This window comes from Dipodomys merriami, unplaced genomic scaffold, assembly GCF_024711535.1.
Source record: "Dipodomys merriami isolate MVZ:Mamm:240054 unplaced genomic scaffold, mDipMer1.0.p SCAF_3, whole genome shotgun sequence".
Taxonomy (NCBI): Eukaryota; Metazoa; Chordata; class Mammalia; order Rodentia; family Heteromyidae; genus Dipodomys; species Dipodomys merriami.
The window spans coordinates 6988891-7060979 of NW_027204492.1; positions in this window are offsets into that span (position 1 = coordinate 6988891).

Below are 72089 nucleotides of genomic sequence, written 5' to 3' on the forward strand. Positions count from 1 at the left end.
TTTTTGTACTAACAGTCATTCAGGTGTATGGAATACCATTGTGTATACTGGGGAAGAACCATCCTTAGGTAAATGGAATTCCTTCTTTAGGATTTTCAGCAAATCAGTTTGAGGTACAGACATCATGCTTTCATAGCAATATGATGGAGTGCAAGGGAGAAATGGCACTACTAGGACATAATCTTCAAGTTTAACATGCTGCTCAAAATGGTGGAATTTAGATTGATTATGGTCAAGAAAATCAGGTCACCAGCATGTGAAATAAAGCTCAATAAAGCCTTTATATAATGAGTGTATTTATGTTGATAGTATTTCAAGGCAAAACCTTCTTTTGCCTTAGGTATGCAGTGGATGCCAACAAGATCTAGGATTCCTCAAGACAATTTCAATGTTTTGTCAGTCATGGCTTGAACTCATGGCCTGAACTTTTTCACTCAAGTTAGCGCTCTACCATCACTTTGAGGCACAGCTCCACTTTTGGCTTTTTGGTGGTGATTGGAGATAAAAAGTCTGAGGGACATTCCTGCCCAGGCTGGCTTGGAACCATGATCCTCAGATCTCAATCTCCTGAGTAGCAAGGATTAGAGGTGTGAGCCATAAGCACCAGACTCAATTTCAATATTTTTACACACATTTACCAGTATTCTTTCAAGGGCATGAAGTGGAAAAGTCTTATGGCCTTCATTACAGAAAATAATGATCCTTTTTATTCATCATCATCACCACCTAAACAGGAATCCAGAAGTAACAATCCCAAGTGGAAGATAATATCGGTGGCATTCCCTAGTGTTTGTGAATTTTTAGGCAAGATGGTAAGGTCCCTATTGCAGTAAAGTTAATAGAAACTATTTTAGCAACACAATTTCAGTATCATTTGTGCTTTGCGCTAATTAGAATGATGCTTCACATTTGAATCCTATGACAGGTTCAACTCCTTGTATAAGAGGGATCACCAGTTTCATCTCTGGATGATGATACTAATAACATGCAGCTAAACTGAAATTACTCCTCAGTCTTATCTATGCTTTGAATACCTATGGTGCTTAGAATTTATTATAATTTCTACTTTTGTGTTTTGACAGCATGATTGCTTACTCTTGTGGGAGTGTGAACATAGAAGAGAAGCTATTCATACTAGAAGAAATGAAGTGCAGTCAAGTTCTTCCTTTATGTTATGACCAGCATTCAGTAAATAAGAGATAAGAAGATCCAAAATGAAGTAGAGATTCAAGGTAGTACCCCAGTGAGTAGGCACTCTATGCCATTTACGAATATATAAGTTAGAGTTCAAGTATTATGGAGTATTACAGATAATGAAAAACCATGAAAGATGATTGAGCTGATGGATCATTAAGGCCAAATTCAGCATGCTGTGTGTGTGTCATATATTACTTGTAAGTGGGCAATTGACCTATGTTACATATGTTTGGTTCCACTTAAGATAGAGTGAGACTATACCTAATAATAGGTGATGTCAAGTATGGAGGTGTACTTTTTGTGTTTTAAAGATTTTTCTATTGATTTAGACTGATTTAGCTAGCAATATTAACAACAGTTTGAATTTTTTTGTGTGGTGCAGAACCATTTAAGTAGATAGGGTCCTATTCGTCAATCCTTACATCTATTTGTTGAGCTTCTGGTGTTGTATTCATGAAATTACTGCCCACTCCAATATATTCTAGTGTTTTACCTGATTTGCTATAATAATTTTAAATTATCTGGTATTGTGATCCCTGATGCCTTTTTGTGTTGATAACAGATATATGTTACTATCCTGGTTTTGTATCATCACTGAAGAAAATGCTATCTTTTTATCACTGTATATTTTAGGTTCACTTTTTAGAACTGAATTACAGTGCTGTGTGCAGTACTCTGCATAGAGATTCATTGGCTGATTGTATTATACCTGACCAATATCATTCTATAATGTAAAGCACATAAATTCTTTATTCACTTGTATCAGTGGCTGATGAATAGTATCGTGGCTATACAGTTGAATTTGACAATAAGCTTACTTCTTTGCTAGGGTTCAACTTGGGGCCTGGGTGTAATCTTTGAGTTTTTTTCTTTGTTTATTAAAATGTATTTTGTATTATGACCGTAAAGGTGATAATAGAGGGTTACAGTTATATAGGTCATTTCTTTCTGAACAATATCACCCCTTCTCTGGGCTTTTTTGCTCAAGGTTAGTGTTTTACCACTTGAGGTACATCTCCACAGGGTTATTGGTGGCTAACTGGAGTCTTAAAGACTTTCTTGCCCAAGCTGGCTTCAAACATCAAGGGTTTTTGGTGGCTAACTGGAATCTTAAAGTCTTGCCCAAGCTGGCTTCAAACTGCAAACTTCAAATCTCAGCCTCCTGAGTAGCTAGGATTACAGGTGTGTATCACCAGCACCAGACTGTTTCTATTTTTGATACACATTGAGTAAACCATAGAAAAGAAGATCCACTAGCAATAAAAGGTTCAATGGTAGGGAAAGTTGAGTTATTTTACCCTCCAAGAATGAGCAAAAAAAATCAGTTTTTGGTAATATAATGTTATGATCACTAGCAAAACCTGCAGGGGATGATGGAACTAGGTTGTTTAAATAATTCCATATTCATCATACCATGTGTGCAGTGTTCTACTCAGAAAGGTCATGTGTTAGGAGTGTAAGGATCACAAAGCAGATGAGTAAAATGAATTATGGACTATGGTGGACGGTTCACAGGGACCCTTTTACCTGTCCAGCCAGGTAGCAAGAGTGCTTGATACAATTTTTAATTCAGATGGTTTCAGGATGTTCTCATTGGTAAGATTTTTTTGTCAGTTGTAAGGCCTGAACTTGAGCTTTTCAGCTCAAGGCTAGCACTCTACCACCTGAGCCATAGCACTACTTCCAACTTGTCTGTTTATGTGGTGCTGAAGAATTGAAACCAGGGGCTCATGCATGCTACGCAAGCACGCTACCACTGAGCCACCTTCCCAGCCCCATCATTAATAAGATTTCAAGTATAACTTCTGCATAGGGAAGGATATGGAAGAAGTAGGGAGGGGGAGCTACTGGAATAGAAAAAGGGAACATGATTGTACTCTTGGTAGCTATAATCAAGTGAAGACAACTGATGCCATCTGAATTGGGCAAAGTGTAACCCCAAAATGAGTTATTGCTTAAGACTTGAATAATATGTCTCATGTTCCATAATTGCTATAAAAATCATAAATGCAAATAATAGAAGAGAAATTTAAAGTACCAAGATTTTCTTGTCTTTGTGGAGTAAAGTTAGAGAATATCTTTGTTTATTCCTTCCTCTTTGTGATTTGATTGGTATTATCATGCAGACCCTCTGAGAATCTTTAAATTGTTTCATGTATGCATTAGATGTACTAAGAATGCTACTATAGTTTTTATCTCCTGGTATTTATGAACAAGTAGGTATTTAGTTAATATGATAAGGATCCTTACTAAAATTGGGATCCTGATCCTGATCACATCTAGGCAAATACAAATTGATGAGATTCACAGTGCAGTACACAGTGTTTAGTCTTTAGGACTTTTTCATTGAATTATATTAGTTATACAGTCATGAGTGTCATACAATAATTTTACTGTATTGATTCACTTTCCTTGATTTTAACTTCATCAGAATTTTTATAATAAAGAAGTTATCATTTAGTCCAAGTTGAAGTCTACTATGCTTTAATAGAATACAGGGAGTTAATTCAGTCTGTGTATATTAGTCAATAATTACTGTATGTCCTAAAATATGATATATTTTAGAGAAAGTTCTAATTTTTGAGTTTTGACATGAACACTTGCAGATCAAATGACAAAAATATGTACTTTTCGTTCTTCATAGAGAAAAATGGAATGGGAAAGAAGTAATTCTTTTTGTTTTGACCACATCCTGGTAAATAATAACAGAGATGATCCCCAACCTGTCAGTTATTCAAAATAAAGCATATTTTGGGTGGACAAGTATGTTTTCAGGGTTTAGGAGTCACTATGCACTTGGACAAGCAAGATGAAGTTCTAAGGAAGTTGTTTTTTTTAGGATAGCACCTCCAGTATCAGAAATCTGTGTGACATTTATAAGATTATTTCTTTGTTGATTTGTATGTCCCTCCCCCACAATATAGCCCCTGCTTTCACTGTATTTGATGTCCGTATAATTTGTGGAGGGGAAGGGGAAAAACAAATCGTTTAAATAGGGATACAGGTGGACCCATTGCAATAATGAGATGTACAAGTTGTTAGGTTGAAAACAAACTTTACAACTTTGGTGCAGAGGGGGGGAAGGGGAGCGGGGATGATTGGGTGGGGGACAGGGGGAAGATGGGAAGGGGAAACAAAAGAGGAGGCTACAATGCTTGATAAGAAATGTACTCATTATCTTGTAATTGTAACCCCTCTGTACAGTATTTTCACAATTAAAAAAAAAAGAAATTTGTGTGACATGTCTTGTTTGGAATTGTGTGGGTCTGTTGAGCTACCCATAACTGATCCCTCTGAATAAAGGAATGCTCAAGAATGCCTTCAATTAATTGTGATTTTTGTTTTGCAATGGTGGAGTATCACATGTGTTTAAAAAAAACTCCTAATCTCATTTAATGTGTGCCTTGGATGTGTCTAACATCCAAGATTCCTTTATGAAGATTTGCATTATTCATTTAAAACACTGAGGTCATAAAGTTCACAAATTAGAAAACTAATAGAGTAGAAAATTTTGCAATGTTGTATATTATCTTCTTCAGTACTTGAAAAGGTTAACATCCAAATTTTTTTCTTTTGTTTTGAGAACCATTCAGGTAATATGACCTACAGAGACCATGGAACAGTCTGGATTAGAACTGCTTAATTCATCATGCTCTCTGTCTTACCTTCTTTGAAAGGACATAGCCCTTTAATTGTGACTGATTTCATCTCTGGTGAGTGTAAGGTTCACCAATGTCTTCAAAAGATGAGGATGGTGCTGTAGAAAGGTATTTTGAGTTTCCATTCTTTGTTTCTAATATGTCACCGATGCCTCCTTTCCCTAGGATATTATTTAAACATATACAATTTCTGAGTTTGGACATGACAACGTGCAGAACAGAGACTAGAAGACAGAGATTCCATATTTCTTTTCTTTGTGTAAAAGAGTTATTTTTGACAATATCTTAACTATAAATAGTTGTATAAAAGATACAAGCTATAAAAGGCTAGAAGACAAGAGAGTACATTCTTAACAAATAAAAAATAGCAAACCTTCGTTAGCATTAGTCATAACAATCATCTAGGTAAATAGCAGATAAGAAATGGCCCAATGCCAAAGAAAATAAAGATAAAGATAATACAGATAAATGTGTTGGGCATTCACTTGGAATTAAAAGTAAATTGAGTCTTCAAGTATTATGAAATAGTTGGGAGAATACTGGAAAAGGATTAGGGAATATAGAGTTTGTCAGGAGAGCACAAATAAATTCAGCATTGGTTTTTGCTCTGCCCTACCTGAAAATGTACCACTCATTGATATTACATAGGCTACCTCCCTGTCCTGTAGAGTAAGGCTAAGCAATGTCTCCATTTGATATTTCCTCATTTGGTTGCTAGTGGCATACAGCAGTCAGTAATCCTGAGGATCCTTCCCTTGTCTCATATTTTCATCAGATACTTCAAAGACCTGAGGATTCCTCAATTTTTCTTACTATCACTTTACAAACACAGTGAAGAAGTATAATTTTGAAAGAGATTTTGAAAGAGAAGTATAAATTTGAAAGAATTTTTGAGAATGGAGCATATTGTTTCATTTCCTGATAGAAATGCCTATTTCAGAACCAGCTGATCATTTCTGTCTTGGAAATCACCTGAAAAAAGATAAAGTAAGAAGATCCAAATAGAGGGAGGATGTAATGTGAAGGACTGTGGAGGGTTGGAATATTGAAGAAATCATGAATGAAAAATTTAGTGATCAGGGCTGGGAAGGTGGCTCAGTGGTAGAGCGCTTGCCTTGCATGCCTGAGGCCCTGGGTTCGATTCCTCAGCAAAAAGAAAAAAGCCAGAATTGGTGCTGTGGCTCAAGTGGTAGAGCGCTAGCCTTGAGCTGAAGAGCTGAGGGACAGTGCCCAAGCCCCTAGTTCAGGCCCCACAACCAGACCCCCCCCCCAAAAAAAAGACAAATTTAGTGATCAATTATTCATGGAAAACTATATTAGGATGAACACTGCAGGGGATGGTGATTACTAGAACATCATCTCAAGTGTTGGTATACAGTACACAGAATGTAAGTGGATTATTTTATATGTTACCAGTACCTATCTAGATGGAGTAAAGCACATACCCTTTTTATTTTGGAGTTGTAACTATAGTTTTTTCTCTGTTTACACAATCATAGTGTAAACTACCATGCAGTAGATTTTAAATGACAAGTAACAAGCCACGTGGAGGTAGATGATAGGTTCTTCTTTGGGCCTTTTGAAGTATTTTTAGAGTTGACATACGACAGAGTAGTACCAGTACTCCTGAACATAGCAGGAGATCTAAGTGATTCAAAAGCAATACACTATACTGTGGGTAGTGCTCTGCTCAAAGAGGTTCCAATTATGTGACTAAAGTTTAATTGGCACTTCTTTGGGTAGATTAACACTCAAAATGTCACATTGTAGAACCTAGAAGAAGATGGTGGAAGTTTATCATACAGCCATCACATACCTATCCAGGTAGCTTGGGAAAGGAATTTAAGTCACATTCCCTTAATAATACATTGTTAGTAGGGCTGGGAAAGTGGCTCAGTGGTAGAGTGCTTACCTTGCATGCATGTGGCCCTTGGTTTGATGCCCTACCACCACATGAGTAGAAAAGGCCAGAAGTGGTGCTATGGTTCAAGTGGTAAACGCTAGCCTTTAGCTGAAGACCTGAGGACAGTGCCCAGGCCCAGAGTTCAGGCCCCAAGACTGACAATAATAATAATAATAACAACAACAATACATCATTAATATATCCTTACATGAATACTTTCTAGGTAGATAGAAAAATAAGGAATGCAGTAAAGTTCTTTCTAATACAAGAAAGGGGAGAAATTTGGGATTTGGGCAGGGATCATCATTCAGTTTTATAAAGTAACTCATCTGATGAAGTGCACTGGGGAAGAAAGTGAAATGGGTCAACACTGGAGTAAGGCTCATCAAACCTTTATATGCTGTTGGTTTTGCATGCTGATAATATTGTAGGGTGAGTGTTATCAGATCACTCCCTTTAACTATGTATGCTATGGATGCAACTGGAATTGAGGCTTCCTGGAGTCAATTTCAATTTTGACCTAATTTTTGGTACCCATTGTGGAGCTTGAACCCATCCTGGGCACTGTCCCTGAGCTTCTTTTGCTCAAGGCTAGCATTCTACCACTTAAGCCACAGCTCCACTTCTGGCTTCTTTTGGTAGTTATTGTTGATAAGAGTCTCATGAACTTTCCTGTCTGGGCTGGTTTCGAATTGTTATCCTCAGGTTTTAGCTTCCTAAGTAGCTAGGATTACAGAGGTGAGCCTGTGGCAACTGGCTAATTTTTACTTTTTTCACTAAAACTTTTCACAAATACTATTTCAAGACCATGATGATGGAGGAGACTTACTGCCTTCAGTACCAATAATTATTCTCTCTCATGAGCATACTCTATCTAAACAGGAAGTAAGAGAATATCTAAAGGGAATAATTCAAATGAATGACAGTATAGGTGGTATTCCCTAGGATTTATGAGTAAGTTGATTCTAAGTCATGATTATAAGAGCTCTTATTGCAGTGAAATTAATAGACATTCCTTGGCTATCTCAGAAATTCAGCATGCTTTCTGCTGTGGACTAATTAGAAGGATTTATGAGTAAATTGATTCTAAGTCACGATTATAGGAGCTCTTATTGCAGTGAAATTAATAGAATCTCCTTAGCTATCTCAGAAATTCAGCATGGTTTGTGCTGTGGACTAATAAGAATGATGCCCCTTGTTTGAATCACATGAATGGTTCAAGACTTTGTATAGTAAAAATCACCTGTTATCATTTCTCTATTCACTTTGGTGATATTAGTATCATACCAGTAAACTCAAGTTTTTATGTCTTTCTCTTGTATGCTTTATATGTATTTTTAATTGTTTTTTGATTGTTGTAGGGCTTGAACTAGGGGCCTGGGTGCTTTTTCTGAGCTTTTTCATTCAAGGCTAGTATTCTACAACTTTAGAGCCATAGCACCACTCTGATTTTCTTGTGGTTAATTGGAAATAAGAGTCTCACAGACTTTCCTTCCTGGGCTGGCTTTGAACCTCGATCCTCAGATCTAAGCCTCCTGAATAGCTAGGATTAAGGCATGAGCCACAGACAGTTGGCCCCTGTATACTTTATATAATACCTAGGTTTTCTTTAGATGTTACTAGTTTTTGTGGGTTGAGAGCAAGTTTATTTATATCCTAAATGCTGTAAACAACAAGGATAACATTCTATTCTTTCCAACAGAAGAAATGAAATGCAGTCCAGCATCCAAGAAAGAAAGATGAGAAGAACTGAAATGTTAGAAATATTCACAAAAATATGACAGTGAGTGAGCACTCTATAATATGTAGGGAAAATAATTATAGTTCAGGTGTCATGGAAAATTAGGACTTGGGAAAATCAGGGGGCAATAGGGTTCGCTGTGTCATTAACTTCAAATGCAATATGCTTTGTCAAATTAATTGTATTATATATGATGGTTTACTGTTGGAAATAGTAAGACTCAGAATGTCTTATGGGCTGTGGGAAGTGTCCAGTTATAAAGGTGTACTGCAAATATTTTGAAGATCCTTCCACTTCTTTAGGTTAATTTAGATTAACCTCAAAGATAGGAATAGTTATGTCGACTTTATTTTTCTTTTTGGTAAAGAATCATTTACATTGATGAAATCTTATTTCTTAATCATTGCCTCCATTTACTGAACTACTAGTTTTGGTTCTGCTGCGTAAACCAATATATTCTAGCATTTTCCCTGCTATTATATTTTCAAAGTCAGTTACTACATTATGATTTTTGATCCAATTTGTATTGATAATATTACAAAGTGAATGCTGCACATCATTATACTGTTTTAGTGTGAGTAATGAAGAGGCTATCTTGTCTCCATTGTATATTTCACTTTCCATTTTTAAAATGATATTATTACATTTTTGTGAATTCATTTTTGGGTCTTCAGATCTGTGTCATTGGTTTTTTTATGTTATTTTGTGGCAGTACTGTTTTATTTATATAAACTAGTTCTCTGCAGTAAGATTTGAACACTAATATTTTGATACCTCAAGGATGCATTTTTTCTTGTTTATCTTCCTGTATTTCTTTAAACAAATCTTATTGAAAAGGTGTGATACACAGAGTATCTGCAGTTACATGAGTCAGGTGTTCAGTACATTAATTTACTTTAGAACAGTGTCATCCCCTCTCTGATTTTCTCCCAGGTTTCCCCTCCCATCTTCCTCCCCCAAAGTTGCATAGTTCATTTACAACATGATGTCTAGTGGGTTTCAGTGATGAATTGGTTTACCTCTGTCCCACCATTTCTGTTCTCCCCCTTGCCCTCCCCAAATACAAGACAAACGGTATGGAAATCAAAAACAGGGAAGAAGGGAATCAATCAAAGAAAAAAAAGAAAAGAACCACAAAAAGTAAAATAAGCAATCATTTTATATGATCCTATGCATATAACTATTAAGTTCTTGTGATCATGTCCTAAGAATCTCCTCCTTTGCTCTCACTGTGTACATGTTTAGATTGCCGTTTAATTAATCATGCCCAGATATAATTGTTTGTCCTTTACTAAAGGACTGCATTTTTGTCATTTCTTTTTGCAGAGCTGAGGACCCTACTCAAGACCTTGTGCTTGCCAGGCAAGGAATGCACTTTAAAAAATGTTGCATGATTTCATAAAACATTTTGAAATACTCTTCCTTTTTTGTGGAGAGTGATACTGCCATTTGAATATTCATTGCTTTTAAGCTGTAGAATGTTTTTGTATTATTGAGAATTTCATATTATCTTTGCCTATCCATGACTATGTGAAATCTTTCCTTTTCTGGTATATTTTTTAATACTTTCCACATGGTTTTATACATTTATATGTTGTCATCTTTCCATCCTTCTGTAATGAGCACTTTGAATTTTGGGAGCCTAAAGAAGGACAGTGTTGCACCCTTCCATTATTAAAAGAAGAGTCAGGAATGAGAATCAACTTATCCTTTCATTCTTGGAAACCACCAGAGTAAACCACCAAAGTCAGACAATCCAGATGAAGCTAGTGTTTCAATGTGAAGGACATAAGGAAAGGGTATCCCATTGGACTGAAGAATTGTTCAGTGTTCAGATAAATTTAGTAACAATGGCAGTGATGAAAGATGAAAGTAATTCCAATGGACAACGAAGCATTCACAATCCTGTGTGCAGTACTCTTCCCTATAGATGTGCTGGTCATTTTTGTACTAAATATGACCAGTACCTCTATAGGAAGAGTAAGGCACATGAAATTCTTCATCCATTGAGAGCATTGTATGATGGATGGTATTACAGATCTGGGTTCACTTGAGAGTGGAACCAATGCAACAGTGGTATACATAAGACAAAATGTTGGAAATCATCTGTACAACTTGTGGGAGAGGCAGTGGGAGGTAGGGGAAGTAAGAGAAAAATGAGGGAAGGGGAGCAAGCAAGAAATGTACCTGTTACTTACATAATTGTAACCCCTCTGTACATCACCTTTGATAATTAAAAAAAAACAGAAGATCCACTGGGTTAGGAAACATGCAAGGTAATTGGCAGTTGATTTATTTAATTCTCTGAATCAAGATCACAGAATCGTATGAGCACTCTCTAACACTGAAGAAGTAATGGAATTCTATAGTTTAGCACATCTGCATTCACCATGCTGTGACCAGTGCCCTACTCAGAGAGGTTCCTATCACAAGAAAGGAAGGTAATAGGTGCTTCGCTGCGTAGTGTAAAGCTCACAAAATACGTGGACGAACCATTTTCTACATGATGGTGTGAGATTGACAGGAATCGTGGCATGCCTGGACAGTTAAGAAGAGTGCTTGTAGTAACCTGTAATTCAGATGGGCTCAAATGTCTTCAGTGCTAAATCCTCAATGGGTATACCTTCTGGGTAGTGAAAGATATGGAAAAAGTTAAGGTTCTTACAATGGAACCATCAAAGGGATTAATATTTTATCTCATGATATTGATAATCATTTAAGTAAAGAAAATACAAATGAGACCATATGCACTGTGAAAACTGATGGACAGTGAGTAATTGCACTAGACTTGAATAAATTCTCATTTGGCTTGTAGGAGCCATGTTTCATCTTTGGTTCTCAGAAACATAAAAGTAAATAGGAAATGAGAAATTGTAAATGCCAAGTAATATTTAAAAATTATATATGTTAGCTTCTTGTCTTGGTGGCATAAGGCAAGGTAATGTCATTTTTTCCTGCTACTTTGAGGTAAAAGTGGAGTACGCAACCACTATGAGATTCCTTAATTTGTCTCATATATACATTTAATTCTTTGAAACTCTTGAGTTGTCCACATATAGGTTTATATTCAGAGCCATGATTGTGAAAGAGACATTGTACATTCCTGAGGATAATTCAATTGCAACATGGTGATAACTTTTTTTTATTACCATCATCCACCTAAACAGTAAGTAATACTATCCTCACATAGGGAGCAATCCCAAGATTTAAGGTTGCATTTCCTTGGGAATGTATAGGTTGTATTTCCTGGTATTTATGAATAAGTTGATTCTGGTTAATAGGAGAAAGTTTTTACTGCAGTGTGGATCATAGAAACTCCTGAGCTAATTCCCACAAATGTGCCATGGTTTGTGCTATGTCCTTAGAATATTGCCATTCATTGAATATACATATGACTAGTTCATCTCTCTGAACAGTAAGGATCACCAATGTCATGACTATTTTCTCTGTATATTTATGTTAGGATAATGCAGTTAAAATTGATCCTTGCTGGTTTTGAAAGTGCTTATAAGCCAGGTGCTGGTGATTCATTTCTGTAATCTTAGCTACTCAGGAGACTGAGATCTGAAGATTGCAGTGTGAAGTCAACCAGAGCAGAAAAGGCCATGACACTTATTTCCAATTAAATTATTTCTAGTTAATCACCAGAAAATGAGAAATTGAGCTGTGGCTGGCTCAAAGTGGTAGAGTTCTAGCCTTGAGCAAGAAAGCACAAGTAAAAGGCCCAGTCCCTTAATTCAAGCCCTACAACCTATATATGTGGTTATAATGTCTATAGTACCTAGGAAATTTTGACATAACATTAACTTTTGAGATGTGAGAGTATGTCTTCTTATACCAAAGAGTGTGTGACAATGGATGAAATTCTGTTTCTTCCTAGTAGAAACTGAACTGCAAACAAGATTCTTCCTATGATTATCACCAGCATGCAGGTAACTAATATGACAAGATAGAGGAGAGATTCTGTACCAGTGCTATTTATGTATGTTATTTTTGTCAACCTCAAGATTTTATTGTTCCTAGGCCTGTATAGTATAGTTTGAAACCTAGTACCTTGATACATCCTGTGTTTATATTTTCTCACTTGTCTTGGTTACTGTGGTATGTTGTGTTTTCATAAATATTTGAAGATTGACATTTCCATGTGTTTGAGGATTAGTTTGGTTTTTAAAATTAATATTTCAAGGAAGTGATAGAGTTTTTTGGTGTGATCTCCATTTTCAGGATATTATTTCTACCTATCCATGAATATTAGGTACTCTTCATCTTCTGAAGTCTTTTTTTCTTCATTTTTATAGATTTAATTGTATAGGTCTTCCTTTCTTTCAGCAATGAACCCCTAGAATTCAGAAAGCATAAAGATGTTAAATGTTAATTTATTGTTCTTAATGGAAATTCAAATCTTAAGAAGCATTTTATTCTTTGATCTGGAGAACATTCCAGTACTGTCTTGCAGAGAATCCACATATAGGGAGTCCTTCAAAATCATGGTATAAAAAAGAGAATTCCATACAACTCACAAATAAAAATTTCAGTGCTCAGGTACATTGAGTAATGATGGTATTAATGAAAGATGAAAGGAATGCTGAAGGCCACCATGATGTCAGGGCCAGTTCACAATTTGTGTACAAGTTGTGTATGTGGAATGTGTTGGTCAGTGTTTTTCTATGTGGTGTAAGGCATATGAAATATTTCAATTATGAGACTAGTGCATGGTGGATAACCTTGTAGAGTAAGCACCTCTAATTAAGCTTTTCTCTGTGTTTATAATTCTCTGTGTAAATCACAAAAAGAGAAGATCCCTATGTTGTGAAAGGAACAAGAAAAGAGCTTCTTTACTAGTATGAATAAGAGTTTAGGTTACAAAATAATAAGAGCACTACTAAGAGCTGAAGAGGATTATGGAATGCCATGATTTAGCAAATTCACATTCATACTACTGTATGTAGTGTCCTACTGAGAGATGATCCAATCACACATATACAGGATACATGTCAGAGGAACTTCACTGAGTAACGTAAGGTTCACAAAATACAAAGGTATGCTGGATTCTAAATGATGTTACTATAGTGACAGGAACCCCTGGCATGTCACCTAGGTAACAAGAGTGCTTGAGGGCCACCTTTAATTCAGATGGACTCAGAATGTCATCAGTACTAAATTCTGTACAAGTATACCTTCTGTTTAGAGAAGGATACTTAAAGTTGTTCCTAATGGAAGAAAGGAAAGGAAAGTAGGTTTTTCTCTTGGGAGTGAAAACCATTTAATTAAATAGAGCACAAGTGATAACATAGTGACAGATAATTATTGCCTAAGACTTCTGAATAAGTTTATTTGGGTTATAGGAATGGTTAAGTTTTGAGTTTTGACAAATTGAATAATTCATAAGCTAGAGACATGAAAATGGAGGTGGTCCTTCTTCCTATAAAAGTATATGTAGTGAGGCATCAGTGGTTTATGGTTCCAGTCCTAGGCTATCAGGAGTGTGAGATCCAGAGATTTGCATTTTATGAACACAAATGACCATTGGATTCCTTGTGAAAAATTACCATTTAATTTTGTGCTGAAAGTGTGGTCCATGTTTGGTTAAAAATTGATAAAGAAACTAGAGAGTTGAAACTTCTTGAGTTCATGATCCTGGACCACAAAAAATTTAAATGAACCAAGTTCTCCTGATTGTTCAGATCAGAATCCAGGCAAATAGGAATTGATGAGCAACAAAAATGCAAGAGGGATAAAGGCAGAGCTGTTTGCAATGTGTAGTCTCTAGCACTGTTTTGTTTTTGTTTTTGTTTTTGCTTACATAAAGATTCCATTGTTACCTCTCCCCAGCTCTTTACACTGTATCCTTAGGACTTTTGACTCAATGAGTTCAAGGTTCAGGAATCAAGCAATGTTTGGAGTAGTGACTGGTAAGGTATCTAGGTCAGTGACTACTTATTTATCGTGTGATTGGTGCCCTAATGGAGATTAGTTTAGCCCAGTTGAACTTTCTGTGCCTAAGTAACACTCTTAAGTAGACAATGGGTCACCATTTGTGTGTGTGTGTGTGTGTGTGTGTGTGTGTGTGTGTGTGTGTGTGTGTATTCTGCATGTTGATTGTAATCCAGGTTCACTTGATACGACCTTCTTGCTGTCAGTTAGATACGATAAATATGGTAAAAGAGAGAACATGTTGTGAAAAAGTATTTATGATGAAGAGAGTAGGTTATTTACTGTTTCACATGACTGAGTTAATGACTTTGGAGTGCAAAAGGTTTTTGCTTTTTAAGAATGTGCTGGAACCTGAAGTAGAATGCAGCCTACTGTGTAACTGGCTTGACTCAGATATTATATGCTTGGTTAAAATTGATGTGATAGATGCATCTATGCCTGGAGTAAAACATACCCAGATCTTTTATGTTGTGTATTCTGTGTGATAATTGTGGGACAATGTAGATATTTTGATTTAACTTCCTTAGTCTTACATGTGGCTTTTAGTCCTCTATTTCCTTTGCTTCTGGAAAACATTTTCATTTCTGTTTCCATAAAATAAAAACTTAACCTAATTTTGGATGATAAATATGGGGAAATCTTTAGTTTTATATATCAGAAAAACAGAAGAAAGTCATAAATACATGTGATTTTCATGTAGATGACAATACAATGGGCACTCTGTTAGCATTTTTTTCTTTTATGTTAGTTCTGTGGGGCTTGAACTCTGGGCCTGGGTACTGTCTCTGATCTCTTCAGCTCAAGGCTAGTGCACTATTACTTTGACCAACAGCACCACTTGCAGTTTTTTTGGTGGTTAATTGGAGATAAGTATCTCATAGACTTTCCTACCTGGGCTGGATTTGAGCCATGATCCTCAGATCTCAGCCTCCTGAGTAGCTAGTATTACAGGTGTGACTAAACAGAGTCTGGTTTCTTTATCTTTTATTATTACCATCATCCAGTGCCACCCTTTATCACCAGATCCACCAGCATCCATGTTAAATTTATACAGAGCAAAAGAGAGCATACTTGACATTTTTTTTGCAACTTGCAAATTAGTCAATTGTGAATTAGGTAAGATAGTTATCAGTGGCATTAAAGACAATAGGATGTTTTGAGTCAACAGTTAGGAATTCAGCACACTGTATATGGAAACTGTCTTACAGAGGTGTCCATCTGGTGAACTGCCCATTTGGGTCCCTCTGTTGGTATGGTAAAGCTCACCATTGTCTTCTTTCTTTGTGATCAGTGCATTCTAAAAACCATTCCCTTTACTGAAGTAAATCTTGAGTATTTCTACCTAGGCTTCTATAGGATTATTCCTTTTATATATTTTTCCAAAATGAATACTTTTCAGAAAGTATCAACACAGGCCATATGGTATTTGTTCATTTCCTAGTAGAAAAAAGTTAACCTGAAAACCAACTGATCCTTTAGGTACTCACAAGAATCCAGATACAAAGCAGGACACAGCATTCACAAGTAGTGATTCAGAATGAGTGTAGTGAGCAGACAGCATATGTTAGGAATGAAGAAAAAATTCAGGGTTTGAAAATTTCGATATCTTACAGTATTTCTGTAGTGATGCAAAACTCAAAGAATTGATGAAGGATGCTGGGGCACCACCTGCCCAATCATGCAGCTGTACTACATTATGAGAATGTGTGAGTTTCTTGTACTATATGTCATAAACAGTTTGAGAGAATAATCCTCAAGAAATTCTTCCTGAATGTGATTACTTGATGATGGCAGTATTGTAGCTCCAAGTATTCTTGAGAAATAAAAACTTTCATTCATTTCATTGATGGGCTAAACAATTTCTAGAGGATGTATATGGAATAGCAGAGACAAAGGAAAAGGATGTTAAGTTGTACTCCCTGGATTCTCTTGAATAAATATATTCAGAATTCAGGTATCACAGAATACGTAGAACACCTCATAATGCTGCTATGAATGATAGAACAAACTGTTTTAACATATACTGAATGTATGGTATGAAGGGAACTGCTGGGACAGCATTTTAAAATGTCCTATAGTGTACAAAATGATATACATGGTTCATGGTCAATAAAACATTGGTGAAAGATTCATTTGTGTGGACCTTCTATTAAAGTATGGTGGGGCTTCCTAACAGTTAAAGGGAAGCATTGTAGGTATTCAAAGATTTTTTTCCCCTCTACTAAGGTTAGTCTTAGCTATACTTAGAAGCTAGGCTTCAGTAACATGCTTTCAATATGAAAACATACAGTTTTAAAGATATGAATATTGAGGCATAAAATATAGAAGAAAATAACAGTAGAATATACTTATATTTGTCTTTACCATAACTAATCTTAACAGTAGTTCAGAGCATGCACAGGGAGAGTGAAACAAGGTGAAAAAATGTTGAGTTGACAATCCTGAGGAATTTTCAATGAATTCAGTGGCCATTTGACATAGGATAATGTTAAGAGTGAAATGAAGGCAAATCTGTGACAAGTACCAATTTACAATGTTGTGTGTCATGCTTTTCTAGGAAAGGTTCAGGTTAGTTGAACTACCAGGTACTGGCTTCTATCTGTTTATAGTAAGGCTCACCAATTCTTTACTTATTAATGCTTCTCTATGGTGATTTTACATGCCTGTAGAATGCAGGCAATCTAAAGTTGTTTTCCATTTGAGTTTGAAAACTGAAATAACGTAAATATTTCCCTTTTGTTCCTTCCACTTAGAACAATCATCCAGGCATTGTAGACATGAAATCCACAAGGCCCAAGATAAAGTAAGCTATGGATTAAGCCTTCTATGGAATTTTCAGGTAAATAAATTCAAATTTGAAGTATCGTAATAGTGGCACTCATGAAAACTATCAGTGATGTTGACATGTGCCTATACAACACATCAAATTCAGCAATTTTGTGCTGTGCCCTACTGTGAATGTGCTACTCAGTGGAAGTTCATATGCTGTCATATGACCTCTCTAGATAGAATTGGACAAGCTAATGTTTACATACACTGTGAATTCTGTGTGCTGGTTGTGGTATTGTGCAAGGGTTCTGTGGTTGCTTCCATTTTCTTAGGTATGCTTTTGATTCTTCTAAAGCCTACAATTCCTTAAGATAATTCTTATTTATTCTTCAACAATGAGAATTTACAATTCAGGGTGTATAAACAGAACACATATTTACATTTTGCCTTTTTAAAAAATAGTTAGAACCTAAGAAACACTTTAATCCCTCTGCTAGATGAATTCAGGTAAGAACATCCTTCTGGAGATAGGATTGAATATGGAGGACATATCCTAAAACTCAATATTTAGGTGTTTTGAAATATAGTAGTGAAGAAAAGCTGTTAAGGAGTGACATCGTGTGTCTGGACATCACCAACGGTTTCAAGATCCTGTGTGTTGTACCTTACCTAGAAAGGTGCAGGTCTTTTGTATTATTGGTGACCTGTGCTACTCTAGGTAGAGTAAAGCTCATGAAATTCTTCACTGATTCCAGCCAATGGATGGTAATGGTGTTGTAGTGGCAACTCTGCTGAAAAAATATGTCTATTGTGCGTGTCTGTCATTGGGTAAACCACAGAATAGGATTTTTTTTACATAGGGGAAAAACAGGTTAAAGGGCAGCCAAACTGTTCTGTTAGTATGTGAATAAGTGCATTCTTAGAGTTCAGGTATCACAAATTTCTATGAGATCTGGTAAAAGCTGCAATCTATGATGGAATCATGTGATATAGCAGTATCCAAATTCACCTTACTGTGTGCATTGCCTTACTTAGAGAGGTGTGGGGTACATGAAACCATGTTACCTACACCTCTCTCTGTAGAGTAAGGTTCACAAAATCCAAGACTCGGTTGAAATCCACATAAGGATGATAGAACTCTACCGGACGTTGACCTTCTTGCTAAGCTAGCAGTCCTGTTCAGGGATCATCAATAATAAAGATGGTCTCAAGATTTTTCTCAGTTGTATAATTTTGATGTGCATGCTATCCATGTAGACAGAAAAGCAGTGGATGTTAGCTTGATCTCTTGGTAGAGAAAATCGTAGAGGAAAATTGAATCCAAATATGATGATGTACACTGGGGACAATGTAGGACGAAGCAGAGCAAGTCCCTTATTGCCTGGGAATTTGAATAAAACAGTTCAAGTTGTAGTTATGATTTGTTGGGCTGTGACAGGATGTGCAGTGATGACAGATGCTGTGAGACAACACATTAAAATTCATTTTTAAAGTGACCATATTGATGTTAAATAAATTCTATGTGCTAGACATATCTCTGCATGGAATAAGACTCACAAAAGTCTTTATGTGTTTGCTTTTGCTGGAGATCATGGAACAATGCATGTATTCTCAGAATGCATACATTACACATTGTGTGTCTTGGATGCCATCCGGATCTAGACTTCCTGAAAATAATTTAAGCTTTAGAATTTTCCACAATGAATACTTAAGGATTCATGACCATGAGTGTGGAACCTAAGAGTATTTTCTATAAAAAAGAAGTACAATGAGATCCCACTTAAGCTTTTGTCATCACCATCATCCAGATACCCAGCAAGTCAGACCAAGTATGTTCAATGTATCATTATAAGGTTAAGCAGGGGCTTATTTCATTTGTTGATATTGGTAAGTTGGTTAAGTCTAGGTCCACGTATCATGATGGTTTGTAGGAATTTGTTAATGGAACATCATATACTAACATCTACAGATTCATTATCACATGTATAGTGAGACTAAAGGTACTTCATACCAAAAGAATAACAAAGAGGGACAGTTTAATCTCTTTTAACTGGAAGTACTTTGCTTATTGTGATATACCATATAAGGAATTCCTCTAGTAGAGTTCTAAATTGAAGAAGAGTGAGTTGGCTATTCTCCTTAAGTTGTGAATTTATTAGATTGGTATGCAGATAACATGTTTTGTTGTGAATATGTTGATCCTGCTGTTGTTGGAAGCTGTTAGAATACTTGCTCACAAAAGGAGTCTTGCATAGAGTCCTGTCAATGATGAAAGCCTGTCAAAAGAACTGCATGTGAGATATACCTACTGGACACAGAAAGGCCTAGCAATTTCCTCAATTGGTTATGTTACCAGTTGCCAGGTATACTTTGGACAAGATGTTGCTACCTACCTTGACATACCCAAGATACTTTTAATTTTTGACGGTTGACATCATGATTAAGCGGCTGTAGCTAATGAAGATGGAGTTGATTCATTCCTTCCTAAGAGTGCAAAATTCAATGCACTTCCCTTGTTTCTGACCATCATCTAAGGGAATATGATGATTAAAAGTTCTACATTGCAGCTGAGTATCAATATGAATCACAACACTGTGGTCCACTGGACTCAAGAGTACATTTAGGTTGTTTCAGGAATTAGGTAGTAGGTAGTAGTACACTGGTAGTAATGTTGCAAAATCCCTTGAGTGGAGAGATCTGCCAGGAGGGCACCAAAGTTGATTTTGTCAATTTGGAATTTCTGTGTGCATAAATAAGTACCTGTCAGATTCTTTATGTGTATTAGAATATTGGTCATGATTGAACTGTAGGGCAGATATTCTGAGAATTCTTCCTTGTCTGAAGGTATTGCTTCTATGACTTAGTTACCTATACTTTTTAGAGGTATTTTAAATTTTTGACGTTTTCCAATATGAACTTATTTACAGTTTTGAGCCTGAATGTAGTGAGTCTATATATGGGAAAAATACCCATTTACCATACTATAAGATGTGATCTGCTCCTTTATATTTGGATCATGTGAACTACACTAGTGGGCATATGCAGTGTGGTATTGTAGGACATTAAAGTTTTTTAATATAGAACTGGGAACAAACTTCTTTGGGTGGGAGGGAAAATCATTCAGCTTAATAGACTGAAAAAATGTTAACATTTGCAATGGGAAATTGAGTTCCTTTACTGTATGATTTTTTATTTTTTAATTTTATTTTATTGTCAAGGTGATGTAAAGAAGTACTATAGTTACGTAAGTAAGGTAGTGAGTACATTTCTTGTCAAACTTGTTACACCTTCCCTCATTTTCCCCCATTCCCCCTCCCTAAGTAAGATGCAAGGAAATGTAGATTTCACGGTTTCCCTCATTTGTAATAATCAGTATATGTCTAGAATAATCCTAGCATATGAGCTATTTGAATAGCTCAATAGCTGTGTACATATGACCATATAAGTTTATAAGTGAAATGAACTCAAAGTGGAAATGAAGTTTCTCTTTGCTTTTGTTTTTAATGTACTATGTGATTTCTTGTTTCTTATCTATTTTCTTCCCCCTACAGTTTATCTCCTGCTGTCAATGTATTTGATTTTGGTGCCCTGGGTATTGTATATATTGTATGATGCTTTAAATACATTAGTTTGGGTTGCAGGCAACAATATTTGTTTAAATTAGCATACGCAAGTAAAGATATATCCTGCTGAACAGGGTCTTGCAAGTTCTTCATGCTGTGAAAAGTGACAAAACTTGGATTTTTTTTGCCAAGCACCGGTGGCTCATGCCTATAATCCTAACTACTCAGTAGGCTGAGATCTGAGGATCATGGGTCAAAGCCAGCCCGGGCAGGAAAGTCTGTGAGAGTTCAATAAACCACTAGGAAACCAGAAGTGGGGCTGTAGCTCAAGTGGTAGAGCACTTCTCTTGAGCTGAAGATCTGAGGGACAGTGCCCAAGCCCAGAGTTCAAGCCCCACAACCAACCAAAAAAAAAACTTGGATTTTTATGCTTAATTAAGTTTATGAGATAGGTGCATCATCTCTGGGTGAAGAGCTCACTAAAGTCTTCATGTGGTGTTGCCTCTGAATTGTGATGGTCATGTAAAGCAAGCTCTATCAGAAGCATTCCTTAGCTTCAAGTATTCCTTGGATGCTCTAGAATTTAGATTTCCCAAAGATCGTTTCACTTATAGATTCTGAAAATGAATTTACATGATTGAGGCCATGAATATAGAGGATTCATAGTACTTTCCTGACTAAACAATATAATGGGAAATAAAACAGAAACACCATTATCTTTGGTCATTACCATCATACCTCTAAACAGAATGTTTGAATATCTATTCAGAAGGAAATATTCCCAGGTGAAAGATAGACAGAATTCATTGCATCCCTGTTGTTTGGTATTAAATTCATTCTGGGTCAAGAAGATAAACGTGTTTTTCAGTGGAGAGAATAGAAAATGCTAGCTTCCCTCCCACAAACTCAGCATATTTAACTGTGCTATAATTAAAATACTCCACTCATGTGATGGATATATAACTGGTTACTTTCTTGGGATAATAAAAATTACCACTGCCCAAACCCAGATGATGATGTTCATATTCAATGTAGTTTAAACTGAAGGTCCTTCCAGGTACCGGTGTTCTTTGAATGTCTACATTACCTATGATTATTTAACATAGTTTCAGATTTGAGTCTGATGGAATGTTTCTTTATACATTAGGTGGTGTGAACATAGAAGTAATTCTATTTCTTCCTAGCAGAAGAAAAGATACACAATCCAATGTCTTGGTTTGGTCATCACCAACATACAGCTATACAAGAGAAGATCCACAATCCAGGAGAGATTCAAGGTAAATCAGAGTTGAGTGGACAACCTGTAATATTTAAATATAACTGTTTTAGGGGTCGGTATCATGTAGTATTTGATGGAGTGCAAAAAATGTTAGGAGTATGAAATTTTCTGGAATAGCTACTCTAAACACACCATACTGTGTCATGCACTACTGAGAAGGGTTAACTCATGGTTTTGTTTACGTACTTTTTGTTTTCTAGTACTGAAGCTAGAACTCTGGGCCTGAGCACTGTCTTATGTTTATCTCAGGGTTTGTGCTTTATTACCTGAGTCACAACTCTAAACTTCTGGCATTATGAGTGATTAATGGGAGATACGAGTCTTATGGACTTATCTGCACCTGTTGGCTTTGAAACTCAGATTTCAGACTCTTGATTATCTAGGAGGATTACAGGTGTGAGCCACTTGTACTCAGCTCCAAATTCAGTTTTTGTAGAGATGGCTGCTTGCTTTCTGAAGAGAATAAATTTCCACTCTTTGTGAGTTGTGACTGCTTTTTGGTGATGGAGGGTGAATTAAGTACTTTTTAGAACTTCCTGGGAAAGGTTGGTTTAGCTTCCTCTCAGACTTAGGAATATTTAAGATAATTTTAATTTCTTTGGGTTGCAGAAGGTTTTTAATTTAACCAGCACCACTCTGAGTAATACACATGAAATTCGTCATTGAGGCTAGTGTGTTATAGATGGTGCTGTAGCTCAAGGAACAATTGAGACTAAGATGACCTATTTAAGCTTAGCAATTTGTATATACTCTCTGGGAAAATCCAGAGAAAGAGGATCCAACAGGTTTGAAAGGGGCAAAGTAAATTACAAGTGAGTTCTCTTTCCAAAAGAATAAAAACTATAAAATGTCAGTTTAGAATTACAGATTAGTGTGACCACTCTCAGAGGTAGCAACAGATAATGGAACTGAGTGACTTTGCCCCTCCACATTTGTCATGCTTTCACAGTATAATATTCACTTAATTTCCGGTCATGTTGATGACATGTACTGTGTTACCTCTATTTTAGAGCTCAGAAAATACTTGGGAGACCTTGGTGCTTGGTGGCTCATGCCTGTAGTCCTGGACACTCAGGAGGCTGAGATCTGAAGATCATGGTTTGAAATCTCCAATTAACTAGAAAAATGGAAGTGGCACTGTGGCTCAAAGTATTAGAGCAGCACTAGCCTTAAGGGAGAAAGCTCAGAGACATTACTCAGGCCCTGAGTATAAGTCCCATGACCAACAAACACACCCACAGGAACTGTATTCTACATTATGATTCATGATTATCAGGAGCCCTTGACATGCTCACCCAGGTAACAGGAGTGCTTGGAGTTGACTTTTACTTCAGAAGGGTTCAGGCAGGGTGTCATTATTAGTAAATGTTCAACAAGTACATTGTCTTATGTAGAGAAATACATGGAAGAAATTAATGTTCTTCTAATGAAAAAATAGAAAATAGGTAGTTTTTTAAGTAGTAGTAATCTTTCAAGTATACACAGTACAAATGAGACCATTTGCACTGGGTAAACTGCATAGTGAAAGACTGAAAGAATTTATTTAGCTTAAACGATGCTTGCTTCAATATTGGACCTAACAAACATAAAAATAAGAGATAAGAATTTGTCAAATGCCATCGAAAATGAAGAATTACCTAAGTTAGCTTTGTGTTTTGAAAGTGTAATTCTAACCAATATCTTCATTCATTATGTCTTGATTGCGGTAATTAGTGCAGGTATTATGATCATATTTTAATGTCTCATGTATGGGTTGGATGAATCTAAAACCTAAGGATTTTTAAAGATGATTTCTTGTATTTTTCAACAATAGAGATTATATAGTTTAAAGTATGAGAATGGAACTTATCATGTTCTTTTCATTTTTTATTAGAAATGATTAATATAAGAACCAGTTTATACTTCCTTTCATGCCATTGGCAACAGAACCAGCAGCTCAGAGCATCCTTTTGGATCAATGGATTGAGTGTAAACAGTAATAGAGGATGAGCATATCAAAGTATAGATCAATAAAAGTTTCAGTGTTTATGTATCATAAAATTTGATAGCAGTGATGAGTGTGGAGAGAGATGGTGCTAGTTATTGGAGCATCAGCTGTGGTCCCAAGAGGTGTAAGAAGTACACTATTTAGAAATACCTGAGTCACTTGTACTAAATGGGGTCAGTACCTATAGAGGTAGAGTATAACTGCTCATAAAATTGTTTGTGTATGGTAGTGAGTTGATGATGATGATAACATTTATTAGCAGCTTATCTCTTTATTGATTTCAGTCATTTAATAAATGACAGAATAGTGGGTTATGGCAAGAAGAAGACAAGAGAAATGAGTTAAGTATTTCATCCCTTGCTCTGTGAATGAATAAGTTAAGAGTTTAGGTATCACAGACTACTTCAAGTACTACTAGATGATGATGGACATGATGGAAACAAAACACCACCACATTTGTCATGCTGTGGGTAGTATCATACTCAGGTTCTGATTGTGTGAATAATATTTAATCAACACTTCTCTGGGTAGAGTAATGCTCTTACCAAAGTGCAGCACTGTGGTAGAACATAGAATATGATGGTATAAAGTATAACAGTCACCCTTTCACCCTTGACATGCTAAGACAGATTACTTGTATGCCAGCTATAAGTTACATTTGATTCCTGATAAATCAGGAACACATCTTTAACATAAGTACCTCTTGGTTAGAGAAAACATTAAGCTTCTTTGTAGTAGAAGAAAAGAAAACAGAACAGGTTGATTTCTTGGATGTGACAAATATTCTGGTAAATAGAGTATGACTGTGTTTATGATGCTCTGGATTGATTGATCTTAAAGTAAAATGAGTTCATTCTTGTTACAGAATTCTGAAGAAATCAGTTTGTGGTGAAGACATCATTTTTGATGTAGTGTCAGGTATGAAGTTTTATGACAAGTACTTCTCTACCAGGATTTTCAATGTCAGCTACCTGTACAAATTGATAGAATTCAGTGTTATTTATTTTCTGTAAAATAGGTGATATTAATACAGATGCATTAAGGCCCTGAATAATGCTCATCAAATTCTTCATATGCTTGCCCTTTGGATATTTATGGTATTGTTGTACAAGTGATCTCAGCAGCCATCCTTTTCCCCATTTATGCCCTGTATGCTACTCGGATCTAGGCTTCTTCACGAATTCTTGAGTTTCTGAGTTTTCCAAATAAACATTTATAAGTTTATGAGTGAAGCCATGAATGAGAAAAAGCAGTTCATTGACAATACCATTATTTGCTTTTGTCATCCATCTAAACAGCAAGTCAGAGGATCTACTTAGAAAAATCTAAGGGACAACAAAAAACAAAAAAAGAAAAATCTAAGGGAAAGAATATTATTTTGCATTCCTTGGTGCTTATGAGTAAGTTGATTCATGTTTAACATGAAAAAATACCCTTATTAAAGCGGGGCTCATAGACATTCCTTGCTATATCCCACGAATTCAGCATGGTATTTGCTGTACCATTCTTAAAATGATGTCATTCTTTAGATGCACAAATGACTAGTGCCTCTTTCAGAAATGTAAGAATTAGTAAAAATATTTTGATTTCTTTGCATGATGTTGAAATTGCTAAGATGAAAATTGAGGGTCCTTCTTATTTTAAAATGCTTTTAAGGTCGACAGTACTTAGGAATTTTAATGATATTTAAACGTTTGAAATTTGAGAACATGTCTACATCGAGTGTATGATAACAATTTTTTTTCTCATAGAAAATGAAATGCAACTGAGGTTCTTCTTATGGTTTCCTCCAGCTACTAGGAAATAGAGAGGTGAAAATCCACAATGTAGAAGAGATTCAAGGTAACACAACAGCAGGATGGACATTTCTCTTACATTAAAATGTAAATATGTTAGGGTTTGGATATCATGGCGTAGGTAGAGCAATACAAAAATTCCAAGTGGTGATGAGGACTGTTGAGAAGTCAGAATTTAATATACTCTTGGCTGTGTACTAGTTAGAAACCTGCAATTCAGTTATGTAAGTTAGTTCCTCTATGAGTAAAGTAAGGCTCTCCAATTTCATTGTTAGTTGTGGATGCCTTCAGTTGATGGGGTTGCACTTAGATAGTTTGAAAACCTTTCCCATTACTCAGATTGATTTTGATTCCCTGAATTCTATGAGTACTTAATTTCAATTTTCTTTATGATACAATTCTATCTTACTGGGTTTTTACACAATTATAAGGAAGAATTAGCAGTGGGACCTGGAAACTGGTTGTCTGTTAGTGAGGTTTTTGCGTGTGTGCCAGTCCTGTAGCTTGAACTCAGAGCTTCACCACTGAGCTCAAGGCTGATGCTCAGCCCCTTAAGCCTCGGCTCTACTATGTTTCACTGGATCTGGCTTACTTTGCTTAATATAATTTTTTCTAAGACTTTCTTTTTCCTCACAAGTGATAAAATATCACTCTTTCTGATATATGCATAGAATTCCATTGAGTATATATACCACTTTTTCTTGATCCTTCATCCACTGAGGGGCATCTGGGTTAATTCCATATCTTGGCTGTGGCAAATAATGCTTCAATGAACATGGTTGTGCTTGTAGCTTTAGTGTAACCTTGTTTATAGTCTATATATAGTCTATTATATATATCCAGGAGTGGAATTTCTGGTTCATTGGGTAGCTCTTTGTTTAATCTCTTGAGGATCCTCTATAGTGCTTTCCAGAGTGTTTGAACATGTTTACATTCCCACCAACAATGTGATTGAGTTCCCTTTTTGTCACATGCACACCATCATGGGGTCTTGTTAGTTTTCTTAACATCATCCATTCTATCTGGGTTGAGGTGGAATCCCAGTGTTGTTTTTATTTGCATTTCATTTATTGCCAGAGATGTGAACATTTCTTCATGTGTCTATTGTCCATTCTTCTGAGAAGTCTCTAAATCATTATCTCATTCATTAATTGAATTGTTTCTTTTTCAATTAAGATTTTTCTTGCTAAAATACTTTACAGAGGGGTTACAGTTACATGAGAAAGGTAATGAGTACATTTCTTATCTGGCATTGTTGCCTCCTTTTTTTTCCCTACCATCCCTTCCCTCTCACCTCCTCAGCTACAACCCCCCTCAACAAAGCCACCACCCCCTCCCTAAATCATTAATTTGGTTTTTTTGACATAGCATCTTGTACATCTCATTGTTGCAATGGGTCAATCTGTATTCCTAAACGATTTTTTTTCCATTCCTCTCCCCAAATTATATCAACATCAAATACAGTGAAAACAGAATTTTATATGGCAGAAAGAATGCATCATACAAGTAAGTGATTTTTAATTTCTTAAGCTTCTGAACAACTATGCTGTCAGTATTTAAAAACATCAGGGGATTACAGAATTGGGTAATTCAACAGGACTACATTCAACCTGTTGTGGGCTGTGTTCTACTCACAGATGTGCCAACTATGTTAACATTTAATTGGCACTCGTGTGAGTAGATTATTGTTCACACTTCCAACACTCAGGAACATAGAAGACAATGGTTGAATAGCAACACACACTCTTTACATCCTCTGCCATGTAGTTTGGGAGCCCCATGAAATCACATTGCCTTAATAATACATCCTTATATGCCCAAATGTAAATAAATGCTTTCTAGGCAGAGAGATTAATTTACAGGACATTAATGAAAGAAAGAGAAAGAGAATAAACTTTGGTTTCTTGTCTTGATATGAACAAAGGAAGATTGGTACTACCAAAACAGTACGTTCTATTTCAGCATGTTGTGCAGAGGGACATAACTCCAGTTATTTATTGCCAAGGAAATACATTAAGGTCAGTTCCCACTCTGGAGTAAGGCTCATCAGGGCCTTTCTGTGTTGTGGTCTTTGCATGTTTATAGTTTTGAAAGACAAGTGATCTCAGAAAACTTTCATTGCCTATTTAAGCCATGGATGTTTTCATAAAGATAATTTCAATCCTGAATTTTCTACACAAATACTCACAGAAATTCATTCAGTATTATTAAGGTGAAGGTGGCTTCAGTACAGAAAAAAATCCTTTGTTATGAGCATCATTCACTCAAGTAAAAAAAAAACACAAAAAACCTTCATGGAACAATCCCAGGTGAAAGAGAGCAAAAGTGGCATTCCTTGGTAGGTAGAAATAAGTTACTTCTCAGTCGAGTTGAAAAGAAGCTTTGTTGCGGTGGGGTTAACAGAAACTTAACCAGCTCTAAGAAATTCACTATGGTTTCTGCTGTGTTCTAAATTGAATAAAGCCTTGGGGCTGAATAATATGTAACAGATTCACATGCTCTATAGTAAGAGTCAAACTGTGTCATCACTGTTCTAAGAATGGTGAAATAGAGTTCACTTTTGCCTGCATCCTTGGCAGCATTTGTTAATGTGTTGTTTTGATTTGAATTTCCTATATGGACAGGGATGTTGAACATTCTTCATGTATCTATTGGCAATTTTTACTTCTGAGAAATCTCTTTTAAGTCCTTATTAGCCCATTTATTAATTGGGTTGTTGTTTCTTTAAGGGTTTAATTTTTGGAGTTCTAAGTGTTTTTTTGGGCACTAGTCCCTTAAAGGAGCATGGAGATTTTCCAAAAACACGAACTACCCTATGATCTAGCAATTAAATTCCTTGGCATCTATGCAATAAAACAAAGAATGCTACAGTAAAATCTCTGGTACAGCCATGTTAATTGCAACACTATTCACCATAGCCAAAATCTGGAATCAGCCTATATGCCTCTCAATGAACAAAGGGATTAAGAAAATATGGTATATGTGCACAATGGAATTCTACTCATCCTTTAGAGTGATATTGTACCATTTGTAAGGGAATGGAAAAACTTGGAAAGAATTACACTAAGTTTAGCCAGACCCAGATAAATAAAGATTGTATGGGTTCTTTCATTAGTGGTAGATAAAATTTGCCTATACATCTTTAAGTAGGGCTGGGAATGTGGCTTAAGGTTAGAGTGCTTGCCTAGCATGCATGAAGCCCTGGGATCGATCCCTCAGTACTACATAAATAGAAAAAAAAAGTCTGGAACTGGCACTGTGGTTCAAGTGGTAGAGTGCTAGCCTTGAGCAAAAGAAGATCAGGGACAGTACACAGGCCTTGAGTCCAAGCCCAGGAATGGCAAAAAAAATCTGTAAATAATCACCCTGGGTGGTATGCAAGCAGTAAAAAATGAACTGAGTTATAATAGATGCTAAGGAGATCTTAAACAGCACAATTTTTTTAGAAAGTCTAAATCAACTAAGCAACAAGAAATGGGTACTTGCAAGGGTGGGGGTCTGGCCAAGGACAATGAAGGGAATGCAGTCAGGAATTTATGGTATATAACACAAAATTGAGAAGTGTAAGGGAAAGGATGGGTCAAAGGGTGATAACATTGTTGAAGTGGGAGAGAGAGTTATCTTGAGGATACTTAGATTCATGCATCATATGCTTCTGAAACTTCAAGATTCTTTTAAAGATTTCAAATATTCCTAGTTCAACACCGAATACTTACATTTCAGAGAATATGACTAAGGAGGAATTTCATTTCCTGATACAAATGATTAGTGAATCTGTTCAGCATTTCTGTCTTGAAAAGCATACAAAAGAAGATAATGCCAGAACTTCCATGTGAATGGAGGGATAGAATGTGAAGGATTGTGGAGCATGGGCATATCAAATAATAAGTGAAATAATATGTGAAAAAATTGAATGTTCTGTTATCATGAAATACTTTATTAATGATGAACACTACAAAGAGTGGTGATGGCTGCTGATATGATATGTCAATTGTGTGATCAAGAATCAATGCTGAGCATTACAAAATTTGGCTCACTAGCACTGTGTATTACAAATATCTCTCTAGTTGGGAGTGAAGCATATGAAATTTTTGATTGTACCTCACTATTAGATAAAACCACAGCAGAAGGGATTTAAATAGCATGAAAAGCGTAAGGATAAGTGATTGGCTCTTCTGCAGGCTGGTAAAATAAGTTCAGAATTCAGGTAGGACAGAATACTATTATTACTCTTGAAAAAGCAAGGGATGTTGGAACCGGGGGATTCAATAGCACCATGCTGTGGGCAGTGTCCTTCTCAGAGATGCTCCGATTATGTGTATAATATTTAACCGGTGCTCCTTTGAGAAGGTTACTGGTCACAAATTCCAACAATGTGGATCCTAGAAGATGGTAGAAGCGTAAAACGAATCATACATATGCCTATCCAGGTAAATTAATACTGCAAAAATCCATCCTGATGTAAAATGAATTTCTTATTTTTAGCATTTCGAACAAATCATTTTAGTGTGAAGACGTCATGCTTTGATTGTGTGTACTGGAATGTGCCAAGAATAATTTGGTATAACAAATTCACATTGTTTATTGAATATAAAATTGGTAAAATGAATACATCACTGGTTGGAATAATTGCCACCAAAGCCTTCATATGCTTCATCTGTGGATACAGATAGCATTGCAGTCCAAGTGATCTCCGAAGCCTTCCATTGCCTCAAGTATTCCCTGCATGTTACTAGGATCTAAAATTTCTCATGATAGTTGCTAATTTCTGAGTTGTCCACATACAAACATACAGGTTTACATTTGGGGCCATAAATGAGTAGGTGTCCTTGTGTCTTCTTCAGAGAAGATAATTAAATTTGAACACCATTATCCTTTTATCCTCACCACCATTTAAATAGTATGTCCTAGGGTCTACTCATAGGCAGCAATCTTATGTGAATGATAGTAACAATATTCATGAATGAATTGATTCAAGGTAAATACAATATAGATACTTTCAGAAGTGGGGAATCATAGAAATTCCTGGGCTAGCTATCACAAATTCAGCATGATTTGTGCTGTGTTATGCTTAAAATGATGCCATTCATTGGATATACATACAACTGGTTCATAACTCTAGATTAGGAGGATCACCATTGTTTCACTTTTTTTAGTGATGTTGGCATTTACAAGTCAGAAGGTATAATAAACATCGTATTTACTTACTGTTTTCAGAAATAATGGGAAAATTGACCTAAGAAGCAGCTTATCTTTTCTGCCTAACAAGTGTCTAAGTAAACAGCAGGTAAGAGCTATCCTCATGGAGATAGTGATAGGATATGCAGTACACTTGAGCTTCTATGTATCGTAGGACTCATGAATGAAGTTTCAGTATTCAGGTATCAAGAAATATGATAGTATTGAAGAAAGGTATAAGGAAAGACATATGTTTGTACAGAAACTGCAGTCTCAGGATGCTGTGTATATTATTTGACTCAGGAAAGTGCAAGTTTCTTTGTACTGCCTGTGTCCAGTACTTCCCCAAGAAGAGTACAAATAATACTTTTTCAAATGGAGTACAAATAATGAAATTTTTCATTGATTTAGCCAGTGGATGTTGATGTTGTTGTATGTCACTTGAAGTCCCCTTTTGAAATTGTGTATTTCCATTTCATGACAGTCATTGGGTAAACCACAGAATAGGGTTTCTATATTGCAGGAAAGGCACAAGGTAAAATGAAATTGAGTTCCTATGTCTTAATATGAATAAAAAATTTCATGGTTCAGGTATCACAAAATACTATGAGATCATATAAAAGCTACAGAACATGATGGAACTGTGGTGTAGCAGCATGTGTGTTCACTGTGCTGTATGCAGTGCTCTATTTAAGGAAAGTTTCAGACACACTGATGCCATGTTGCCTGAACATCTCTTTGTAAATTAAGGCTCAAAAAATTCAACGTTCTGGTGAAGTCTACATAATGATGATATAAGACTGTTAGACTTAATTATTTTCATCAAGCTAGCAGGAATGCACAGGAACCATTATTAATTGATAATTCAAATGGTCTCATGATATCACCAGTAGTACAATACACATAGAGGAAAAGATGGGGAAGAAATAGAAGTTTGTTTATTGGTAGAGATAATCAGAAAAGAAAATTGAGTCCAAATGATGATGATGTGCGCTGGTCAAAATACATGGTGAAGTTCAGAGAGTTCCTTATTGCATGAGACTTTGAAATAAGTTCAGGATATAAACATCATGATTTGCATGTTGTGTGGTGGGATGTGCAGTGGTTACACATGCTTCTGAGACAACACATTAAATTATCCATGCTTTGTAAAGTAACCATATTGTCAATAATGTGTATGTGACAGATATATCTGGGTGTAGTAAGGCTCGTGAAGATCTATATGTGTTTTGTCTTCTGAACAAAGATCATGGAATAGTGCAAGGACTCCCAGAATGCTTACTTTGCCTTATGTATGCTTTAGCTTCCACTAAGATCTAGGCTTCCTGAAGATAATTATAATTTTAATATTTGTTACAGTGAACACTTACAAGTTAATGACCGTGACTGTGGAAGAGACTAAATGCCTTTAGTATAAGTGAAACAGTGAGAACCTCCTTACCTTTTAATCATCATCAACCAGTTATCTGGTAAATCAGAACAAATGTATTATAAGCCCTTTTAATCATCAACAACCAGTTATCTGGTAAGTCAGAACAAATGTATTATAAGCAGGAGTTTATTTGCCCTTGCTAGGATTGTCAACAAAATTAATTATGCATCCAAGTTTCATGGTGGTTTGCAGCAATTGGATAATGGAACATCCATCATATACTAGAAACTACCTACAAATTATGGAGTGCATGGTGGCCCTTTTGGAATGCTGCTGTGCAGCTGGACAACATATGACCAGGTTCTCCCTGCAAATGGTAAGTCTCAGCAGTTTCTTTCACTATTGTGCTCACTGTGTGATAATTGGTGTTTAATACTAGCAATGAAAATTGCATTATCTTGTCTCAGATATGCCTTTGATGTCTCCAGTGCCTAGACTTTCATTAGATATTTTCAATAGGTATTTTTTGAAAACAGGCCAATTCTCAGCTTGTAAGACATAATGATAAAGTAGAGTCCATTCCTTTCTAACACAAGAACATGAAATGTGTATCAGCTCCTGTTTTGTTCATGACTGGCAGGTAGGAGAGGATTGATTGAAGGTAGTAAAGCATTAGTTAAGATGTATGTTTTAGGACTTACAAGGAAAAAAGAGTAAGCTTTAGATAGCATAGAATATGATGAGGTCTTTGGGACTGTAATTTTATAGTTAAATTTTGCAAAGTTTCTCTTTAGATGAAGTAGAAGTTACTGGTGCTCAGCAGTATCTTCATTATTTGTTGTCTCTGTGTGGTGGTGGTGGTGGTGGTGGTGGTGTTAAAGATTATCCAAGGGTCCTCCTCTTGACTTTAGTGTGTGTTAGATTCCTCCAGAGCCTTGGCTTCCTTAAGATGATTTCAGATTTCCAGTCTCATAGAATGAGCAATAACAATGCCTGAGAGCATAAACAAGAAGGGTTTTAAGTACTTCCTTAATTGCCTACATTTTAAAATTTTCCTGAACATATTCTAAGTTTTTGGTTAGGACCAAAAAAGAGGGAGGATTTAAAGCTGAAAAGACTTTATGTTAACATACCAGAAGATATAGTCTTTAATAATATTATTAATATAATAATAGTATTAATTAGATATGATATGATAATGGAAGCAGTTCTCAAAGCTGTGGACAATAGATACTGCTCAGGCAACCTTTCCAATTCACCACACTGTTCTCTATTACTGAGTTGCTGAACTAAAGTACTCCATGTGAGATGGACCAACTTGTATGGAACAAAGCTCATCTTATATAGTGATTGTGGTGGCATCTAGATGTTGATGATATACTAGAAACATACTATTTATCAGTTGTCTTTCCTGAACCAAACTTGGCCGAAGTGGCCATTGACCCATCAGGATCTTCAAGAAGACTTAGGCAGACCATTCTTCACATGGAGATGCCCAATGAGTGAGTAGAAAGTGATGACACAAACTTGTGTCAAAAATAGTGACTAGAGCCAGCTTTCTTTCTTGCAACTTGTGACTTCGGGTGACATAACGTTTGAGGTACCCCATTGATAAAATTCTATAGTGAAGGTAAGGGGGTACATTGTTCTCTTGATCTTGTTGATATATATTAAGGTCAGGTTATAGTATCTTTTTTTCTTTTTTATTTAAGTAGTTGTACAAAGGAGTTAACCATTTAACAAACAGTATATGAATGATATAATGTTACCTCTTTGAGTATTCTCAACCGTGTATATGATGAGTGTGCTAAAATCTCCACTATATGATGAGGGAAGCTGATAGAAACACTTGTTCATGGAGGTTGTCCTACCAAGTTTCCTCTGAGTGATAAAAGCTTGTAGGTGTTAGTTCATATGACAGGTTCCTGCTAGACACTGAAAGAACCAGGAATTAACTTATTGTTGTGGACTCCCTGTAGAGCTGTGGATTTAGATATCCTCAAGTATTTTTTACTTAAAACTTTTTTACTTTGGATATATATAATTAACTGGCAGGTGCTAAGTATACTTACATATTCTAGTTTTTTCCTTATTATTTTGTGGTTTCAAAACTTTGGGTATTACATTAAGATCTTTATTGCACTTTGAATTTATATTAGTAAAGATGAGAACTGCATGCCATTACTCTGTTTTTAGCAGCATCATTCTTGAAGGCACTATCATTTTTACTAATATATGTTTGAGATCTTTTTTAAAAATTGGATCATTGTTCCTATGTGCATTCATCCCAGGGTAGTCTAACTTACTGTATTGATCTCTTTCTATGTTTATGTGGCAGTAGCATGCTGTTTTTGTCAAAATCCTCTGTAGTATAGTTGAAAAACAGTATTTTGATAACTCTGTCATTTTTTCCTAGCCAAGATTACTTTGGCTATTTGGTCTCTTTGTACTTCCACATGAATTTTAGTATTGATTTTCCATTTCTATGAAGAATGAATTTAGGATTTAAATGGATTCTGCATTGAAATTTTAAGTTGCTTTTCACATGATGGTTGTTTTCCCTAAATCATTTCTATAAGCATGGGAGATACTTTGTCTTATAGTATCTTTCAGTGTCTTTCTTTGAGAGTACAAAGGTTTAATTATTGAGATATTTTCATTTGTCTTTAATGAACACAGTTTAAGAGAACAATAACCACCAAGAAGTTTTTAAGTTCTTCCATTCCTAATAGAAAGATTAACCTGATAACCACTTTGTCATTTGGTTCTGACAAGGATCCATATCAGCTCCCAGTCAGAAAATGGACATGGAAGGAGTGCTTCAAATAAAAGATACTTGAAAGGATTATTCCATGGGATTCACAAATTAAATTTTCTGTGTTCAGGTGCACTTAGTAAAGATGGTAGTGATGAAAGATGGAGGGAATGATGATGGCCTCCAGGACCATCATGATCTTGTATGCAGTATTCTGTATAGAGATGTACTGGTCATTTGTACTCTATTTGACCAATTATCTCATGGAGTGAAACGTGAAATTCTCATTGAGACCATTATATGACAGATACAGAACCACTGTACAGTAAGCTGACTTTCTTAAGCTCACACATTAGTTTATGATACCTATTGGATAAACAACAGAAAAGGAGATAGATCAAGTGGGAATAGTGCCAAAAACGCCAGTTGAGTTCTCTATATCCCTCAACAGTATGAACAAGTAAGTCAGAGTTCAGGAGCACATAATAGCATGAACACTCCTGAAAGGTGCAGGAGATGATGGAATTGGTGGGACTTAGCACATCAACATTCACTGTGTTTATGCCATGTCATACTCCAAGACAGTACAGTCATGCTGATGTCGTGTAAGTAGTACCTCTCTGAGTATTGTAAACATTACCAAGTACATTGAAGAACTGGATTCTAGATGATGGAAGATTAGTAGGAACCCCAGTAACATGAGTGCTTTAATTTAGATAGTCTCTGAATGTTATCAGTAGTAATTCTTCAACTAGTATACCATCTTGGTAGACAAAGATATGAATAAACAGAAGAGATAATAAGGTTGTTCTCTTGGTAGTGATAATCCTTTCAGTATAGAGAATACAAAAAGAAACCATTTGCATTGAGTGAACTGCCTGCAGAAAGACAGTAAGACATTGAATTAATTCATTTATTATTCATTTTAGGAGTCATGTTTCACCATTGCACCTAACAATCACCCCCAGAAAATAGGAGATAGGAAATTGTCATGCCAGAGAAGATAAAGAATTACATTGGTGGTCCACACCAGTGGCTCATGGCCTGTAATACTAGCTACTCAGGAGGCTGAGATCTGAGGATCACAGTTCAAAGACAGCCTGGGCAGGAAAGTCTGTGAGACTCTTATCTCCAATAAATCAGTAGAAAACTGGAAGTGGCATTGTAGCTCAAGTGGTAGAGCGCTCGCCTTGAGCTAAAGAGCACAGGTACAGTGCCCAGGCCCAGAGTTCAAGTCCCATGACCAACAAAAAAAAAAAAAGAATTACATTGGTTAGTTTCATGTCTTTTTAGAGCAATATCTTTAATATTTCTAGTTTGTTTGTGCCTAGCGTGATAATAGTGGTATAGTACAGGTATTCTGAGTACCTTCCTTTGTCTTCACGTATGCATTAGCTATTTACCAGAGCAAAAGATTCTTTTTTAAATTTTATTTTATTGTAAAGGTGCTGTAAAATATTAAAACATTGGTGTAAAATATTAAAATAATTCACTCTCTACATATGTGTATGTAATAGATGGTTTTAAAACTTACAGACTCATTGAAGTGTTTCACTGTATATATTGTTCATCAGTGTGACTTGGGGTTAAGATATTTTGAGAACCATTGTGCCCTTTCAGTAAAGGTAAAGGACAGATTAGTTCTTGAGTGTTGAGTCTGTGAATAAATGGGCTGAGCATTTAGGCATGACAGAATATTACCAGTACTCCTAAAAGAGCTGGTGATGATAGAATGAGGTAATGCAAGAGCACCACATTCATCATGTTGTGGGCAGTTTCCTACTCAAAAGAGATTTACAATTATATGGATAATGTTTAATCATTGCTTCTTTGGGTAAATCAATGCTCACAAAGCCCAATGTGTTTGTTTCTAGAAAATGATGATGGTAGTGTAACATATACTTTTGACATGGCTATTAGCTTGGTTATAGACCAATCTGTAAGTCCAGATCTTCAGTCTGTAAAGTCTTTACCAATCCGTGAAGTCAAATTGACTCAACAATACATCTGTAATACCACCTTAATATAAGTACCTTCTATGTGCAGAAGAAGATAGGGCATTTACTAATGTTCTTTACAATAGATGAAAGGAAAAGTGAATACATTTTGTTTCTCAATAGTGACCATCATTCAGGTAATGAAGTGTGAATATGATGATGTACACTGGGGAAGATCCATCTTGGAAGTAAAATGAGTCCCTTATTACAACAGAATTTAGAACAAATTAGTTTGAGAAGAAATATCATTCTTGGATGGGGTGTGCTGAGATGTGTAAGGGATGATGGGTATTACAGCTAGGTATTCAAAGTTACAGAACTGTTTATGGTCAAGAAAATAGGTGAGATAGATAAAATTAGTAGGTAAACTAAGGTTCACCAAAGCTGTTACATACTGTCACCTATGAGTTTTGATAGAATTGTACTGCAAGTGATCTAAGAAGTGTTTCTTTTCCTCAGGTATTCCATGGATGCAATTTAGATCTAGGCCTTCACAAGATTCACATTCTGAGGTTTACACATAAAAATTTACAAGTTTACCTAGAAGCCATAAATATAGATGAGTCTTATTGCTTTCTTCAGAGAAGATAATTAATTGGGAATACTATTATCTTTCTGTCATCATCACCATTTACTTAAATCAGAGGACCTATTCAGATTGAAAAATTTCTGGTGAAGGATAGTATAGATGCCTTTCCAAGTTAATAATGACTTAGTTGAAACTGGGTCAGGGTAAGGATTCTTTTTACAGTGAGATAATAGAAACTCATGGGCTAGCTCCCAGAATTCATCATGGTTTGGACTGTGCCCTAATTAGAATTTTGGCAGACATTTAAATTATATATGACTGGTTCAAGTATCTGTACAATATAGATCTCAATTGTTATTACCGTTGTTTTCTGCATGGTGATAATTAGTGTGATACAGTTTAAGTACTTTTTGGCAAAACTATGTTTTGGCTACATCTTCATTAGCATGTGTTGTTTATTTTCTTGATAATGGCTATTAGAATCTAATATCAAGAATTTCTACTTTGTTTTCTATTTCCTTTCCTTCTAATTATTCAGATTTGATGGCTTCAAATTCTTTTTTGGAACTTTTAGATCTTGTATGGACTCCTTTACCTCCTTAATTTGTTTTTCAGTGTTCATTCTCAAATCTCTTAGTTGATTGGTTATAGTTTCATTGGACTTCCTTTCCTTCTGTTGGGCTTCATTCAGCATTCCCTTTGTGGCCTTCATGGATTCCTCTAGCTTTCTGTTTGTGGATTCCATGAAAGCCTCTGTTAATCTTTGTTTATTTACACCCCACTCATGCAATTCCTCTATTAATCTTTGGTGTTATCCTCCTCACCCTCATTAAATTCTTGTATTAATCTTTGGTTAGCCTCATCATGCTCATGCATTTCCCTATCATGCCCACACAGAGTCCTTTGCAGGCTTTCAGTCTTTTCATTCAACATGCTTACCAGTAATGTTTGTAGAGCATTTTGGGAACTCTCCTCTAGATTATTCATTAATTGCTCTGTTTGCATGATTATCATGAGCAGGAGTTGAGATACCTGGATTTGCCATTTTTCTGGTGTTTCTCTGCCTTGTTCTGCCCATTTGGAAATGAAAGGAAAATCAAATCTGTGCTAGCATAGTATTTTAAGGCAAGCATCAACCAGAGCCTTGTAGTTGCTCAGATTGTTTGATGCAGTCAAAATGAGTACAGATACAATCTAGTTCAACAGATATAATCTAGTTCAACAACAAACAACTAAGTTATCAGTGGACTAAGAAAATCAAAGAAGGAGTCAGCAGACCATAAATTAATAGATTTAGGGAGAATTGTGAGGAGAAAATAAGATTAGAGGAATGTGGGGAGGAAAAACGAGAAAGAGAAGATAATTAAGACCTAAATTCAAAGAGAGGAAAAGGATTAAAGGAAAGAAGAGAGATACAGAAAAGGGAAAAATGAAAAATAAAAATTTCAAAATGAAATACTTTAAAGAAATAACTCCACAATTAAAGGAGTTAAGGCTGAGAGTTTGTGAACTGAGTAATTTCTGAACTAAGTATGCACACAGTGAAGGATAAGATGTAATAATTGAAAATGGGTCTATATCTGGGGATGAACAGAACAGCAAGTAAGTAAAGCAAAAAAACAAAAAGGACCAAAAAGGAAAAGACAAAAAAGATAATTTTAAAAAACTAAGATAAAAGTGTTAGAAAAATACAAAACATTTTTTTTTCTTTTTGTTGGTCGTGGGAATTGAACTCTGAGTTTGAGCGCTGTCCTTCAGCTCTTCAGTTCAAGAAGAGTGCTCTACCACTTGAGCCACAGTGCCACTTCTGGTTTTCTGGTGGTTTATTGGAGATAAGAGTTTCATGGACTTTCCTGCCCATGCTGCTTTGAACCATTGAGCCTTAGATCTCAGCCTCCTGAATAGCTATGATTACAGGCGTGAACCACCAGTGCCAGGCTATTAAAGTTTAAAAAAAAATAAAACTTTTTTTCTATCTAATTAAAAAAACTTTTAAAAATTATAAAAAAATTTTTTTGATTTTGGGGGGCGGGGGGGCGGATCTTGTGTCTTCCCTTTGTCTGTAACCAGTCTCTGGTTTGCTTGTGGTTTTTGCTTTTCCTGTGGCTTGATTGGTTTCTTAAATGTTTTTTGAGCAGGAAAAATGAAGCTTTGCCTTACCGGGCTAGTTCAGTGGAAGGGTGGTCTGCTTTGAGTATCACAAAACAGGGAGATGACTGTTTTCCTCTTGCTTGGAGTTTGTTCTCTTGGGGCTAGGTTGTGGGTAGGGTTGAGATCTGTCAGCAATCAATAGCTTTTCCTTGAGGGGCTAGCTTCTGAAATACTCACATAGCACAGCCTGGAGCCATTCTCAGGATTTATGTGTACTGAGTTTCCAGTTGTTTTTCTTTTACCTTCCTGAAGCTGGGGCTGCTGCCTGTGCTACAGAGGGTTGGGGCAGTTTCTGGCTCTGTTTACCCAGTGAAGAAATTCACCCTGCCCTGGGCAGAGTTTGTCTTGCTTGGGAAGGGCAACTTTCCCAAGGGTGGAGCTGAGCCCCGCAGGTCAGGGTCCTTTGGTCTGTTGAATGGCTCCCATTGCCTTCTTCCAAGGCCTGAGTTCCATGCTAGCTTCTCTGCCCTTGTCAGTATCAAACATGGAGTTCTTTAGTGGTGGGGGAGTGGCTATCTTTCTACCACTGCTCCATGAGAAGGAGTGAGGATGTCTTGTGGAGTATTCACACCTTTCCCCTGGTTTCTGGGCCATTCAAAGTCTGCAATTGTATGTACTAAGCTGGATGAAGATTTCTGCTCCTTGTCAGTTCTTGCTGGTGGTGAGTAGAATCCACTTGCACAATATCTGTGGCCAAACTCTCTGTACTATGATGGCACACTTGGTGTGACTCTCTAGCATTGGACTTTTCACCGGAACACTAAAATTAGTTTCTATGTGAGAGCTTGTTTATACTCTAGCTTTTCCTCTGCTATCTTCTTCCCAACATTTTTTTAATTTTGTTTTTACAGCATGTATACTTAGGTTATCGACTGTATGAACCTGGGAGAGGTGCCATTTTTACCTTATAGAAGATTTGAAATGCAATCAAATTCCTGCTTTATGTTGTAACCTGCATCCAGGAAAATAAAAGATGAGAAGATCCACAGTGCAGGAGAGAGGTTCAAGGTCATACCATAGTGGTATGGGCATTCTATTCTGTATCACTTAAAGAGTAAATAAGTTAGAATTCAGGTATCATTCAGTACTCGGTATGGTGTTTAAAATGCTTAGGATAATGGAGCCTTTTGAAAAAGGCCTTTAACTACAAATTCAGCTTGCTGCAAGCCTTGTAATACTTGTAAAGGTAAAAATCAGTTGTGGTATTTATTCTTTTTTTTACATAAAGTCGAAGTTTATTGCTCTCTCATGCACACCACTTAGCCAATCACATTTCTTTGAACTAAAAACACAACTCCCCAAGTATTGAAAATGAGGACTTCTCGGGGCTGGGAAGGTGGCCCAATGGTAGAGTGCTTGCCTTGCATGCATGAGTCCCTGGGTTTGATTCCTCAGCACTACACAAGCAGAGAAAAATCTAAAAAGCCAGAAGTGGTGCTATGGCTCAAGTGGTAGCACACTAGCCTTGAGCTGAAGAGCTGAGGGACAGCGCCTTGAGCTGAAGAGCTGAGGGACAGCGCCCAGGCCCAGAGTTCAGGCCCCATGACTGGACCAAAAAAAAAATGAGGACTTCTCATAAAAATAGATAGCTTTTCTGAAGGAGACATGTCGAGTGGAACGCTCAGAAGACAACAGTCTTCAGTATAATTCAGATATGAATTATTTTACAATGTCTCTTCTTTTTTTATTTTGTCAGTTGTGGGACTTGAACTCTAGGCCTGGGTGGTGTTCTTCAGCTCTTCAGCTCAAGGCTAGCATTTTACCACTTGAGAGACAGTGCCACTTCTAGTATTCTGGTGTTTAATTGGAGATTAGACTTTCCTGCCCCAACTGGCTTTGAACTGTGTTCCTCAGATCTCAGCCCCCTGAGTAGCTAGGATTACAGGCATGAGCCACCAATGCCCAGCTTCACTCTTCTTCTTCTAGTAAATATATTATGGACTTTGAGGAAGATGTAAAAATTATATTAATTGCTATAGTCATAGTATATCCAGTATGGCATTTTCTTATTGTATACTATAATATTTAATCATATATTGTCTTATATATGTCATATATGGTTTAGTTAGTAGTGTTAAAACAGAAGATTAAAGTTTCAGAAATTACTGTTTGTTTCCAAAATTAAAGCTGTAGACACATAAAGTAGTACCACATAAAAGATAACAAAGATCAGAGCTGGGAAAGTAGGTGGCTCAGTGGTAGAACGCTTGCCTTGCATGCCTGAGACCTTGGGTTCAATTCCTCAGCACCACATAAGCAAAAAGAAAAAAGCCAGAAGTGGTGCTGGGGCTCAAGTGGTAGAGCACTAGGCTTGAGCTGAAGAGCTGAGGGACAGTGCCCAGGCCCAGAGTTCAGGCCCCACGACCAGACCTCCCCCCCTCAAAAAAAAAAAAAGATGACAAAGATCAGAACTGTTTTACCACTAAGATCTAAATACTGTGTTCTGGCTTGTTTCCATCCTCTGACCTCCTTGGAATTCTCAAGCCCCTACTTATAGTATTTGTGATTGTTGTCCATACTGGACAGAACAAGAGTTTCTGGTAATTGAGGTATATTGCAGATATTTTCTACATCTGTATTTGACTCAGGTGGATTTTGAACCCCTAAATCTTGGTATGTTAAATATTTCTATCATATTTTTGGTGCAAAAATTAATAGTTTACATGATTTGCTTCTCAGTCCTTGTTTCCATTTGCTGAGCTACTGGGATTTTACTAAGAAATACCTCCCTATGCTAATGTGTTGTGATGTATTAGGCTCTGGCTCAAAAGTAGATTATTTTAGGTACGTAATTTTATTGTGGGACTTATACTCCATAGGATTGGTAAAAATATTTTTCTAGGAACATCATGCTGTTATTTTAATAGGTCTCTGTGCTATCATTTGAACCCCAGTTTTCTCAGGTTTGCTTTTTTGTATTTGGTGTCTTTTGTAATTCCATTTGAATTTTTGAATTCATTTTTCTATTTTTACTGAAAATGTAGAATGCTTTTGGTATTACTGACATATTTTCATGATATTTTTTCTATCTATCAATTTGCCTAGGAGATTTTTCCTCTTGATACCTTTTTAAATATCTTTTTCAAGGCTTTACAACTTTACTTTAGAGATTTTCCATTCTTCAGTAACTAGCACTTAGTGGTTAGAGAACATAAAGGTGGAGAATATGAAGTTCCTTTTCTAATTGAAAAGAAAAATACTATTTCTCTATACAAAAATTCAGGTAAAATGTAAGATTTCAGGTGAACCAATACAACAGTGATAGTCACTAGACACTGTCTTGGAAATGAACTTAACTTGGATGAAAGGGAGTATGGAGGGGGGGAATGTGGGAGAAAATGAGGCAGGGTAACTTTGTTCAAATTGAAATGTGCTCACTTTATTACTGATGTAACTGTAACCATTCTGTACATTAACTTTATAATTATTTTTAAAGATGTTACCATTAAAAAAATATGTAAGAGGGCTGGGAAGGTGGCTCAGTGGTAGAGTGCTTGCCTTGCATGCATGAGGCCCTGGGTTCAATTCCTCAGCACCACATAAGCAAAAAAGAAAAAAAGCTGCAAGTGACACTGTGACTCAAGTGGTAGAGCACTAGCCTTGAGCTGAAGAGCTGAGGGACAGCGCCCAGGCCCAGAGTTCCGGCCCCACTATTGGACCCCCCCCCAAAAAAATATGTAAGAATTCTCATATAAGAAGTACTTCAAAGTTAAAAACCTCTGGATAAATGGTATTATCCAGGACTTGTTACATTTTTCATTGGTTAGTGCTACTGATGGTAGTAATGGGAGAATAAAGAAATACTGAACACCATTGTAGTGTCAACTGCTCATTCATTATTTTGTGTGTACTGTTTATAGAGCTGTGGTGGTCATTTGTATTACAGTGGTCCCTCAATATATCATGATTTATTTATTGCAGCTATGGTGGTGTTGTTTTATAAATACATAGTGATCCCTCACCTATACACAATGTAGCAATAAGTGAACCACAATATAGCAAGGGACCAGTATATAATGCTGCTACTTCATGAATTTTCACCTATTGTGGTGGTCTCTGGAATGTAATTTCTACGATAAGTGAGAGATCTTTGAGTACATAACTACTCTATGTGGCGCAATTCATTCGTTGAGACCAGTATATGATGGACAGTATTGTATAGCTCTAAATTCATTTGAATGTAAGCTTGTGTCTTGTTTTTTGATGCTTGCTCAGTTAAGAAAATATAGTAGAATATGCTTTTGTTAAAAACAGGTGCAAGTTAAAGGACAAATGATTTATTTTACCCTCATAGAATGAACCAAAAAATTCAAGGTTCAGAATCACAGGACAGTGTGAGCATACTCAAATGTTACAGGCGGTGATCGAATTGGGTGTCTTAGCACCTCCACATTCACCATGCTGTGTGCCCTACTTAGGTTTCTACCACATGGAAGATATGTAAAAAGTGCTTCAGTGAGAAATGTAAGGCTTACAAAATACTCAAATACTACAGATTCTGTATGATGGTATGATATTGCTGGATACATTTGAGAGGTTAAGCCAGTTAAACAGAGTGCTCAGGTCTCACCCTTAATTCAGATGGTATCAGGATGTCAAGAATAGTGAATTTTCAGCAAGTATGCCTTCTGTGTACAGGAGGATATACAAGATATTAAGGTTGTTCCTAATGGGAGAAAGAAAACAAAGTAGGTTATGCTCTCAGTTGTAGTATTAGGCTTGTTCTGCATATTGAAAGACAATAATTTTGCCTAGAATATTTTAATAAATTCATGTGAGTTGTTGTAGTCATGTTTTGCCATTGATTCTAACAAACTTCTAGGTAAATAAAAAATGGGAAACTTCCCTATGCCAGAAATAAAGAAAAAACAAGATCATCAAGAAAAAAAATGTGTTGGTTATTCTCACCAAATTGAGAGATATAATTTGAGCCTTCATGTATTGTGAAATAATTAGGAAAATTCTGAAGATGGAGATATTAGGATCTGTTAATAGAGCACACCGAAAGTCAGCATTAAATAAACAAAAATACCTTTGGTTTGTGCTCTTCCCTATTTGGGGGCTACTTAGTGAAATTACGTAAGACAGCTTCCTGTCTTGGCAAAGTAAGAAGAGTCAGTGTCTTCATTTGTTCTGGGTTTTTATGGTGTTAGTTTGGAAAACAGTTTAGTACAAGTATTCTGAGGTTTTTTTTTCTCTGTGTCATATATACATTGGATGCTTTTAAGTCCTGCAGATTCTTTTGGATGATTTCTAATATTCTGTATTTATCAATGGTCACTTACAATTCAGATAATATGAAAATAAATTCATCCTTTCAGAAAAAGTCACTTCATCCCAACAGAGGAATGGTTTGAACATCTGTGACTGTGGAGCACAAGAATATCAGAGGACTTAGGATAGAATAAATTTTTAAAGGACTTAGGATAGAATAAAATTTTAGTTTGCACATATCATGAAATACAAAAGCAGTGATTCACTCTGCAAATGATGGTGATGATGGCTGAAGCATCAACTGTGGTCTTAGGAGGCTATATGCAGTAGACTATTTAGAAATACTTGGTTCACTTTTACTATGTGTGACTAATCCCTCTCTAGGTCGAGCAGACTTTAAGAAATTCTTCTTTGTAGCCGGGAACAAGGCAAAGTAAAGTATGGTTGAGTTGTTCTTCCATGTTCCTGTGAATAATTGAATTCAGAGTTTATGTATCATAGAATTCGAACACAGCTGAAAAGTGCAGAAGATGACAACTGCATTATACAACAGCATCACATTGACCATGCTGTGAGCAGTGGTCTACTTAAAGAGGTTGTGATTATGTGGATAGCGTTTAATTCCAACTTCTTTAGGTATATCAATGCTCATAATGACTGATGATGTGTTGTAAGAAGATGATTTGAGGATTGTAGCAATTAAATATTGATATGCTTGTTCAGGCAACTTGGGACCAACATTTAGTACATTGGTAGTCAACGGGGTAGAAAGAAAGATATTAATGACAATAAGTTAAACAGAACATAAATGAGATGATGTGAACTGGGTAAAATGGTTTACTTATTACTTCATAGTTTTGAACAAAAATCATTTTCAAGAGTTACCTTAATGTGCTTAAAAGATGTGTATTCTAATTACAATGGCACCTTAAAATTGAGCAGCACACTGTGCAATGTGACAGAATTCAGATTGTATATGCTCAATAAAATACATGGCATAGGTACAATACCGAGTAGAATAAGGCTCACTCAAGATTTGATATGGTGTAGCCGTGTAGCCTGTGGATGCTGTTAGTATTGTTGGGCAAGTGAACTCAGAAGCCCTCCCTTGATCAAGTATGCCATGATGTCACAATAACCACATGGAGGAAGGAGGTGAAGGATGAATTCAATTTAATATGACTGGTTCTGCTCTGGGGAAAATAGAAATTTCCAATTCTTTAGTTCTTACTGGTATTTTGAAGACCTTTTCATTTAATAGGCTTATTTGGATTCTCCTCAAACCTAAGAATTCTTACTTTTGTAACAGAATATTTATCCTGAGAAGCAACTGATCTATTTGGTCTTATTAAGCATCCAAGTTAAATGTTAGGCAGATAATCCACATGGAGGGATTGCTTCAAAGTGAAAATGTAGAGGTATTATCTGGGACTAATAAATGAAATATTTATGATGGTAGTGATGAAATAGTAATGGAATTCTGATGGCTATCAGGAAATAAACCACCCATTCAGGATGCTGTGTATAGTACTCTAGGTATCAGTGAATTTGGTCATTTTTACTATATGTGACCAGTGCTTCTCTGTGGAGTAAAGCACATGAAGTCCTTCATTGAGGCCATGGAATGATGCATACTTTTGTAGCTCCAGGACAGTATCAGTATATGTTTATTTCTTTATGCTCATCAATTTATTTATAATACTTACCTGGTAAAATATAGAACAGAGTATTCACCAGGTATGACATGTACAAGAAAAATGAAGTAGAGTTTCTTTCCTCAAGCATAGGAATAAATCTGAATTTAGTATCAAAGAATGTGAGCACACCTGGAAGTTGCAGGAGATAATCAAATGTGGTAGCTGAGAAACCTCTGCTCTCACAATGCTTACTCAGGGTCATACTCAGAGAATTTACAATCATGTTGATACTATGTAAATTACTCCCTGGGAATTTTAAGTCTGAAAAAGTACATAGGTGAACTGAATTCCAGATGATGATGGAATAAGGGCAGAAAATCTTGAAATGCCCTGGGAAAATAATTCAAGGCTACCTTTAATTTAGGTGGGATCTGGAGGGCAAGAGTAGCAAATCCTCAACCTGTATACCTTTGTTGGTAGAAGATTATGGAATAACTTTAGGTTCTTCTAATGAATAATTGTTGTCTTCATAGTAATAATCATTCAAGTAAAGATTTGGGAGAGCTGCATGATGAAGGACAGTGACTAGTTGGCTAAACCATCTGAATATGCGTTTAGATTGTAGGAGTCATGCTTCACCATTGGTCCTAAAAAATATCCAGCAAATAGGACACAGGACATTTTGGAATGCTAAAGGAATCAAGAATCATACAGGTTAATGTTTAGTGTCTTGGTAGAATAAGGCTAACCAAGATCTTCATTTGTTCTTGTGGCAGTAGTGATTCTGAGGGTCTTTTCCTTGTCTCATGGATGCATTAGATGCTTCTCTGAACTAAAGATTCTTTCACTTAATTTCTTGTATTTATCAATGAGGACGTAATAGTTCAGGGGATAGGAAATGGGACATATTAAAGTTCTCTCATTTCCTAATATGAATCATAAACCTCAGAATTGGCTTATCCTTTCTGTTCTGACAAGCATCCATGTAAATATCAGGTCAGAAAATCCATATGGAGAGGGGGACTGAAATAAAGTACTGTGGAGGGTAGACATTTCAAAGCACTTGTGAATAAAATTTTTAATATTCTAGTATCATGAAACACCAGTAGAAACAAAGGCTGAAAAGGTTGTACTGTACACAGTAAACTATTAAAAAAAATAGCTGGATCACTTGTGCTTTGTTTTACCAGCATATATATATATATATATATATATATATATATATATATATATATATATATATATAGTTGGAATAGTTCATAATTTTGTTTTATTTAGCCTGTGGATGATAATGGACTTGTAGCTTGTCGTTTTCTCTCTTTTTCTCATAGTCATTGAGTAAACTACAGAAGAAAGGAAAAAGAGAAAGAAAAGAACAGTTTAATTATTCGTTTCTGGGGCTGTGAGTAAAAATGTTCGAAACACTTACAACCCCAGGGGTGTGGGAGAATCCAGAAAATCATGGTAGAAGTGTAACATGAGCTAGGAAATGTTGATACACCACTAAAGGAGCTTTAAAGTCAGCATTAAACCATATAGCTCAATAAAGTAACAGTTCATCCTTAACATAAATTTTATATGGGTAGATAGAAAGATATATAGGACATTGAGATTATTTATAATAGAAGAAAGAAAAGAGAAAGTTTGGTTTCTTTATAGTAAAGGTTATTCAAATAAATAGTTTTCTGGTATGATTATGTGCACTGGGGATGATCCATCCTGTGGTAAAATGAGTTTCTCACTGTATCAGATGTTTGAACAAATCTATTTGAGTTGCAGACATCATCTGCAATGAACAATACTGTGCTAATACCAGGGGTGATGGGTACTATGAGGACAGAACCTTCAATTCCAGCATGCTACACAAAATAACAAAACTCAAATGATTTATATAAAGAAATTATATGAGCTAGGTTGACAACTGTGTAGAGTAAGGCTCTGTGGCTAATGGCTATTGTAGTGTAACTAATCCCTGAAGCCTGCCTTTGTTTCAGGTATGAATGATTGTTTAATGCTACATGAATGTTAAAATGCTTTCTCAAAAGTGTTTTATTTCTGAGTAATTTATGGAAACATTCATAGGTTACATTGAGACCATGAATGTGGAGGAGTATTTTCAGAGAAGATAATTCAGTGTGAACACCATTATCCTATTATCATAACAATTATCCACATACATAGCAAGTCAAAGGTTCTATTCGAGGGAACAATCCCAGGTGAAGGTTAGAATAGATGACATTTTCAGATATTTATGAATGAGTTCATTTGGGGTCAAGATACTAAAGATCCCTATTGCAATCAAGTTCCTCCTTTATACTGTGACCAGCATCCAGGTAAATAAGAAAAGAGAAGGTTCACAAGTTGTCAAATATCCAATGTAAAGCTCATTGAGTAACTAATAGGTAGGAGTTCTGTGTAAAGTTGTATGTTTATGATTCAGCACTCACAATGAACTTGGAGCTATGATATGAGGTTCCAGGGATGATGGCGACTGCTACAATAGCACATGTAGTTTCAGAATTATGTATGTCACATCCTTCAGGTCACTCTGGGGACAAAGGAATACTAGTGAATAGCTTCATTGCAATTTCTATGTGGTTATTGTGGGATAGCACAAGTAGTCAAAGAATTCTACCCACATTTAGTGTTTATCTTGTATTTCTAATACCTATACTTATTAAAATTTGTATTACTCATTTTAAACAATAAGCACATATATATCAAAAGGTAGGAGCATGGAATATATTGTTTTTTCCTTTAGTAATAGAAAAGTTTCACCTGACACCATTCTTTTTTTCAGAGAAACATCAGGGTAACAGGAGCTTTTGAGATTACTGAGGATAATGGAAAACTGGACCCCATGTATCTTCCCTTCTTTAAGTGATGTAGTCATTGAAGTAACCATAAATTATTCCTCTCTGATGGAGATTTTACTGTAAAGAAGGTATTATGTGTTTCCTTTATCTCTGATCTGCTACAAATGTCTCAGGTCTGTAGCCAGTCATTAACTGTTTTCCATTTTGTTTTAGTTTGGATATGGCCACTTATGGGATACAAGGCCAGAAGATAAATGAAATTCTTTTCTTTTCAAATAAGAAATAAAAAGCAAAGCAGCTTCATCATTCATGCTAACAATCATCCTGGTGAATATAGATGAAAAAACCCAATGTGAGAAAAATCAAAATAAAGATAATAAAGTTTTAAAATGTTGAGCATCTCTTTGGATTTAAAAGTAAGTAAATTCAGTTATTATGAAATAATTGGAGAATGCTGAAAACTGCTAGGGAAGATAAGGTATATAAGTAAAGCACATCCAAGTTCAGCATTAGTTCATGATATACTCTACTTGAAAATGTGCCACTAAGTAGGGGAGTGTGGAGGGGTCAATGGTAGAAAATGAAGAAGGGGGTAACAGTGTTTAAAAAGAAATATATTCATTAACTTACTTAACTGTAATCCTATAACAGCTTCATGTCATAGAGAATAAGGCTAAGCAATATGTGCATTTCTTCTGTCTTCCTTGTATGTTAGTGGTATGAAGGTATCCTGAAGATCTTTCTTTGGATACTTGTAAGTCCTAAGAATTCTTTTCTTTGTGTGTATGGGAGGCTTGAACTCAGGGCCTGGGCATTGTTCCCTATATTTTTTTGCTCAAGGCTAGTGCTGTACTTCTTAAGCCACAGTTCCACTTCTAGCTTTTGTTGTTAATTGGAAATAAGAATCGGGAAAGGGAAAAAAAAAACAAATCGTTTAAATAGGGATACAGGTGGACCCATTGCAACAATGAGATGTACAAGTCGTTGACGACTTGGGTGGGGAGTCCGGGCACTGTGAGGACCAGGTGGAGCTTAGGATGGCTGGCTGTAGTGGGTCTTGGGGGTGGTTGCCTGCGGCTGTGGACTGTGCTGGCAGTGGCGATAAAGGTGCAGGCTGGGCTTGTACAGGGTCGACAGTCTCCGCAGAGTGCCGTGGTGACTGTAGGAGCTTGGGGTCAGCTCCAGGCGTGGGTCCTGGCAAAGCACCTAGTTGACAGGGCAGTGGGCCAGTGGGGCAAGGTGTTGGCAGAAGCTGTGGTGTCCTGGGGGCAGTGCACAGAGGTGGTGAGGGTCCACTAGGATCCTGCCCATGCTGCCAGCATGGGACCTTACATTGGCTCTGGGACACTTAGCCAGTGGTGCCGATTTCTGGCGGTTGCAATGGTGGTGTTTGCTGAATCTGCTCCTCCTCTACAGCTGCTCAGCAGGGGGCGGGGGTTGGAGCCTGGGTCCACTTGGAACTGGGGTCGGCTCGCCAACTCCAGGGTCTTCACTGGATTCCCTCCTTACTTTCCGAGGGTCTGGTGTTGAGTGCTTTCTTGAGTTTTTGGGTGCTTCTCTGCTTAAAATCTGCAGAAAATCTCCATGTAGCACAGCACCATGCAGTGCTGCAGCTCAGCAGGCGTCCTGCTCACTGTTTCTCTTATGGCCTTCCTTGTTTGCCTGTTAAGATATTCCTCTTGTAGTAGGAAAAGTCTTTACATATTTAGAGATAGATTGGAGTGGGTGCCTTGAGGTAAAGTGTATGCTGTGAACCTAGATCATTGGTTAGAGACACGTAGTGGGACTACCTGTAAGAGTGTCACCATCTTCAATTTCCCTGTGATCACCATATATTGACCATATAGTGTGCGGTACTCTTTGCAGAGGCGTGCTGGTCATTTGTACTAAATGTGACCAGTGCCAATCTGCATAGTGTAAAGCACATGGATTCTTCATTCATTGGGACCAGTGTATGATGGATGGTATGGTAGCTACAGGTCCATTTGAGAGTAAATGATCTGTTTTTTTTTTAATACTAATTCAATAAACTACAGAACTGAGGTTCTACTGCTTAGACAAGATACAAAGTGTAAACGGTGTTGAATTATTTTAGTGTCAGTGTAACAACTAATAATTTCAGGGTTCAAGATCACAGTCTAGTATAAGCAACCCTAAAAGCTGCAGGAAATAATATAATTGGTGTCTTCACATCTCCACAGTCACCATGCTGTATGTAGTGCCCTACTCAGAGAGGTTCCTCTCATGCATAAGACTAACTCACTGAGTAGTATAAGGCTCATAAAATATGTGGATTTATTAGATCAGAGATGATTCTAGGAGATTAGCAAGAACTATGGACATACAAACCATAGTTCAAGAGTGTTTTCAGTAATGTTTAATTCAGATAGGCTCAGGAGGTCATAGGTCTTAAATCCTCAGCAAGTATACCTTCTGAGTAGAGAAGGATATGGAAGAATTTGTGTTCCTATAATAAAAAAAGAAAGAGAGCAAAGCCATTCTTTTGATAGTGATGATACTAATATTCAAGTAGAGAGAGTACAGATGATACTATATGCTTCTAAGACCTAAATAATACATAATATTGGAACATAAGATCATGATACATACATAATATATAATACATAAGAATGGAACATATGAAGTCTTTTCATTTTCTCTTAAAATGATTAAACTGAAACCTGTTTATCCTTTCTGTCATTCTATCATCCACATGGACATCGGGTAAGAGCATCCATCTTAAGTGAGGGATTCAGTATAAAGAATAGCATTTAAAAGGCCTCATGAATAAACGTTTTATATTCAGGTGCCATGAAAAAGGATAGTATATTCAGGTGCCATGAAAAAGGATAGAAATGATGAATGCTACAAAGGATGGTGCTGATTGCTGGAACCATCACCTGTCGTCCCGAAAGGCTGCATGTATTGCATTTTTTATTAAAGCAGAGTCACTCTATATTTGACTAGACCTCTCTAGGTACAGACAAGCTCACAATTTTTTGTCGCCAGTTGATGTTTAGCTGCAGGCTATCTCTTTGTTTATCATAATCCTTGGTTAAACCACAGGACAGAAAATTACATTGCAGGAAAGAGGCAAGGTAAAGGGGGGGTAGAATACTCTGTATCAATAAGTCGATTATGAATTCATTTTTCACAGAATATTGCAAATCCTAAAAACAGGGTGATGAAACTGAGTGAAGTAAGCAACAGTGCCATAATTAACCATGTTGTGGGCATTGTCTTATTCCAAGATGTTATGAGTATGTGGTAACTTCTATTCATGGCGTCTTGGGGTAGAATAATGATCACAAAGTCTGATACTGCAGTCACATGTAGAAGATGAGCCTGGAATTACAAAATACACCTTTGACATATACCAAGCCAGTCCATTGGATCACTAATATATCAGTAGTGCATGTTCAACATAAATACTTCCTTGTTAGAGAGAACCCAACAGGGGATATTACCTTAGAAATAAAAAGGAAGTAAGCGTGGTTGTGACTTTAGGTAAATAGAGTGTTACTGTAATGATGCACACTAGAGACTATCCATCCTGATAAATAAAATGAGCTCCTTTTCAGAATTTTGAAGAAATCATTTTGGAATGAGGACATCATGCTTTCATGGAGTATACTGGAATGTTCAAAGAATGATGACTACTATAGGGCGACAGCACCTTCAAATATCAGCCACATGTGCAGCGAGGCAGAACTCCTATTGTTGACTCTATAAAAAGTAGTTAAGGTAGGTAAATCAGTGGTTGAAATAAAGCTCAATGAATCCTTCATATGCTTTGTCCACATACATTTACAGGTTTATATATGTCATGAATGTGGCGCAATATTCCTGCCCTCCTCAGAGAAGATAATTCAGTGCAAACATAATTATCCTTTGATCACTATCATCATTTACCTAAACAGCAAGTCAGAGGTTCTATCTGGAGGAAATGTAAGGGACACTATGAATGGCATTTCTAACCGTTAATGAATTAGTTGACTTGGATCAAGATGATAAAGATTCATGTTGCAGCTGAGTTAATATTAACTCCTAGGCAAGCTCTTAGAAACTCAGTGTGGTGTGTGTCATGCCCCAATTTGAATGATGCTTCTCATTTGAATGATATATGACTAGTTCAATTTGCAGTGATGAACACTAGTGTCATCTCTCTTGTGTCCTCTGGATGGTGATATTAGTAGCACGTATCTAAACTGAAAGTTTATATTTTTCATTTTCATGTATATTTGGAATGTCAATAATAATGTTTCTTTTTATTTTAATTTTTTGACCATACTGAGATTTCAAACCTGGGTTGTTTTACTTGCTTGAACAAAAAGTACTTAACGTGCTTCTATTGTTTGAGCCACCCTTCTGTCAAAGTTTTAGTTTAGTTTTAATTGATAAAATAAAACTTTTGTGTGTTTATGCATGCATTGTGGACTGACTAAAGCACCATCCTTTGTAGCTGATATCGACTTGATAAGATTTATACAGAAGTTAATGTTTCTTTTTAAAATTTTTATTGTAAAATTGATAGAAAGAGGGGTTACAGTTATATAGGTCAAGTAATTAGTACATTTCTTCTTGAATAGTGTCACTCCCATTTTCTCACAGTTTTCCCCTCCTGACCTCTCTCTCTCCAAATTGTGAGTGTCAGTGATGAATTGTTTTACCCTTTGTCCTATAGTTTCTGTGCTTCCCCTTCCCCTTCCCCTTCCCAAAGTAGATAAACTTATATGCAAGACAAAGCATTCGGAAATCAAAAACAGTGACAGAAGGACATTTAATCAAAGAAAAAAGGAAAGAAGGAAAGAAAAAAAGAACCACAGTGCAACAAAAATCCCCTTATTTCTATTTCTTGGAGTTCATTTTTATAAGCATAATTTTGTATGACCATATGCACATAGTGAATGAACCCTTGTGATCCCCTCCTAAGAATATCCTCCTGTGTTCTCACTGTGTGAATGTTTAAAATGATGTTTAATCATGTCCAAGTATAATTATTTGTCTTCTCTTATCCATTGGATTTACTTGTAGATTTATAGGCACCTTCTAATTATTACAAATGTAAGAATCCACGGGATATATGTATCTTTGGGTCTGGCTTACTTCATTTAATAAACATTTTCCAAGTTCTTTCATTTCCTTATAAATGGAGCAATGTCATTCTTTCTGATGGAAGCATAGAACTCCATTGTGTATATATACCACATCTTGACCCATTCATCCACTGAGGGGTATCTGGTTTGACTGTGCATCTTAGCTATGGTAAACAATGCTGCAATGAACATGGCTGTGCACCTACCCAAATGACCCCAATCCAGTCCCCATTGAAGCCACTAGCACTACATAATCAGATTTTTAATATATTTTCATTTTTTTGTGTTTTTACAGTATATTTACCTACACTTAAGTAGGTATGATCATGGAGAAGATTCTGTTCTTTCCAATAGAAGAAATGAAATGCAGTCATCTACTTCTTTCACATTGTAACCTGTATTCATGTAAGTAATAAATGAGAAGATCAGCAGTGCAGGAGAGATGCAGGTTAATACCACAGTGGGGTGGGAATTCTGTAGCACTTAAGAGTAAGTATGTTAGAGTTCAGGTATTACATTAAGTAGTGTTAAAAAATACACAGGATCATGGGGTTTGCTTGGGCCTTAATTCCAAATTCAACTTGCCAGGTGCTATGCATTATTGGAAAGCAGCAAGTCATTTGTATTACATATGACTGGTTCTCTTCCTGATAGAGTAACACTTAATAGTGTCTTGTTTGGTTTTGTATGCTTTCCAGTAATGGAGGTGTACTGTGGGTATTTTGAACACTCTCACTTGCCTCAAGTTGATTTGTTTTCCCCTAAAACCTAGGAATACTTAAGATAACTTCAGTTTTCTTTGTGGCTCAGAACTGATTTTAATTTGTTAGCTTGATAATAGAATGCTATTTCTCAGTTCTTGCTCATATTTGCTGAGTTTTATTTGGGAATTTACTGACTGTATCAATATGTTATAGTGTTTTCCCTATTTGGGGTAGTCATTTCAGCTATTAAGATCCTTAATCTACTTTGAATTGATAATAGTACAAGATTGTTTATACTTTCATGGATTTATTTTTTAGAGTCTTCTTTCCTATTTGTCTTTCTGTATGGTATTTGGTAGTACTATTCTATTTTTGTTACTATATCTCCATACTTTGGTGGTATGTTTTTCATATTAAGATTTTTATAGATTTAATTGTACAGATCTTGCTATTCCTCCGAAATAAGTACTTAGAGTTTAGAGAACACAGATATGGAGGATGTTAATTTCTTCTTTTCATAATAGAAGAGATTAACATGAGGAACACTTTGTACTTACAATAATGATAAGCATCAAGGTAAACTACAACTCAGATAATCCACATAAAGGGAGTGCTTGAAAGTCAGAGACAGAGTAAATAGTATTCCATGGGTTCTCACAAGTAAAAATTTCAGTGTTCAAGTACAATGTCTAATGATAATACTGGTGAAAGGGAAAATTTTTGAGTTTATTTAAATAACCCTATTAATTCCTCCTCCAAGTTACTTGAGCTGATTCAAAACTTTGGCAAAGTAGCATGGTATAAAATCAACCCACAAAGATCAGTTTTTCTGTATGCCAACAATGAGAAGATTGAGACTGAAATCAGGAAAGCAACTCTGTTTATAAAAGCCTCAAGAAAATACTAGGAATTAATCAAAGATATGAACATCTTTGACTATAAAAAATTTTAAATCTGAAAAAAAAACAATTGAAGTGGATTTAAGGAAATGGAAATCCATCAATGTTTCTGGATTGGCAAGATTAGCATCATGAAAATGGCCATACTGCCCAAAGCAATTTACAAATTCAGTACAATACCCATCAAAATGCCAAAACATTCTTCAGTGATATAAAGAAAGCAATCTAAAATTCATATGGATGATAAAAGACCCATATAGCAAAAACAAACTTTAGCAGGAAAAACATTATTGAAATAATATCAGTATCAAACTGTGATATCTATTACAAACCCATAGTAATAAAACAGCTTGATACTGGCACAAGAATTGGCCTGAGGACCAATAGAACTGAAAACCCAGAAATGAACCCATAGACCTCTAGCCACGTAAAATTTGAGAAGGGAGGAAAGAGCACAGAATGGAAGAAAGCCAGCCTCTTCAACAAATTGTGCTGGCAAAATTGGCTACACATGCAAAAAACCGAAGCTAGATCCTTGTATATCACCCTGCACCAGAATCAGTTCCAAACAAGTGAAAGACCTCAATGTAAGGCCAGATATAATGAATATAGTACAGGAAAGTTTAAGGGAGACACTTGGATTCCTACGTATGGGTTGAAAATTACTAAGTAAAGATCCAGAATCACAATAAATCAACAAAAGAGTGTGTTTATGAAATTGCAACAAACTGAAGCATTTCTGCGTGGCAAAGGAAAGAGCTAACAAAATAAATAGCCCACAAAATGGGAGATTTTACCAGCTGTGAATCAGACAAGGGCCTCATATCTAAAATACAGTGAGAGCTCAAACAATTAACTGCCCCCAAAATAAACGATCAAAGAAAAACAACCCAATTAATAGATGGGCTAAAGGCTTAAAGAGAGACTTCTTCAAAGAAGTCAAAATGACCGGTAGACACATGAAGAAATGGTCAACATCTCTGGCCAAAAAATATATGCAAATGAAAACAATATTGGGATTCTACCTCATCCCAGTTAGAATGGCCATTAACATCTAACAGATCTTGGTGGGGGTGTGGTCAAAAGGAACTCTTATTACACTGATGATGGGAATGTAAACTTGTTCAACCTCTCTGTAAAGCATTGTGGAAGTTCCTCAAAAGACTAAACATAGAGCTTCCCTATGAGACAGCAATTCTACTCCTGGCCATTTATCCAATTGATCACAAGTAAGGCCACAATAAAGTTACAAGAACAACCACATTTATTGCAGCATTGTTGAACATAGCCAAGATATGAAATCAACCCAGATGCCCCTCAGCAGTCAAGTGTATCAAGAAAATATGGTATGTGGAATTCTGTTTCCATTACAAAGAATGATACTGTACTATTCTTGTTTTCACTGTATTTGATGTTGATATAATTTGTGGAGGGGAAGGGGAAAAAACAAATCATTTAAATAGGGATACAGGTGGACCCATTGCAACAATGAGATGTAAAAGTTATGAACTTTACAACTTTGGCGGTGTGGGGGGGGGGATAGGAAGGGATGGGAAGGGGAAAGAGAGGAGGAGGCAACAATGCTTGATAAGAAATATACTCATTATCTTGCCCATGTAATTTTAACCCCTCTATACGGTATTTTCACAATAAAAAAAATAAAATGGAACAGTTTTTCAAACCAGACCCAAAGGAACAAGAGAAGCATAGTTTCTCTCAGTTGGGGTAAGTACAATCTGCCTATAAATCTACAAGTAAACACAGTGGATGGTAAAAAACAAAAATACAACGGGATATGATAAATGTCACAGGTCTCTAGACATTCACACATTGAGACCCAAGGAAGATATTCTTAGAAGAGGGTCACAAAGGCTACAATAGCTGTATGGGTATGATCATATAAGATGATATTTATTGAAACGAACTCAATGAAATGGAAACAAGAGGTACTTTTTTTCGTTTGTTGTTATTTTTGTTTTCTGTTCCTTTTGTTTGTAGGTTTATCTGTCTTTGTGTGATTAAGGTGGGGTACAGAAAGGGTGGAACAAAGAATAAACAAATGCAGCAATAGTATTAGACATCATGTTGTAAATGGGAGTGACAAACTGGGAGAGAGTGAGGGAAGGGGTGACACTGCTCAAAAAAAAATGTACTAGGCCTGACTTAGTAACTGTATTCTCTCTGTACATCACCTTTACATTAGCAACATATATTTATATTTATATATTTATAAGTATGTATAATATATGTGAATATAAATATATAAAAATGTAGTACATTATATATATATATATATATATATATTTAAAGACCTACCAAAAGGTAGGGGTAGAGATGTGGCTCAAGTTATAGAGTGACAGCTAAGCAAAAAAAGCCAATTTATATGAAACTGAGTTCAATCCTCCTTACAAAAGGCAAAGTAAACAAGATTTTCCTCTTAGTTCTAAACAGCATCCAGACAGATAAGAAACTATCAGATTCACAACGCAAGAGAGTTGAAGGGAAAATCCCATTGCAATGGAAAGTGTTTAAAACTCTTGATTTAAAGATTATTGAAACTTATACAGAGTTATATGCATGTTAATACAAACAAATGGAGTAAAGTATTGTATACACATAGGAGAGTTCTAGAGGTATAACAGTTTAACAAAATGAAAACCAGGTGGTTAAAACATGTTTTTTGTCGGGGCTTAAGTCAGATTGAGGCAGATATAGACATATGGTCAGAGAAAAGTTGGATAAGTACAATTAATACATTCAACTTGCATATGTGAAAATAAAACCAGGTAACTTGAGGGCATGAATGAGTTTGGGAGGAATGCAAGAGAAGATAGGACTGACATAGATCAAGACGCATTGTACTCATAAGTTGTATTCAAATCTCATTTTCAAACTCTTTAAAAATAATAAAAGTACAAAAAAAGAAGGTAATGCAAATAGACAATAAGAGGTAGTTAGTGTTCAGGAATAAAGGAATACTTGAAATAGTGCTAATTACTACTAGGGAAGATGCTTCTGGGCCAGCTCCAATATTCACCTGTTTTTATGCAGTACTCTAATGCGGGTTAGTGTGTCTCATTTGAATTTCATGTGTCTTATATTCTTAATAGATTAACTGTCACCAAATTTTTTATGTGTTCTATCCTGGAAATTATGGTAGTGTAGATGCAGGTACTCTTGATATGTCTTAACTAATATGTTAAGTAGTCTGATAAATGGAGTATGAGTAAAAAACTTTGCATAAGAAAAAGTCATGCTAAGCAGGAATAAATTACTTACTGTCTAAGATGTGAGAGTTAATTATGTTGTAATACAGCTGTCATACACGTTGAGGGAATGCTAGAATCTGCAAGCATGATGGCAAATATTCCAGTTTAACATGCTATTTAAATGATTAACTCAGACTGTTTATAGTCATTTAAAGTCTATCTGATGTGGATGTTTCTGGGTGGAGAAAGGACCACCAAGATATTCCATACATTCTGGAATATGGGCAGTGAGGGGTGTGTAATTCAGGTTTAATGAGGAGCCTCCATGATTTCAGGTATTGATTCTATGTCATTGTTTCCTAGGATTCTTCAAGATTCATTATTATTTTAGTTTTCCAGAATGAAAACAAGTTTAATTATGAATATGAACATGTGTCTTCATACAGAAGAAAATAGAAGAACGTTTTTCTGCATTTCGCTTTACCATCATCCAGCTACATAACATGTCAGAAGATATATAAAAGAGGAAAAATTCTGTGTGAAAGATAACCCATTTGACATTTTTAGAGATTTGATAATAAATTCATTCTTTGTCAAGGCATCATGGAATTACTCAGGAGCATGGAACATTCTAAATTTGCCCTCCTTAATGCTACATAATGTGTGTTTCATCCTTCCTGGAAATGTCCAGTCATTGAACTGTGACTAATTCTGTCTTGAGTAGAGTAATGCTCACCAATGTCTTCATTAGATGAGGGTTGTTATATATTGAGGCTGGTATGTCTTCCTTTGTATGTCTTAGATGTTCATTGTAACTATGCTACTATGAGATATTTCCCATATTTGAGTTTTGATATGATCACTTACAGGATTGAGAGGCAGAAGACACAGGAAATTCCATTCATTCTAAAGAGATGTAAATGGAAATCAAATGAGCTTCACCTTTAGTGCTGACAATTATCCAAAGAAATAGATGATGAAATATCAAAACTCCTGAGAAAAATCAACGTAAAGAGAGTGGGCTGGGCATTCTGTTTTATTTAAGAGTAGTAAGTTCAAATAATGAGCCAAGTGCTGACAGCTGCCAGTATAGCAAGTTTAGCATTGGTTTCTTCAGTGCTTACTTAGAAATGTGTCACACAGTGCTGTCACAAGTTATTCTCTGAGTACCATAAAGCTTAACAATTTCTTTATTCATTCTGGCCTCTTTGTGGTTGTGGTAGTGTTTTTCAGGTATGTATTCTAGTTATTTTCCTTTTTCTCAGGTAAGTATGTGTGGGTACCCGAGAGTCTCATAGAGGTTATGACTGGGTGAAGGAAGTATGAAAAAAATGGTTTGTGTGGAGAAAACTTGATACCAGCAGAAAACAGCTGGTTTGTGAGATTGCTATATCTCATGCCAGACTGAAAAAGAAGCATTTGAATGTTTGGTATTGCACAGTAATCCTGTTAAAACACAAGATGAGTACCTCTGTGTACTTTTCTTACTGCTTGCTGATATCCTGTTACCTGCCATTTGGAATGTGCCCTTTGATCTGTAACTAAAACCACCACAAACTAACAGGTACTGTCTGATTTATTACAGAGAACAGTAGAGTTTCTTCAGTTCAATCAAAAACTTCTTGATTGTATTCATCTCTGGCATCCTATAGTTATACAAAATATTATATATAATTTTTATATTTATATAATATATATTTCTTCATCCAATATCACATTATATGCTGGACTGAACCAGCAAGAATGATTTTGATGCTTCTAAGACTTAGAATTGCTTAAGATAATTTGTACTATACATTCTCAGCAGTGAGAACTTCTATTTTAGGGAGTATAAAAATAGAGTAAATTGTTTCCTCCTTTCCTTTTTCTTTTATGTTTTTCGTGCCATTATTGGGTCTGGAACTTCCACCTCACGCTTGTGCGCAGTTTTATCATTTTGTGGCTGGTACTCTACCACTAGAAGTACAACTCCACTTCAACTTTTTGCTGGGTAAGTGAATACAAGGATATGTATAGATTTGTCTGTCGTATTTGGCTTCAAACTGTGATACTCAGATCACAGCCTCCTGAGTAGTTATGATTATAGGCCCTGGCTCTTCCATTTATAGTAGGGAAGATTAACCTGAGAACAAGTTTATTCTTTGTTCCTAACAAGCCTCTAGATAAATACCAGAGCATCCAAATGAAGGAAGATACTGAACATGAATGAAGGACCATCATGTTTTGACCTATGACTCGTGAATAAAATTTTCAGTGTTCAGGTAGTGGTGACATTATCTATAAGGAAAGACATAGTGTGTTGGGTCAACTGTAGTCTCAGACTGTGGCCCTTAGAAATGTGAAGATCTTATATATTATGTGGGCTAAGTACCATACTCATGAAATGGGTTAAAGTGCCTGAAATTATTCATTGATGATGGCCTGAGGAAGATAATGATGCATATGAAAGTCTCTTGAGAACGTATTTATCTCTTTGTTCATGAGATTCATTGGGTAAACAAAGAAACAAGGTATTTACGTGTCTGGAAGAAAAGGTAAAGAATATGAATAAATAAGTTCTTAGAGCAGTTATTGCACATTATTGTGACCAGTCTTAAAGTGCAGGAGATGGTAAAACCTGATGTTGCAACAGTCCAACATTAACCACACAGTGGCCAATATCCTACTAAATTCTGTAGTTGACATATAATTGGCATCATTATGGGTAGATTGAGGCTTACAATGTGAAACATTCTCCAGTATTTAAATTATGTTAGAAACTTTGCAGGTACCCATGACATACCCACTCTGAGCCTAATGGGCTCAGGATGTCATCAGCAATGCGTTCCTAAGATGAATATATTCTAGGTAGAATGAAAGATAGGGAGAATGTGAATGCTCTTTCTAATAGAATGGAAGGGATAACATGCCTGTTTTGTTGGCAAGGACAATCATTCTTGTATATAGAGGCCCCATATGATATGTACTGGAAGAGATGCATCATGGAGTAGATTGAGTTTCTTACTGTGTGAGAATTCTTAACAAAATCAATTTGGAGTGCAAGGATCATGATTGGATGAAATGTGCTTGGGTGAGCAAGGAATGATGGTTGTTGACACCTTCAAATTCATCAGCCTATGCATTGTGATAGAACTCATATGGTCAAAATATATGTATTCCAAGACCATCTTCACTTTGAGTGTTACATTCACCAAACTCTTGTTGTTGCCTGTAAATGTAAATTGTGGTATAGTGCAACTACTTCCTTAAGACAACTTTGCCACAAGAATGCCGTGGCTGCCACTATGATCAATGCTTCATTCTGGAGTACTAGATTCGTTGTAGAACACTCTAGGCCAGTTGTCTCCTAACTATGTATGGTATGTGTTAGGCCTACTTGGAAAGGATCCAGTCTTGAAACTAACTATAACTGGTTCCTCTCTGAATAGATTAACCATTATTAATGTTTTCAAATGATGAGAATTTTCTTGTAGAACAGATGTTATGAAACTGGGCAAGGGTGACTCATGCCTTTAATCCTAGCTACTCAGGAGACTGATATCTGAGGATCATGTTTTGGAGCCAAACCTGGCAGTAAAGTCCATGAGAATCTTATCTTCAGTTAACCATGACAAAAAGCTAGCTTTGAATGAGAAAAACTCAGGCCCAGAGATTAAGACCCAGGACCAGCACAAAAAGGTATTTATAGTCTTTCTCCTTTGTCTTTAGTATATCACATAGCCTATCAAAATATATTTTCTGTATCTGAGTCTGGATATTACCACTTACATAAGATTAGACAGCTAGAATATTGGATACAAGAAGTAAATGGAAAACATATATATATATATATATATATATATATATATATATATATGTTGATAATCATTGAAGTAAATAGAAAACTGAATATCAACATTACCTGAGATAATAAAGTAAATGACATTGGACTTCGCATCATGTTGCCTTTAAGAGTAAGTTCAGACTTTAGTTATGATGAAATAATTGAGGAAGTGGTAAAAACTGCCAGGGACGATATAGTCTGCTTATACACCATAACCAAATTCAGAAATACTAGATTTGTAAAGTTTTGTCAAACATTTAGTGCCTTAGTTATTAAAATATTATTATGGTTATGATTATTACTTGGACAAATGGGCTTTTTAATGTTTCTATGTATGCATTCTATGAAGCCCAATCAAATTTATTCCCTCTGTTACTCGTTTGTAATAACCCTTCTCCTTTTTAAAACATTTTGGAAGCTTTTATATTTTTATTTATGTAGATAAACACTGACACCACCCTTTACTCTCTTTATTTCACCCTCAACTCTGCCTTCCAACACAAGCCTTTATTTTTCTGTAATGTATATTTTAGTGTATTTTAATCTTACCAATATTTTATATTATGTTTACCCAAATATACATTATAGATACATACATTGTAGATTATTCTATTACTCTCTCTTACTCTGTTTCCTAATTCTGCTATTCTGGAAGATTCCAGTGATCTTCCCATGCCCACTTCATGGATAGATGCAATGCACTTTGATATTTACCATTCTGTCACTCTCTCCTTCATCTCCCAAAATTTCCCTAAGTATAGTCATTGTGTACATATGTATATGTGCATCTACATATGTGTGCCAGTATGTTTATTTTATACCTATAATTGCCTTAAGATGATTCTTACTCATCAGCAATGAACACTTAATAATTAAGAGAACAATGAACATAGAATATGCTAAGTTCCTTCTTTTATTCCTTCTTCTAATATAAATGATTATCCACAGAACTAATTTATCATGTGGTTCCTGATAAGCATCTAAGTAAACAGCAAGTCATATAATACACTTGGATGAAGAGATTGAATATTAAGGACTGTGAACGATGAAAATAATTTATTGTTTAGGTATTGTGGAATATGGTACTGATGAATGTTATAAGGAATGGTGTACTGTGTGCTGTGTGGAGTTCACTACTTAGAAATGTGTCTCCTTGAGTACACCAGAATACTATGAGAAGTCCTGAAATCTTCAGTGGATAGTAGAACAGTACCTCCACAGTCACTGTGATGTCTGTCCTGCCCTAGTTAGAGTGGGACTAGTTGTGTGGATAATCTTTAGCACCTCTCCAATTAGAGTACAGTGTTGTGGATTCTAGATGATGATGATGGAACATTGTACTAGGACTTCTGACATACCTGCCTATTGCGGAGTAGTGCTTGTCAGCTCCTACTAAATCATTGAAAAATTAACACTTAGAAATTAACACTTAGAAATGTGTGTCTGTGTCTACAGAATTCAGTGAGAAGTCTTGAAATCTTCAGAGGATGTTGGAACTGGATATCACCTCTACATTAACCATTTGTGTAATGCTCTAGTTAGGGGAGGTGTAGTTGTGAGAATGATATGTAACTAGCACCTCACTGACTAGCATTAGACTCACAACGTACTGCATTGGAGGAATCCAACTGTTAATGGTAGAAGACTGCTGGGGCATTTCACATGACAACCAAGGTAGGAGTATTTGTCAGCTATTACAAAATCCATTGAACTAAGGATGTTATTACTTAGAAGTGTGTGTGTGTGTGTGTGTGTGTGTGTGTGTGTGTGTGTGTGTGTGTGTGTGTGTGTGTGTGTGTAAATGCTGTGAGAAAGCTTGAAGTCTTCAGAGAATGATGGAACTTTATGTACAACACACATACACTATGGTGTGTGTAGTGTCCTAGTTAGGGTAGGTATAGTTGCAAGAATTATATGTAATAGACAACTGACTGAATAGCCCACGACTCACCAAGTACAGCATTGTTGAGAAGAATTACATGTTAAAGACAACTGCCAAAAACACAAAAGAGCACTGTGGTCAATCCAGCTGGGAATTGTGGAAAATTGCTGGTATCTTTGACATAACCATTAAGGTAGGAATGCTTGTAGGTATTACTAAATCCATAGGGCTAATGATGTTACTATTTGGAAAAGTGTGTGTGTGTGTGTGTGTGTGTGTGTGTGTGTGTGTGTGTGTGTGTGTGTGTGTGTGTGTGTACAGATGTGCATATCTGTTCTACAGAGTGCTGTGAGAATACTTGAAGTCTTCAGAAACAATGGAGATGGATATACAGTACATCTATATTCACTATGGTATTGTGCTATTCTAGTTAGGGGAAGGGCAATTGCAAGAATTATGTAACTTGAACCTCACTGACTAGTGTAAGACTCAAAAAGTATAGCTTTGTGGGCAATCTCACTGGAAATGGTGGAAGACTTCTGTCACCTTTGATGTGGCCACAAGATAGGAGTCCTTCTTAGCTGTTACTAAATCCATTGAACTAAAGATGTTGCTAAGTAGAAATGTGTGTGTGTGTGTGTCTCTGTGTGTCTGTGTGTGTGTGTCTGTCTGTCTGTACAGAATGCAGTGAGAAGGCTGGACATCTTCAGAGAATGATGGACTGGGATACAAAGCACATCTCTATTCACCATGATGTGTGGAGTACCCTAGCTAGGCAAGGTGTAGTTGTGAGAATTACGTGTAACAGACATATCACTGACCAGTGAAAGTCTCACAATTACAGCTGTGTAGGCAATACAGCTGTTAATGGTGGAAGACTGTTGAGACTTTGAAGTATCCAGGAAGTTTGAAGAAATTGTAATCCTACTAAATCCAGTGAGCTAAGGATTTTACTGCTTTTACAAATGGGTGTTTATATGTGTGTGTGCACTCATGCATAAGCATGTGTCTAAAAATGCTGTGATAAGGCTAGAAGTCTTCAGTGTTGGAACTGGCCATGTACAGTACATCTCTTTTCATTGTTTTGTATGTATTGCCATAGTTACGGGAGGTACCATTGCAAAAATTATTTGTAACTGACACCTTACTGACTAACTAGCCCTAGACTCCCAAAGTATAGCATTGTTGGCAGTCCAACTGGTAATTTTTCAAGAATGCTGAGACTTTTGCCATGACCACCAAACTAGTAGTTCTTGTCAGTTATTACTAAATTCATAGAAGTAAGGATATTCTACTTGGAAATATGAGCTTGTGTGTGTGTGTGTGTGTGTGTGTGTGTGTGTGTGTGTGTGTGTGTGTGTGTGTGTGTGCTTGTGTACAGAATGTAGAGATAAGTGTTGAAATCTTCAGTGAAAGATGGCAATGAATATACAGCACATCTATATTTACTGATTTGTGTAGTCCCTTAGTTATTAGAGGTGAAGTAAGAATTACATGTAACTGACATCTCACTAGCACAACTCACAAAGAACATCACCATGGGCAATCTACTTGTAATGGTGGAATACTGCTTGGACCATTGACATAATCACTAAGATTGGCATCCTTTTTAGCTATTACTAAATCTGTTGAAGTATGGGTATTACTTAGAAATATGTATTTGTTTGTATGTATCTATAGAAGACTGAGACAAGACTTAAAATTTACACAGAATGAAGACACAGGATACACAGCATATATATTCACAATGATGTGTGTAGTGCCCTAGTTGGGAAAGGTATAGTTGCAAAGAATTATGTATAAATGACATTTCACTATTTCAAGACTCAGAACAGCATTGTGGGCAATCCATCTGGTAATAAAGAGGACTGCTGGGACTTCTGACATAAACGTCGAGGTAGGAATTATTATCAACTATTACTAAATCCTATGAACTAAGGATGTTACTACTTAGTAATGTGTGTGCTTGTGTAAAGTCTTCAGAGAACAATGAAATGGGATACACAGTACTTCTCTATTCATTATGATGTTTATAGTGCCTTAGGGGAAGTGTAGTTGAGAGAACTATATGTAGCTTTATCTCACCGACTAGCAGATAGCTCACAAAGTATACCATTGTGGGAAGTCCAGCTGATAATGATGGAAGACTGTGGGAATTTTAACATAATCACCTAAGTAAAAGTCTTTATCCGTTATTATGAAATCCATTAAGCTAAGAATATTACTTCTTAAAATATGTATTTGTGTGGGTGTCTATGTGTGTCTGTGTGTCCATAGAATGCTCTGAGAAGCCTGGATGTCTTCAGAGAATGATGGGAGTGAGTATACAACACATCTGTGTTGACTATGATGTGTGTTGTGCCCTAGTCAGAGAGGTGCATTTGCTAGAATTATATGTAACTGTCACCTTGCTGGCTAGTGCAAGACTCACAAAGTACAGCAGTGTGGGCAAGCTATTCATAATGGTGGAAAACTGCTGGGAACTTTGACATGACCATCAAGGTAGGAGTTCTCATCTATTACAAAATTCAATGAAGTAAGGGTGTTACTAGTTAGAAATGTATGTGTCTATAGAATGCTGTGAGATGTCTATTAATCTTTACAGAACAATGGCACAGGATGCTCAGCACATTTACATTCTGTAAATGTGTATAGTGTCCTAGGTGGCAGTGTAGTTGGCAGAATTATATGTAATTATATGTAACAAACATTTCACTGAGTAGTTGAAAACTCAGAAAGAACAGCAATGTTGGCAATCCAGCTGGTAATGGTGGAAGACTGCTGGGATGTTTGACAGGAACACCAAGGTAGGAATCGTTGAGCTAAGGATATTAGTATTTAGAAATGTGTCTGTGTTTTTATGTATCTCTGTCTGTATACAGAATGCTGTGAGAGGCTGAACTGTTCAGAGAAAAGTGGAAAGGAATATAAATTACATCTATATTCACTATAGTGAATGTACTGCCGACTTAAGGGAAGTGTAGTTGCCAGAATTAAATGTAAGTGACACCTCACTGACTAACGAAGAACTCACAGAGCAAAATACAGTTGGTAATTTAGAATGAATGCTGGGACCTTTGTCATGACCATCAAGTTAGGAGTCCTTGTCAACTATGACTAAATTCATTGAATTAAGGTTGCTACTAATTAGAAATACATGTTTGTGTATCAACAGAGTGCTGTGAGAAGACTGGAAGACTTCCAGAGAAAGATGGAAAGGGTTATAGAGCACATACAAATTGAGTGTGATGTGTATAGTGCCCTGATTAAGGGAAGTGTAGTTGGAATAATTATATGTAATTGATACTTCACTGATTAGTGTAAGACTTAGAAAGAACAACATTGGGGGTAATCCAGCTCGTGATGATGAAGACTGCTGGGACCTTTGACATGAACACAAAGGTAGGAATCGTTACTACATCAGTTGACCTGAGTATGGTATTTAGAAATGTGAGTGCATATGTTTATGTGTACACAGAATGCTAAGAGTAGACTTGAAGTCTTCAGAGAAAAATGGAATGAGATATAAAACAGCTATACTCATTTTGATTTGTGTAGTACCTACCTACTTAGTGGAGATGTAGTTGTGACTCATTGGCCATAGCAAGCATTGTGGGCTTTGTACTTAGTAACACTGGAAAACTGTTCAGACCTTTGACAACCAAAAGTAGGAATGCCTGCTAGGTATTATTAAATCCATAGAGCTAAGGATGTTGCTACTTAGAATACACATACTTAGTATGTGTATGTGTGTGTAAAGAATGCTGTGAGAAGTCTTGAAGTCTTCAGAGAAAAATGGAACTGGATGTACAATACTTCTATATTCAATGTAATATGTGTAGTGTCTTAAAGGGAAGTCTATTTGGGAGAATTATTTGTAACTTCACGCCACTGACTAGCAGAAGAATAGCAAAGTCCTCATTGTGGGAAATCCATCTGATGATGGTAAAGACTGCTGGGAACTTTTAACATGACCACCAAAGTAGGAGTCTTTGTCAGTTATTAATTTATTGGGCTAAGAATATTACTACTTATGTGTGTGTCTAAAGATTGCTGCTGGAAACATTGAAGTCTTCAGAGAATGATGGAACTGGATATACAGCACATCTGTATTTACTATGATGTATGTATTACCCTACTTATGGGAGGTGTAGTTGCAAGAAGTATATGGAACTAGCACTTCACTGACTACAGCAGCTCTCACAAAATACAGCATTGTGGGCAATCCACCTGATAAGAGTGGATGACTGCTAGGACCTTTGGCATGGCCACCAGTGTAGGAGACGCAATGTAGGAGTCAGTTATATTAAATTCATGGAGCTAAAAATATTACTACTTAAAAATGTCTCGGTGTGTTTGTGTTTATGTGTGTGCCTACAGAATGCTGAGAAGTCTTGAAGCCTTCAGTTTATGACAGAAGTGGATATACAGCACATCTAGAATTCACTATGATGTGTGTAGTGCCCTAGTCAGTAAGGTGTAGTTGCAAGAATTATATGTAACTGGCACCTCTCTGACTTGCGTAAGACTCACAAAGTACAACATTGTGGGAAGTCCAGGTGGTAATGGTGGAATACTATTGGGAACTTTGACATGACTCCCAAGGCAGGAGACCTTCTCAGCTATTACTAAATACACTGAGCTAAAGATGTTACTACATAGAAATGTGTGCGTTTGTGTGTCTACAGAATGCTGTTAGAAGGCTTTTTTACGTGAACACCAAGATAGAAAACTTGTCCTAGAATACTAAAACAATTGTAGTAAGGATGTTACTACTCAGAAATGTGTGTGTGTGTATGTATCTGTCTGTCTGTCTACAGAGTGCTGAGAGAAAACAAAGTGTTCAGATAAAGATGGCACTGGATACACAACACATCTATATTCATTATGGTGTGTAAAACTCTACTTAGTGGAATTGTAGTTGCAAAACCATATGTAACAGACACCTGTATATCACAAGACTCTCAAAGTACAGCATTATGGAAAATCCAGTTTCAATGGTGGAAGACTGCTGGGACTTTTGCTATGACCAGCAAGGTAGGAGTCCTATACAGGTATTACTAAATCCATTGAGCTAAGGATGTTACTACTTAGAAATATATATACATATATATCTATATCTATATCTATCTATCAATATATATATATATATATATATATATATATATATATATATATATGTTTGTGTGTGTGTCTACAGAATGCTGTGACAAGTCTTGAAGTCTTCAGGAATAATGGATAGGGATAAACACCATATTTATTTTCATTATGATGTGTGAAGTGCCCTAGTTAGTTAGGTGTAGTTGCAGGTAATATATGTAGCTGACACCTCACTGACTAATGCAAGACTCACAAAATACACCACTCTGTGTAATTCCACTGGTAATGCTGGAAGACTTTTGGGACCTTTGAAATAACCACTGAGGTAAGAGTCCTTGCCATCTATTACTAAATTCGTTGAGATAAGGATTTTACTATTTGGAAATGTGTTTGTGTGTACAGAATGTTATGAAAAACTTGAAGTATTCAGAGAGTGATGGAACTGGATACACAGCACATTTATATTCACTATGATGTGTGTTTTGACCTAGTTAGGAGAGAACTATATGTAACTGGTACCTCCCTGACTAACATGAGACTTTCGTAAAGTATGGGATTGCAGGTAATTCAGCTGGTAATGGTAAAAAAAAATAACTGCTGGGACCTTTGACATGAGCACCAATGTATGAATTGTCAGAAAATAGTAAATTTAGCTAACAATGGTACTACGTATAAGTGCGGGGGAGGGTTGTATAGGAAGCCGCGAGAAGACTTGAAGTGTTAGGGAAATATGGAACTGGATACATAGCACATGTGTATTCACTATCATGTCTGTAGTAAAATAATTAATGTAGGTGTAGTTGTAAGAATTTTATGTAGTTGACAACTCACTGACAACATACAGTATTGTGAGTAAACCAGCAGATAATGTTGGAAGTCTCCTGGGACTGTTTACATGAGCAGCAGTGTTGCAGTCCTACACAGGTATTACTTGAGCTCAGGATATTCTTATTTAAAAATGTGGTGTGTGTGTGTGTGTGTGTGTGTGTGTGTGTGTGTGTGTGTGTGTGTGTGTGTGTGTGTGTGTGTGTGTGTGTGTGTGTGTGTGTGTGTGTGTGTGTGTGTGTGTGTGTCTGTAGAAAGCTGCGAGAAGGCTTGAAGTCTTCAGAGAATAATGAGACTGGTTATATAGCTCCTCTGTATTCACTATGATGAGTGTAGTGCATTAGTTAGGGGAAGTGTAGATGGGAGAATTATATGTTACTTTAAATAACTAACTAGACAAAGACAAACTAAAGCATTGTGGGCATTGCACCTGGTTATAGTGGAAGACAACTGGGACTTCTACCATCACCACAAAAGTAGGAGTCCATGTCAGCTATTACTATATCCACTGAGCTAAGTATGTTATTGCTTAGATGTGTGTGTATGTGTGTGTGTGTGGTGTGGTGTGTGGTGTGTGTGTATCCATGTGTCTGTCTACAAAATGCTTTTGAGAAGGCTTGAAGTCCTAAGAGAACAATGGAGTAGTATGTACAGCAAAACTATATTCACCATTAGGGAGTTGTAGTTTAGAGAATAATATGTAACTGACATCTTCCCAACTAGCACATGACTTACGAAATACATCATTGTGGGAAATCCAACTGGTAATGGTGGAAGAGGGCTTAGACTTTGAAATAACCACCATGGTAGGAGTCCCTTGTGTGTGTTTGTATGTGCATGTGTGTTTGTATATACAGAATGTTGTAAGAAGACTTGAAGTGTTCCAAAACTGATGGAACTGGATAAACAGCACATCTATATTCACTATGATGGGTGCATTGGCCTAGTTAAATGAGATATAGTTGCAAGAACTATATGACACAACACTCAAAAAAGTATAGGATGGCAGGCAATTCAGGTGGTAATGTTGATGAAGACTTCTGGGACCTTTGACATGACCACTAATGTAGAGTA